General features: G+C 38.2%; 8 protein-coding genes, 4 non-coding genes and 1 pseudogene across 15 annotated transcripts; 11 read left to right on the forward strand and 2 right to left on the reverse strand.

Annotated features, from left to right (window-relative positions):
* The first annotated feature begins 199 nt into the window (after positions 1-199).
* LOC135598568 (non-specific lipid-transfer protein 1-like) lies at positions 200-1,440 on the forward strand. The gene is made up of 2 exons (XM_065092592.1): positions 200-610; positions 1,211-1,440. Exons 1-2 carry the CDS (start codon positions 267-269, stop codon positions 1,218-1,220), a joined length of 354 nt encoding a protein of 117 aa, XP_064948664.1. The 5' UTR covers positions 200-266; the 3' UTR covers positions 1,221-1,440.
* A 1,752-nt stretch (positions 1,441-3,192) lies between these two features.
* LOC135597930 (alanine--glyoxylate aminotransferase 2 homolog 3, mitochondrial-like) lies at positions 3,193-5,308 on the forward strand (annotated as a pseudogene).
* Positions 5,309-10,994: 5,686 nt separating this feature from the next.
* On the forward strand, positions 10,995-17,884 carry LOC135598569 (uncharacterized). Its single transcript, XM_065092593.1, has 5 exons — positions 10,995-11,463; positions 11,871-11,986; positions 15,603-15,846; positions 16,149-17,318; positions 17,421-17,884. The coding sequence occupies exons 1-5, from the start codon at positions 11,137-11,139 to the stop codon at positions 17,628-17,630; spliced, it is 2,067 nt and encodes a 688-aa protein (XP_064948665.1). The 5' UTR covers positions 10,995-11,136; the 3' UTR covers positions 17,631-17,884.
* A 1,508-nt stretch (positions 17,885-19,392) lies between these two features.
* On the forward strand, positions 19,393-24,223 carry LOC135584056 (protein OCTOPUS-like). Of its 4 annotated transcripts, none has more exons than XM_065092596.1 (3): positions 19,393-22,790; positions 23,172-23,558; positions 23,637-24,223. In XM_065092596.1, the coding sequence occupies exon 1, from the start codon at positions 19,584-19,586 to the stop codon at positions 21,378-21,380; it is 1,797 nt and encodes a 598-aa protein (XP_064948668.1). In that variant the 5' UTR covers positions 19,393-19,583; the 3' UTR covers positions 21,381-22,790; positions 23,172-23,558; positions 23,637-24,223. The 4 variants fall into 4 exon arrangements, with proteins under 4 accessions (XP_064948668.1, XP_064948667.1, XP_064948669.1 ...); XM_065092595.1 differs by having other exon boundaries at positions 19,393-21,401; XM_065092597.1 differs by having other exon boundaries at positions 19,393-21,327.
* A 154-nt stretch (positions 24,224-24,377) lies between these two features.
* On the reverse strand, positions 24,378-28,074 carry LOC135598570 (sedoheptulose-1,7-bisphosphatase, chloroplastic-like). Its single transcript, XM_065092599.1, has 8 exons — positions 27,879-28,074; positions 27,668-27,787; positions 27,402-27,587; positions 27,208-27,289; positions 25,259-25,480; positions 25,082-25,182; positions 24,940-25,011; positions 24,378-24,856 (listed from the first exon to the last, which is right to left on the reverse strand). The coding sequence occupies exons 1-8, from the start codon at positions 27,993-27,995 to the stop codon at positions 24,572-24,574; spliced, it is 1,185 nt and encodes a 394-aa protein (XP_064948671.1). The 5' UTR covers positions 27,996-28,074; the 3' UTR covers positions 24,378-24,571.
* Positions 28,075-29,569: 1,495 nt separating this feature from the next.
* LOC135598571 (calmodulin-binding receptor-like cytoplasmic kinase 1) lies at positions 29,570-33,574 on the forward strand. The gene is made up of 6 exons (XM_065092600.1): positions 29,570-30,223; positions 31,102-31,331; positions 31,511-31,679; positions 31,831-31,920; positions 32,712-33,010; positions 33,103-33,574. Exons 1-6 carry the CDS (start codon positions 29,920-29,922, stop codon positions 33,325-33,327), a joined length of 1,317 nt encoding a protein of 438 aa, XP_064948672.1. The 5' UTR covers positions 29,570-29,919; the 3' UTR covers positions 33,328-33,574.
* Positions 33,575-36,272: 2,698 nt separating this feature from the next.
* On the forward strand, positions 36,273-36,366 carry LOC135599605 (small nucleolar RNA snoR27). Its single transcript, XR_010481953.1, has one exon. It is a non-coding gene; the product is annotated as a small nucleolar RNA snoR27 (small nucleolar RNA).
* Positions 36,367-36,606: 240 nt separating this feature from the next.
* On the forward strand, positions 36,607-36,697 carry LOC135599602 (small nucleolar RNA snoR26). The gene has a single exon (XR_010481950.1). It is a non-coding gene; the product is annotated as a small nucleolar RNA snoR26 (small nucleolar RNA).
* A 393-nt stretch (positions 36,698-37,090) lies between these two features.
* On the forward strand, positions 37,091-37,184 carry LOC135599604 (small nucleolar RNA snoR27). The gene has a single exon (XR_010481952.1). It is a non-coding gene; the product is annotated as a small nucleolar RNA snoR27 (small nucleolar RNA).
* Positions 37,185-39,457: 2,273 nt separating this feature from the next.
* Positions 39,458-41,309, forward strand: LOC135598572 (tubulin beta-2 chain-like). Its single transcript, XM_065092601.1, has 3 exons — positions 39,458-39,945; positions 40,031-40,300; positions 40,395-41,309. The coding sequence occupies exons 1-3, from the start codon at positions 39,552-39,554 to the stop codon at positions 41,072-41,074; spliced, it is 1,344 nt and encodes a 447-aa protein (XP_064948673.1). The 5' UTR covers positions 39,458-39,551; the 3' UTR covers positions 41,075-41,309.
* A 4,505-nt stretch (positions 41,310-45,814) lies between these two features.
* On the reverse strand, positions 45,815-45,932 carry LOC135599575 (U5 spliceosomal RNA). Its single transcript, XR_010481928.1, has one exon. It is a non-coding gene; the product is annotated as a U5 spliceosomal RNA (small nuclear RNA).
* Positions 45,933-48,658: 2,726 nt separating this feature from the next.
* Positions 48,659-53,855, forward strand: LOC135598573 (PRA1 family protein A1-like). Its single transcript, XM_065092602.1, has 8 exons — positions 48,659-49,017; positions 49,317-49,357; positions 49,479-49,557; positions 51,663-51,749; positions 51,840-51,928; positions 52,023-52,094; positions 52,188-52,315; positions 53,639-53,855. Exons 1-7 carry the CDS (start codon positions 48,860-48,862, stop codon positions 52,289-52,291), a joined length of 630 nt encoding a protein of 209 aa, XP_064948674.1. The 5' UTR covers positions 48,659-48,859; the 3' UTR covers positions 52,292-52,315; positions 53,639-53,855.
* Positions 53,856-55,206: 1,351 nt separating this feature from the next.
* On the forward strand, positions 55,207-59,743 carry LOC135598574 (CASP-like protein 5B3). The gene is made up of 3 exons (XM_065092603.1): positions 55,207-55,625; positions 57,541-57,673; positions 59,440-59,743. Exons 1-3 carry the CDS (start codon positions 55,495-55,497, stop codon positions 59,638-59,640), a joined length of 465 nt encoding a protein of 154 aa, XP_064948675.1. The 5' UTR covers positions 55,207-55,494; the 3' UTR covers positions 59,641-59,743.
* The last annotated feature ends 4,533 nt before the right edge of the window (positions 59,744-64,276 follow it).

Raw genomic sequence — 64,276 nt, forward strand, 5'->3', positions numbered from 1 at the left:
GAAAGATATTGCAAGTAACACAGCTTGCTGTGCATGCAATTTAACACAGTCCATCTCCTCGATGTCAGAATGTGGTACATGCACTGCACTTTGTTTTAATCCCTGCAGATCTGCATGCGATGAACTCAACTCCCAACCACTCTCACTGGACACAAACCCCCACCCTCAAGCTTCTATATAAACCCACCCACGGCGGCCATTCCTCCACACAGCAGTTCATCCAATCTTCCTCGTAAGTGTATCTGTCTTGGTGTTTGCATTTGGTAATGGCGCGCTCCGGTGCTCTTGTGGTGCTCGCGCTGGCCGTCGTCCTCGTCGCGGCGGCGCCGCGTGCCACGGAGGCGCTCACCTGCGGGCAGGTGGTGTCCTTCCTGCAGTCGTGCATCCCCTACGCCCGCGGGCAGGGTTTGCTCACCAAGTCGTGCTGCAGCGGGGTGAGGAGTCTCAACGACGCCGCCAAGACCACGCCGGACCGCCAGACCGCTTGCAGCTGCCTCAAGTCCACGGTTGCCGGTCTCAAGGGCATCCAGTCCGGTACTGTTGCCGGCATCCCGGGCAAGTGCGGCGTCAGCGTCCCCTACCCCATCAGCACCTCCGTCGACTGCTCCAAGTGAGTCTCTGCGCTAGTGCTGCTTTGGCTTCCTCCTCACCTTCTGTCTTTGTTTCAGGGCTAAACTTGGTGTCTGATGCAGGAGGATCAAATCAAATTCTTGCTGCTTTTCATACCTCACTAGCTGTTTGGCATTATATACTACACGCAACTACACATATATAGTCAAAAGATTGCTCATAATCAACTTAAAATGAGTTGTAACAGATTAAACATTCAAAGATTTCTAATCTCAAGTAGCATCATGAGAGAAACAAGTATGACTTCCGACGAGAGAAACCCATAAAATACAAGAGAAAAGAGTTTTTAGTCATACTAGCTTGAACTCCCTTGACAGTCATCTTCTTCTACAGGATGTGAGTAGAATATTTTGACCAAATAATACTCATCTTTCAGTATTTTGTTCTTCCCTTAGAATTAGTCAGGAGAATAGCATAATATCTAGAAAGAGAAAGCCCCCTCTTTAAATGATTTGACTCTGACAGTGTCTTTCACTTAAGTTTCTCCATCGTTTGACTCTCATATAGCAATCACACTTAAGATCTCTGTCTTCTTCCATGTTCTTCTTACTCTTATCTTACACATGTTCTTCTTGTTCAGGGTGAAGTGAGGCTCTCTTTGGAGAATATGGATCGATACTGAGCTTTACATACAATAAGGTTGGAGCTGCCACCCACTGTGCTCTCAGTGTGGTGAGCACTCGTCGTGACCACCGCAGCGTTTCCCTTGTGTGTTGTTGTTCTGTGGCTTCACTGGTGTTGTGGAGTGGACTCTGTAACAGTGGTGTTATGTCATCCATCAATACCATACACCTTTCGTTTCCTCGTAAACTTCTCATGTGCTTGCCATCTTCATTTAATCTAAGATGGATTGATCGAAATCCAAGCTTATTCAGCAGTAAATGTGTTATTACATCGACCAGAATCAAACCAGAAGAGAGTACATCAATGAAACATCAATAAGAACGCAAATTCCAAACCAAAAGATCACTGCTTCACCACTTCCAAAATCGACGCCAAAAAGAGGCCAGGCAAGTATCATGCATGCAGCTTTGGAGTTTTCCTCTATCAACAACGATGTGGAGGCTTTATATTCAATATGCTCTGCTGTATGTTTTGCTTTCATAGCATGGATCCAATCGACCCATAGAAACACTTTGTTTTGGATCAAAAAACAAGCTATGATAGGAAGAAGGGAAAAATGATTGATGTCAGGAATGTGGTGTTCACTACTAGAAACTAAACCGACTTCAGATTCAGAACCATATGGGAATATCAATAGATGAGTCGCCAACAATTGAGATAGGGATAAAAGAATGACAAAGGATCGATTGGATCTGATTTGCAATATCAAAATTGAACCAAAAGACATGTACAAAAAATTGTAGATATCACATATGTTCAATTTTAGATATGGTCTGTCTATTCACCAAAACAAAAAACAGGGTATAAAAAAAATCTAAAGATTTGATTGTCCTTTTGGAAGAATGATATGAGGGCCTTTCTCCTCTTGGATAAAGGCTAAGGCAAAGGTCTCTGGATCATTGTCACATTCATCGGAGCAATCCCTCTTCGGTTTAGCCTTCTCCCTAAAGTGAAATGTCTTTAGGATCTTCGAGTTGTAACATTGCACGTTGACCTTTATTTGATCTGAATTTTCTCGAGGTTTGATATGGGGGCATGACATGTATGTGGTCATCAACACATCACATCCATTTGATAGACACATGAGATAAGATTCGATTTGGTGACATATTGTCGAATGTCGACTCAACCCCGTAAAGTCAACTACGCAACGTTAAAAAGAAAGTTAAATCAGCAAAATTGTTACTCCATAATTGCAGCTCTAACAATTCGGTATATGATGTCATGATCGATTGATGATCATATGACGTGCATAATCATTCATGATATATTTACCATAACCTCAATCTAATAATCATTTCTCACACTATTAAAGACTCCAAAGTACGTTCTCAATCCGCTTCAAGTATCTGAGGGGTCTTATCGAACATGTTGCTAATCTACTTTTTATAGGATCTCGACTCGAATCACCAACGTTGTAATATGATGGACTCGAAGATGGTATTCGATCGGCTCCAACCAACTCATGCGTTAAACAATCAAAATCTATTGTACTAATAAGATCGACATATAGAATTATTTTAAAAACATGTGAATGTTATTTCACGTTGATAAGGCATATTTTGGTATCACCAACATGGCAACGATCAATAGCTGCATTAGCACCAATGAGGAGCCTCAGGACTGACATAGTGCACTACGTTGACATGATACCTCAAACTCGAATGAGATAGTCATACGCTCCCATGCTATATGGGGTCGTACAAGACGACGCCGCATAGTATAGAGCCAACCGTTTGAGAAGTCAACTGTCATTAATAGATCATGTATGATCGACCTTTATTTGTTAGTATACAAGTCGACCTTCTGACTAGCATCAAGGGGGGACTTCGAACACTTCAACGCCCCTTGATTCCACTCAACACTGATTAGAACTTCGAATGGACTAAGTCAAGAAATCACCCCTCCTCTTTGCTCAAGCCTTTATGTAGGGACTCGATGAAGAAGAAGTAAGAGAGAGAAACCATACTCGGAGATGAAGCTTGAATCCAACCTGACCTTGACTTCTCATGTTCAAGCATCCGCATAGGCAACTACCAAATAGTGCTGACACATCCACCACGGCATAAGTTCTCCAACAGTAGAAATTTTTGGGTCAGAACAATACGCCAAAGATGTCTAAGAAATCATAGACTTGAGGACTTGCAAGCGAGTCACGGGTTTCATTTCGGAATCGTTCCAAGTATGCAAGTCTTGATGGATATATCCCTCACACATAATGTAACCAACGTTGAGTGTTCATGCTATGTTGGATATCATCTTTCACCTGTTTTGTACTGGTGTTAGGATCTCTTTCTTGGATGAGAGGGAGTGGGTGGAATTGGCATCGGAATACTCGCCTGCGGTGTACAACACCTTAAAGGAAGTTGGAGGGCTGTGCATTGCCGACGAGGTACGAGCGGGATTTGCACGCACAAGAAGCCATTTTTGGGGGTTCGAAGCCCATGGCATTGTGCCAGACATCGTTTAACTCCTTGTACATGGCCTCCTCTCCGATGAGTGTTCTTTTTTTGAAGATTCGTGAATGAGATAAAAATAGATAGATTGAGAAGATAATTCTATATGATTAAAGATTGAATGACCCATAACATAAAGGCTTAAACTTTTGGGTTGAAATTATAGGTGACAAAATATATGTTAACCCTAATCAAATCGATTCAAATTCATCATTACAAGATTACTAATGTGCTAATCCTGACCAAATTGATTTAGATACATCATTATAATATCACTGACACAGTATTTAGGTGAACAAAATTTGATCTAAATAAATTAAAAAACGCTAGTCAAATTGTGATTGACTCGAGTAGAAGTGGATGAGTTAATCCCTCATAGTGTTCCCATACATGAACAATGAAAGATGTTGAAAACATAGATAAACAGAGATGAATAGGAAAAAATATTAAAAATATGAATAAAAATAGAAACTAAGAAGATAGTCTCATATGGTTAAAGGTTAAAAGAATACTACATATACTATGTTTAGATTTAACCTACTACTTTAAACCTTGAGCTACATATGTTAACTATAGCCACCATCGTCATTGCAAGATTACTGACATTCTTGGTAAAGTTACACGTTCACATCAGGCATCCTTTTGTGCTACGTTTCATTTATAGTCGAGTGGTTTTTAGTGCATTGGTCACAATTCCTGATATTGCCCTAGTCTTCGCTCGCCGAAGCTACTTTAGCACCTTCGGTGGCAATCCTGTGTCCATGGCTGGTGGTCATGCTGTCCTCAGAGCGCTGGAGAATGAAAAGCTTTAAGAAAAGCATCACTTGTGGGATCTTACTTGAAAGATCACCTCAAAGGCACTCAACTCAAACAAAAGCATCACAGTAACACGCGCTTGTCATAGTTCTATTTATGTATGAATCCAAGGAAAGAGAACAGAGAGAAGAGAGAATAACACAAGATGTAGTCTCTTCTTTTAGTGTCAAGTTGATGACAAGGTCTTCTTCTCATCATTATTCAAGGAGTCGCACCACAGCAACACCAATTTCCAGTTTTGCATCGCCCGATTACTGTTTGCAGATGACGTGCAGAAACGTGTTAAATCGAAGCAGCTTAACCTTTTGGTTATAGTGACTAAATGATCATCTTCTCTGTTGCTTGCTTTGACTGTTGTAGTCATTGGAGATGTGAGGGGTAGAGGTCTGATGCTTGGAGTTGAGTTGGTCACCGACCGCCGGCAAAAGACTTCTGCCAAAGCTCAAGTCCTGCGTGCCATGGAGATGATGAAAGGCAAGCTTTCAGTTGCAGATGAGTTCTTGTTTCTTTCCCCGCTGTCAACAAATGGTTCTCTGATGATGAGCTGTTGCATGCTTGATGAAGCGGACATGGGTGTGCTGGTTGGGCAGGGTGGCTTCTATGACAATGTTCTCAGGAAAACTCCTCCTCTCTGCTTCTCCAAGGATGATTCTGGTATGCCATTCTTCTGCTGCAGCATTTGAATCCCAACCAATATATCATTTGGATGATTCCAATGGCATCTCTTCTTTGCTGCAGATTTCTTCGTGCGTGTGATGGACGCTGCATTGTCGAAGCTCTGAAGTGGCGACCATAAATGTAATAACAGCAGCTGCGTTCCGACAAGGAGACATCACCTCGTTTTCTCTCTCCCTCACTTTCTGAATCCGTGTGTGTAGTAGTAGCGTCTTCGTTGTGCTCTCAGTTAGTAAATAAAGATGCAGTGACCGCATGAACAACATTAGATGTTGTCATTGATTTCTGCCTATTTTCTAAACTTTATTTCTAAGCATAAATTGGCATTATATACGTTCTGATCTAAGTTTTATAAGTCTTGATTTATTATTAATAAACCTAACATTGGTTTTCTTTTTTTAAGATCGAGCTCGGTCATTGGGCTCATGAACGAGCGACTGGTGCCGAACCTCTGGCAAACCCAAGACTGTAAAGTACCGAGCATTTATTTCTTGCTGCTACAGCCGCGAAGGCACAGTGGAGGACGAAGTATCGGCAACTTGGCCAACGCTGCACCTCAATCTTGTGCTCAGGCTGACGAGAATGGCTTTGCTGTGACCACAGATTATAAAGCGATTCAAACCCTCCCTTCTTCGGATAAGACGGCTGTGGATGACCCATATCCCACAACATCCCGGGATTAATCCCATGTATATGTGTAGGTGGTGAGAGGTGGAGGAGAGTAGTGAGCGGAAGAAGAGAAAGAGATGGCGGCGATGACCTTGGCAATGGGCGCGGCAGCCGCCGGCGGGCGGGTGTTCGCGGCGACGGCGGCGGCGAAGGGTGCAGGGAGCAGCGGAGAGGAGAAAGGGCTGCTGGACTGGATACTGGGAGGGCTGCAGAAGGAGGACCAGCTGCTGGAGACTGATCCCATCCTCAGGAAGGTGGAGGAGAGCAACGGCCGCGGCCGCACCACGGGGTCCAGGAAGTCGACCACCACCTCTGTCTCGGTTCCCAACAAGAGGAAGTCCGGCGGCTTCGGAGGCCTCTTCGCTAAGAAATGATGTTACTGCCCATGCACGTCGTCTTCATCTGCTACTACTACATAGATGGTCACACACTCTCCCTGCCATGAACTGTTCCTGTTTGCTTCGGGGAGAGGTGTGTTGTTCCTTTTCTTATGCTCGCTTGGGCTCCGTCTCTGATATGATTTGGCCAGAAACGACTGGGAAGCTTCACAAACATGGCCACCGATGAATGTTGTGATTCTGTTTTGCATAACATATCTAAGCTTAGGTTGAAATATGTGAGTTAGCACTTTAGATTGGTTTCATCAGTTAGTGAACCTTTACGTTGTGGCTGAGGAGTCAGCATGGTTCGATCCGATCCCAGATGTGCAAGGTCGCCGACGTGGAGACTCGAGAAGCGGAAATACATGTCAAGTCGGGTTGAGCTATGAGTCTTGTTGCTTACTTCTTCATCGTCAGCCCCTGCACACAAGTCAAGGTCGGAAAGAAGATTTCCTAACTCGCCCCATCCGAAGCTTAAGTTAGCATTGAGTGAAATAAGAATGAGTTCAATATGCGAAAAGTCCTCCCCTTCCTGATTAAGGAGGGTTAGCTTTTATACCTGCGAGGATGAGTTGGTCGTACGTGGTCAATTAACTGCGGCCGACTTGAGCTTTTGTGTGAGTGCTAACCGACCTGCACAGATAGAGCTTTTCGGGATGGTTGTACCGTGATTATGTTGTCCGTACGGAGGGGGCGACAAGCGGCTGCCTGCCACGTGTGTGTTGCGTGCCACATCATACTTGAAGTTCCACATCTACATCGTCGTGTCTGCTTGCTTGGGTCCACGTGGGTGATACCAAAATATACTCTATCATTCTCTCCAGCCTTAAAGAGGTGTGCCTCGGGTTCCTCGTGGTGGGGCTCAAGGCATGGCTTAGTGCCTTTTGTTAGCTGGGTTGGCTATCATGCTGGGATTGGTGGTTTGATTATCGGTTGATCGGGAGCTTCTATTCAGGAGCTGGACTGGTCGAGCGACATAACTCAAGGACTGGGCTGGCCGAGCAACCCTACTTGGACGCTGGATTGGCCGAGCTACACTGCTCAGGTACAAGACTGGCCGAGATATGACTCGGACATTGGACTGGCTGCAAGGGGTGGCTCGGGCATCGAATTGGCCATGAGGAATGGTTCGGGCATTGAATCGGCCGTGAGGCAAGGCTCAAGCATTGGATTGGTCGAGACGTGACTCAAACATTGGATTGGCCGAGATGTGACTCAAACATTGGACTAGCTGCAAGGTGTGGCTCATGCATTGGACTGGCCGAGACATGACTCCAACATTGGACTGGCCGCGAGGCGTGGCTCATGCATTGGACTGGCCGAGATGTGACTCGAACATTGGATTGGCTGCAAGGCATGGCTCAAACATTGAACTGGCCGCGAGGGGTGTCTCGGGCATTGGCTTGGTCGAGCAGCACTACTTGGGCGCATGTTTGGCCGAGCAGCTGCTCGGACATTGACTGAACTGAGCAGCAACTGATTGCCCATGACTGGCCAAGTAACATTGCTCGGGCACTGGGGACTGGATTGGCCAAACAATGTAGCTTGAATATTGGCTTGGTCGAGCAACACTATTTGGCCTCATATTTGGTCGAGTAACTGCTCGGACATTAACTGAACTGAGCAACGACTGATTGCATATGATTGGCCGAGCAACACCACTCGAGCACTAGGGACTGGATTGGCCGAGCAACGTAGCTCGAGCATTGGCTTGGTCGAGTAATACTACTCGGGCTCATGTTTGGCCGAGCAGCTTCTCAGACATTAAATGAACAGAGCACCGATTGATTGCACATGACTGGTCGAGCAACACTGCTCGGGCACTGGGGATTGGACTGGCTGAGTAATGTAGCTCGAGTATTGGCTTGGTCGAGCAACACTACTTGGGCCCATGTTTGACCGAGCAACTGCTCGAACATTGAATGAACGAAGCAGCGACCGATTACATGTGACTGACCGAGCAACACTACTCGGGCATTAGGGACTAGACTGGTTGAGCAACATAGCTCGGGTATTGTCTTGGCTGAGCAACACTACTCAGGCCATTGTTTAGTCGAATAGCTGCTTAGATAGCGACTTGCCCATGACTGGTTGAGCAGCACTACTCGGGCACTAGGGACTGGACTGGTCGAGCAACGTAGCTCGAGCATTGGTTTGGTTTAGCAACGCTACTCGAGCCCATGTTTGGCCGAGCAACTGCTCGGACATTGACTGAACATCTTGGGTAACACCTCTTTTTTTATATATTTGCACATCTTAGACTCATCTTCTTCCGGCCTCGCCATGGCGGACATTCTTCTTTCCCTGATTTGCTCACACTAGTAGCTCTTGGCGGGGCCTCTTATGCGACTTCTCGCATTTTCTTGCCACTAGTGCCTCTGCAACAACATACTGGTTGGCCCGTTGGAGGATCTCGGGAATGGTCGCTGGTGGTCTTTCGACCAGCGACCAAAAGAATTTTGAAGGGTGTAGGCCCATCAAGAATGCCTGCATAACCAAAGAGGGGTGGGCATATGGAACCCCTCGAATCTCAGTAGCAAAGCAGGCGATGAAGAGGGAGAGGGATTCATCCTCCTTCTGCCTTAGCCCGAGGAGCATGGTTGTGGACGATTTAGGTCGTGCGCTGGCCAAGAAGTGAAGCTCGAGTTCCCTTGCAAGATGATCAAAAGATGAGACCGAGGACGACCTCAATTTGCTGTACCACATCTAAGCCAAGCCTCAGAGGGTGGTAGGAAATGCTCAATGCATCGGGGTATCGGAAGGGCCGTATAGGGCCATCTGGGCCTGGAAGTGTAATATCCCATTAGTCCCACATTGGAAGTGGGCAATGTGTATGATTAGCTTATAAGGGTCTGATGAGTGTACTATGTTAACTCCCGCTTAAGCATTTTGGTCTGTGGTTGAAGGACCAAAATGGAGTTATTGGCCAGTTGACTCATCAGACTCGGGTCGTAATATTTGGTATCAGAGCCGACCTAGCATTTGGGCAGGGTGAGAGGGCTCGAGTATGAAAGGGCTACCCGTGGATGGAGTCGAGAACTCATCACGGCGTGGAGCCACCATTGAGTTAAGGACGTCAAGCTAATTGAGTTGGGGATATTGTAATATCCCATTAGTCCCACATCGGAAGTGGGCAATGTGTATGATTAGCTTATAAGGGTCTGATGAGTATACTACGTTAACTCCCGCTTAAGCATTTTGGCAGACCAAAATAGAGTTATTGGCCAGTTGGCTCATCAGACTCGGGTCGTGACAGGAAGGTGGCGACATGCTTCATTGGATCGGAGCTAGCATCATAGATAATTGAATAGTCACCAATAGTGGCTCAGGGTCGCAGCCGAGGTATTCCCTTCTAGGCTTGAAGGAAGTGGGAGTTGCCCTCCAAACACGAAGGTCGGGCCATGGTCGAGGAGTTAGCATGGCTCGGTTCGATCTCGGATGTGCAAGGTTGCCTATGTAGAAGCTTGGGAAGCGGAAATGCGTGTCGGGTCGAGTTGAGCTATGAGTCTTATTGCTTGCTTCTTCATTGCCCCTCCGAAGCTTAAGTTATCATTGAGTGGAATAAGAGTGAGTTGAATGTGCGAAAAGTCCTCCCCCTCTTGATTAAGGAGGGTTAGCTTTTATACATGCGAGGATGAGTTAGTCGTACGGGGTTAATTAATTACGATCGGCTCCTCCGACAGTGGGCTTGAGTTTTTGTGCAAGTGTCGACCAACTTACATGGATCGATACCGCGTGGTGCCACCCTGAGCTTTCCGGGACGGTCATACTGTGATGATGTCGTTCGTACGGAGGGGGCGACCACTAACTACCATCCACGTGTGTGTTTCGCGCCACATTGTACTTGAAGTTCCACATCTATATCATCGTGTCTGCTTGCCTAGATCCACATAGATAATACCAAAATATATCCTATCATCATCCATATTATAAAGAATTTGCATCGTAAAATTCTTCTTATATGATAACAAATAAAGCCCACGAATATAAAGAAAGAACTGAGAACTGCCCAAAATTTATATTAATAGTATTAGAATTATCAATCATGAATGCTTCATTGATGGAGACATCGTAGTTTTAATTACCCTTTACCTTAAAACATAGCATTAGCTCGAAAAGTAGAGAGCATTATTGATTAAAAATATAATCATTTTTATTACTGGATTAAAGTCCTATAATTTTATTTCAAAATACTACAATTGAATCAAGTTAGCATTAGACGAGATTGATTGGATAACAGATTCAGACAGACTTCATTTCCACCATAAGAAAATAACGGGTTTGATTTGAGAAAAATAATAATCATTAAAAAAAAAGCTGAAATCACTCAGAGAGTTCCATGACTTGTGGAGGGTATAAATGTGAATAAACTTGTATTCTGTCCCTACGAAACTCCATTTAATTTCCATCTTTATCTACCGCACCTGTTCGTCTTTTACCTGTCTCATGAGCAGCCGAAATTATTGGGTCCCACACATTGGTCCAACCCACTTGTTGCCCAATCAAAAGATCGGTAGGTGAATTGTTGTACGCTCTGTTGCGGCGACCTTTTTGGCGGATCGTTCGGTGGCGTCGTGTGGCTCGGGATCCAACACGACGCCACGTCATTGACACCACCCTACCTCTCATCTTCTGCAGGCAGTGGCGGATGACGCGCGCGGACCGGAACTCCCCATAAAACTCCGATTCATAACACCGCCTCAAATCCGCCCTCCCCCTATATATATATATCCTCCCCCTTCTCCATCCTCCAATCGACCATTTTACCATTCTTGCTATCTCTTCTCTAACCGCTCATCCGCCGCCCACATCTCGTCGATCTCTGCTTAAGGGAGCGACAAGGAGAAGGAAGCAAAGGGTTTCGTTTCGTCGATCGAAGGCCAGCGATGGTGCCTCCGAGAAAAGAGGAGGGCTCGGATCGGTCGTCGGATGGAGACGCTGGCGAGGGATTTAGGGCGAACAACGGATCTGAATCCACCCACGGCGGCGGCGTCGCTGAAAGGCTGAGAGAGAACCTCCGTGCCGAATCGGACGACGATCTCTCCCACGAGGCAAGCGGCGGCGCCGGGGACGACCGGGTGCTGCCGTGGCTGCAGGCGTTGGATCTACAGGTTCTTGGCGCCTGCCGTGCGGACGAGAGGTCGAAGCCTCTGCTCAAGCTCAACGTCTCCAGCGGCCCCTCCGAGGACAAGCTGCTAGCGCAGCTGAGCCAGGTTCTCGTTTTTCCTCCTCCCCGTTTCTTGGGTTTTTTATTGCTCGTAAGATGGATTTACTATGCAATATGTGGCTTTCGCCTAATTGCTATCCTTTTTCATTTCCGCGATCATAGTCAAAATTTACTTCTTCAAAGACTATATGTCTAGGTGTAGCAACTCGAATTCTAGTTCAGAAAATTTTCGCCTGCTAAGCCATGCCCGTAGAGATCTGATGTCTAATACTTGTTGAATTAACACAACTAATTAGTTGCATTTTATGATTTGTATGCTTTCTTATTGTATAAAAATGTGGAAGCTAGATGGTGATATGTTATGCTTGGTCAAATTTTGCTTTATTATCTTTCCTACCCTTCTCATTTATTTTATTTTTAACTTAGTTGTTTATTGTTCCTAAATATGGCCAGCATTTTGAAGCATCGGAAGTAGGGATGTTGGCAAGGTGCCTGTGTGTTCCTCTTGTTTCTGTTCGTGTAGGGAAAGTCAAGAAGCTAGGGAACATCTTATGCCCGACTGCTACAAGGTAATTCATAAACTTGATACTGATTATTTAATGTGCTTATAGAGTGATCGGGTTACTATATATCTACATTGATTGGTTTAAGTGGCTGGATATGGTCATTTTTTTCCCTGGTACTCTTTTTCTTTTACTGTCGATCTATGAATTAATCTATTATGTTGCCCCAAAATTTTATTTGCTTAATGTGACATGCACCCATATTTTGTTTTTGTTCTTTAACCGGTTGGTTTATTTTTATAAATATCTACGTAGGAAAGACTTGTTGCTGTAAATTAGATATAAAACATGTTGCCTGAAACAAATTGCATATATGTCACCTGAAACAGATTGCATATATGGATGATTTTTAATGTAAGAGGCAAGAAAATAAGTTCTCCAATAAATTATTGAGTCTATGACAGTTCTCCCCTTTCTTGCAGTGGTTCAATATCAATGCAGGTCAGTTCCTGTTTTCATTGCATTATTAGTAAAACATCATAATACCTTTTTTAGCATTGTACTCTCTAGAATATAGCTTGAATGTGGAGGGTATCTCTTGTGTTCTTTTCCATGATCTTGGAGCTAAACAAGATGTATTCAGGCAATATGTATCTTAAAGTTTGAAGATACACTTCTCATATTCTAGTGGAAAAAAAAAATCCACAAAGTTTGCTGTTAGTTCAATGTAGAGCACTGAAATTTGCAACAATTTGAGATGTGATTGTTTTAGACCACAGTTGATGTTTTCTGCAGCCTGTAGGATAGATGCATTGCAAATACATAATGGCCAGGCAAAAAAAATCACAATTTAAAGCGTACATTCATGAACCAGGAAAAATGAAGAGAAAATTGAAAAAGAAGGGGAAAAAGGCTCAAGAACACCCTTTCAACTTGTGTTACTATTTTGTTTTTCAACTCGGGTTCATATTGATTGTTTCAAAAATAAAAGAAAGAGTAATTGATTATTTTGAGCCAATATCCTAACATCCTTAGAACAGGTGAAGTTAACATATTGTCCCTGCTGCTGAAGTTTGTAATCATCATATATTTGGTTATAGTTTAGGAACCTAAGGAAAAGAAAAATATCTTGTTTTTTTTCTTTCAAATTGACATTACTTCTAAATCAGCATGCATGACTTCTGGAACTTTTATGATATAGCATGACTAACGAAATTATGTAGAATGATAGTCTTTGGGAGCTATGATATACAATTCTAAGGAATACTTAAAGTTGATATTTCAAGAAAATTAATGCAGTTAGGTACTGACTAATTTCTCTTATTTGTAAACTTGTGATATATGATTAGGAGTAATCTCATTCAACACTTTTTTCTCATGATGACTTACAAGTTCTTATTCATATTCATCTTCTTGTATTCATCAACCACACATTTATTTGATGCATCTGATCTTAAAAATATATAACAAGAAGGGTTAAGATAAAGTTTTAGATGTGAGATAGCTGAGAAAAGAGATGTGAGGGAATCGAGATCTGCTTAGCTTTTGATAACATGATATATTGATGGTAGGTATATTGTGACGTCGTAGCACGCTGGAGTTTGGTGCTATGTTGTTAGGTTCAATGAATTGTTCAATTAATGACACATTGAAGATGATTTATCATACTCCTGCTTTGGTTTTTTTTCTTTATGTAGTACTGTGGATTTAACCTCTGAGCTGTTCTACTACTTGGGATATGAGAGTTGGTTAACACATTGTATCTTGATTTTAAGTTGTACCCATTTCAACTGGCTGGAAAATATACGATATTTGTAGTTGTTTATGAATGATTGCAGGATTCTCTGTCTCAGCTTATTAGTGATGGCATTGTTCATCATTCCAAGTAAAGAATGTCTTTTGATTTGTAGGTAAAGTGGGCGTTTGTGATGTTCTGTTAAGATCTCTGATTTATGAGCAAAAGAAGGTAGTTTCTTACATAGACTTATGGTATATTGAATTTGTATGATCATTATCCTATCCCAGTTGGATTCCAGCAATAGGATCCTTTATTATCGGAGCACATATTTGCTATTATTTTTATATGTTTGTCTTTTAGCAGAGTTTTATAGGATTATGATCTATAATGAATATCCTATGATAATGAATATTTTATCATTGTTATGAATTATTCACTGCTTAAAAGTTGCTTTATGCACTATGTTAGCCAATTCAAATTGTCTAATTCCTTGCCTTAATGGGATTCTTTATAGATTTTTATTATTAATCTTCTCTGTGAATGCACTATGCAAAAAAGATGTTACTTCTATTTTGTGATTTTGGTTCGTCATATTTTGCTCCTAGTTAGAAATTTGGTCATTTGATGCTAAGTTGGAATAGTATTAGTGTAAAATTTTACATTTTGAGGAGAGGCTAGGCATCCTCTGATGTTCATCCCACTTCTGATCTTACATTTCAAGAGAACATGATATTACTTGCTTACAGAAAACTGGCCAAGATGTTCAATTTCTGCTTTACATTATTGGTCTTTCTGTCATGCCATTACATGCAGAAGCAAATATTTAAATTGCTTCTTCCATTTAAAATTGTATTAAATTCACTTGTCTTTTTATGAAACATTGAATTTTCCTTTGAAAAAGCATTTTTTTGTTTTAATAACATGACATTAATGTTTAAATGGTCTAATAATTAGCGACTGAATCTTTTACACTTCATCTGTTTATTTTGCTAGTATATATTTTTGAAAAAATAAAGTTTTTCACTTCCTTTTTCTGTGTCCTTGACTAGTATGACACTCTTCTATTCCATATGAAGTTTACTTTCAGATTTAAAAATGCTGCTTTGTGTCATCGTTTTTTTATTCCTGCATGTGCTTTAAGCTCTAACTAGTGTCTATAAAGTTCTACTTGGATAACTCCATTTTGCTTGTTGAAGCCTTGATTCTTTTTAATGCTTGAAAAACTAGTTTTCTCATTCATAAACTTTTTTTTTGTCTTTCTCTGAAGTTCAACAATGGAAGCCTTCAACCTATCCTTGCTAAATTGTGAATGTTGTCTAAATTGAAAATTTTTGACATAATTTGTCTAAATTGAAAGTAATTTTCTTCTAGAAAAATATCTAACCTGGAGGGATTTTCAAACACGTGTTACCTTAATGAAAATAATATTCTACTTAGAGAACCTGACTGAGCCCTAGAATGGAGAGTACAAATGGATCATGAAATCACTTCAATGCCCTTTGTTTGTCTTGGTCACATTGGAAACTCTATGCCCTTCAAGGTTGGTTTGGGAATTAGAAGCAGACTGTGATATCACCATACTGCCCTTCTTCTCTTATAGCAATGAGCTAGTTCCTGATGTCAACTCCATATGGCTTAAATCAGTGTCTGTACTATCTGACTTCTGTGGCCATGTGCCTAAGGAATTACTTTGCTTAACCTTTTACACTCATTTGCTAAGATGCACAAGTTTATATAGATATTTGAATAATCTAAAATTTGTTTTTTATATTATCTTGCTTTAAATGCTTGCTTTTGGTTTGGCATAACTGGTGTTAGATTATAGTAGTTTATGGTCAAGTATCACCTTCAGTAAATTTTTTTCCCTTTTAGTTGCATTATTTTTCTGTTTTCGTTGAATGTTTCTTGATATTTTGTTTTAACCCTTGTCTTCTCATTGTGTAGGGGACAATTGAATCTCAATCTTTTGCCTTCATCTAATATGCACATTTCATTCATTGGGGACAACGGCTGTGCCGAGAGTTTGGCTGTTTTGAGCAATGACTTTGATAGCTTTGATGCGATTCTTGAGGAAATATCAGCAGATAGTTCTGGACGTTCCTTCTTGCTAAAGCTCCCAGGACCTCGAGTCTTGTACTATTGGTGTTCCGAGAAGTCAAAGGTCCATGGCCTCGAGTTGCTTGCTAAGGTGCTTTTTCTGTTCTTACCTAATTTTTGCAATAATTTGATCATGCTCTAGGATAAGCCTGTCATGAACAAGCATTAAGGTTGCTTGTATATGTATGATTGCTATTTCCAATGTTTTTTTTTAAATCCACCACTCAGGTAGGGCCATGGTGCTTTATCAGTGGATCAAACCTTAAACATCCTTTGAGTATAGTGATGTTTTTACTCACTGGGTTACAGGCAGATAATCAAGTACATGCAGACGTAGGCCTTTGTTTTCAGAAAATTCTTAATATTCTATTGATTATCTTATGTATGCAACAGATGAAAGATCTACTACAAAGGAAGCCCTCCTTATCCCGTCTTACTGGAATCTCTGAGTCACGCCTTGATTCATTTGCAACTCATCTTGGGACATATCTTCTTGGGTGCGCAAACACTGCAGAAGCTAATTCAGCTGCTTCATCACATGGTTTACATGGTGGTTCAACTCCTGATGAAACTGATTGTCAGTTCGCATCTGCAGTTTCCCAATCACGTTCACGCACTGTAGAAGTGCATTTAGGACAGGTGCATTCTGTCTGTCAAGGTGGTCTGAACCCAAGATTAAGTATTTTCAAGGATGAAATGCAAAGAACAGTAACATCTACAAGAAGTGGATCTAGGGAGGAATTAAAACAGCATGGAGATTTCCATCCAAGCACATTGACAACAAGATCTGAACCAGTGGCGTCAGTTTCTGTTTCATGTACAGTTAGTGCTCCATGTACCAGTAAATGCGAGGATGACAATTCAAGGAACATCGAACCAAGTTTGATTCGTTCCTGTGGTTTGCCTGAAATACCATCCTTACCTTCTCTCCCTTCATTCAATCCCATGTCGATTCACCTTTCTCCATCACAGACAACCAGATCAAGTTCCTTGTTTTCTCCTTACTACTGCTGGTGTCCCCCTTGCCCATCTTCACTGCAGTATAAAGCAACCTCTTCACATCTGTCATCCATCTCCGAACACATTCCTCTGCCACCTCTATCTTCATTGTTGCCTGCTGCTTCACCCACAGTTGCATCTGTGCCAGCTAAGCTGCCTATTGATGTTTCTGAGCTTGGAGCCATGACACTTCCAACTCTTCTCCCTGATGCATTAGTTCCTGCATCATTTTCTGTGTCATCACTTACCTTGCCATGCTCGCAACAAATTCCAATGTTTACGCCTTTTATATCAGATCCCATCGTCCACATTCCAGTAATTGATTTTTGTTCTTCTGGTCCGGGTTATCTTGTCAGTGCCGGACCTGCTATATCTTCGGTCCTCTCACCTCTGCTTCCAGGCCTTGTAAGTCCTCTAATACCAAATGTAGAGTCAGCAATAGAAAAGAATGCCAGAGAAACACTTAAGATGCTTATGGCATCATCACCCACAGCATCAAGCCCACAGTTGAATGTTCTGCCTGCTGTTTTCAACAATTTGGATGAAAGTTTTTCTTGTGCCAAGGTGAGTTAATGCAATAATTCTTGTCCTCACTTGTGACCATTTTATTAGTTTGTGTCATTATTTTTGTTGTTGGTACTGAATTGTTAATATGTTTTGTCTCAGATGGTGAACAACCATTCTGCTGTAGTTGCTACCAGCAGTCAGCTACTCTGTGGTGGTACAGTGGATGCAGATAATGTCTCATCAGACTTATCTTGCATAGGTTTATGTTCCTTGGGAGAAGGGGTTGTTCATGAACTTTACCATACCGTGAACTGCAACCCAGAGGAGGATAACTGCAGTGATGACTATGATGACCTGAAAGAGGGTTGACCTTTTGGAAGAATGGAGTAGATCACTTGGTAATCTGACTTGAAGGATATGTGAGCATGTGTAGAATTTACAAGGGCTAGATGTAGAGCATGCAGTGCACTGGATGTATTACTTGTGCAGCTATTTTCTTTTCTAGGCCGTGAGAAGTGGCTTATGTGAGCAAATTTTAACAAATGGGACGCATTACTTGTGCAGCTATTGTTGTTCTTGGAAACTATTTGTAGTTCAATTAAAAGTAGCTGGTAATTTTGTAAGATGCTGAGACTGGTAGTCTACTTCTCGACAGTGTTCTTTTGTTAAACTCCTCCATGGTGATATACACCGCTGGAAAAGTTCAGTAGGGCTTGCTTGCAGTCGAGTTAACCATAACACTATTTTGTTTTGTTCTTACACTTGGGTTCTGCCGGTAACGATTAATGATCTACTCTACTCTTTTCCGCTTACCAAAATGTAGAGAAACATACAGAAGAACACAGAGAAATAAATTGCCATATCACTACATATCATGTCAAAAAGATAAATGCGTTTTGTTGTTTTGTGTTGATAAGCTGTGTCGTCTTCTATATATGTAACGCTGAAATAGAAACATAAATATACGTCTTTATTATTTAACTAATCTCCATCAACCGACTGTTGTTCCATTATGAGAACAGCGATGTTCCATTATTAGAACTGTTAGCATTAATATTCTTTAAGATTCCATCTTAAAACATTAATGTTATTTTAGATACTATTTATATTTTCAATTTAGGTTAGATATTAGTAACCACGATTAATAGCTGTTAACCAAAGTTGTCTTTTTTATGGATGTAAAGAAAAGGATAGGCTTTAGGTATTAAAATTTGTATGACATATCCCTTATTTCCTACCATAGTTTTTTTTTTTTTTTAATTTTAGTAATTTCCTACCTAAGTCTAGAACCAGTGGGTCGTCGATTGAATTGATGAATCAAGTAATTTGAGTGATAGGTGTAATATTTGAACATGAGAGAGATCATATCGAGAAACCCATTTGACTAAAGCTCAAATGTAAATATGCATCACCTTTGGCGACCTCAAGCACTTTGGGCGAGACTAAAACTCCTCCTAAAGTAAATCGAGTTTGAATCAGGCTAAATAACCATCGTAAATTTATTATTAACATGATGTTAATAAATAATAACATAAACTTTATATTTTAAACATAAATAAATAAATAAAATTATTAAAAATATAATATAAATAAATTAAGATGATAGAAACTAGATCATTTTTAGAGAGTTAATTTCAAATTACCTCATATAATTACTCGATATTTGTATCATCCTGTTTCTTCTTCTTCTTTACCTCATCTTTCATCATTGTTCTCTCTCCTCATCCATTATAATCATCAATGACCTCCAACGGTACTATCAATTCATCTTAAATAAAAATATAATTAGAATATTAAAATTTTCTATTTGTCAATCGTTTTCGTGTTTTCGATTTATGATATTAAGATAAATAAAATTAAATATTTTACTTTCATAACTATGAAAATTTTAATATAAATTTTTTAAATTTAAAGATGGAGATGCTAAAGAGAAAATAAGCCAATAGTATTATCAGATCCGATCGTTAGATATTTTCGTGGACGAATGAAATCTGATTAAATAGGAAAAGAAAGTAATCAAACAATTAAATAAATAGATAGTCCCTAGTGCACGGACGAGGCTCGATTACTTTTGTTTTTGCTCCCATCCGATTTCTTTTCTTTCTTTTATTTTAGCCCATAATCATAACTATACCCTTCTTTGATTCCCACACACGCCACCCCCCCCTTTTGGCTTCACGCTCTCATCATCTAAATCCTTTTGTCTCTTACGCACGCCACGCTTCACTTCTTCATCATTGAGCATATGCTGTTCGATGAAATGATTGATCGTCTAACTTGCTAAGTAGAGAGTGAGAGGAGGCACCGCCGCAACCGCATTCCATGGCTCTCGAGATCGTAGCGCCGCCGCCATTCTACCTTTCGGTCTCCACCTGCGACCTCCACCCCGACCAGACCGTCACGGGCTTCTGCGCTTCCTGCCTTCGTGAGCGCCTCGCCAGCCTCGACGTTACCCCTGGCTGCCTCTCCACGTCTTCCGTCTCCGCCTTCAGGTCCGTCTTCCCCAGGGCCTCCGCCTCCAATCCCCCCTCCTTCCTCCGCCCCGAACTCCGCCGCTGCAAATCGTTTTCCTCCGCCCGTTGCGCCTCCGGCTTCGAGACCGAGCGGAAGTCCTGCGACGCCCGCGGCCGCTACACCCTCTGGTCCCTCTTCTGCGAGGACGAATTGGATCGCGGCCATCAGCCCTTGGCTCCCTCGGCATCTGCATCGGTGGAGGGCGGAGGGACCGAGGCCCAGTTCCGGAACCTCTGGTTCGCCCCTTCTTCTTCTGGTGCGGCCCCTCCGCTCAAAACCTTCGGTGAGGAGGACGACGCGGATGAGATCAGGGCGGCGGATCCCATGATCCATGTGGGATCGTCATTGGAGATGGACCGGGGGGAGCGGCTTGAGGAGACAGAGGTGAAGCCGATGAAGGACCACATAGACCACGAGTTTCAAGCGAAGAAGCCTCCTCACAAAGACCCCAAGAATATCGCCGACAGCTTCTGGCTCGCCGCCTCCGGATTGAGCAAGAAGCTTCAGAAGTGGCGGAGGAAGCACAAGGACAAGAAGCAAGGCGGCATAGCTGCCGCGGTAGCTACGCCGGCTGAGAAGCCGCCCAAATCCTCCCATCGGCTACGCGACACGCAGTCGGAGGCGGCCGTGGACGCGTTTAGCCGGAGATCCTGTGACACCGACCCGAGGTTCTCCCTAGACACTGGTCGGATGTCCTTAGACGACCCGAGATTCTCGTTGGACGAGTCGAGGGCCTCGTGGGACGGCTACTTGACCGGAGGCCGATCAGGGTTCGCTCGGCTGCCTCCCATGTTTGCCGTCGTTGAAGACGCCACCGCCGCTGCGATCCTCCGACCGGATAGCCTGATCCCCGTGGAGGAGGATGCTGTCGCCCCTGGCGGGTCTGCACAAACTCGGGACTACTATTTGGACTCCTCATCCAGCCGTCGCCGGCGAAGCCTTGACCGGTCCAATTCCAACTCCATCCGAGAGCAGCCTTTTGAGGTGAAGCCTGTTTCCATTGCGCGAGTCTCCCCTGCTGGTAGCGCCGAGTTTTACCATTTCCACCATGCCAATGTACTTGAAGACCGGGAATTAAGAGATTTGAGTTCAAAGTCTCTCAGGAATGAGTGTTTTGGGAGATTAGATGCACCTTCTGCAGACCTTCATGAGGGTTCTGCCACAAAGAAGTCCAGGAAATGGAGCAAAGCATGGAACATTTGGGGGCTTATACAGCGAAGAAGAAGCAGCACCGGAGGTAGGGCAGACATGGTGGAGAGATCCTTATCTGAGTCCTGGCCGACACTAAGGTCTCATCCGGGTTATAATGGCAGAATTTTACAGAGCAACAGCAGTGTAGGCTTCAGGAGATCTTTTAGTGGTAGTTTTGGCTATGGGGGTGTGAGCCGGAGCAGTCTGGAGAGTAACAGGCACAGTAACAAAAGGAGGGAGGAGCTTGTGCTGGAGAGGAATCGAAGTGCTAGGTACTCTCCGAACTGTGTTGACAATGGTATGCTGCGGTTTTACTTGACACCAGTGCGGAACAGCCGGAAGCATGGAGGGTCAGGGAAGGGTAGGGTTATTAATTCACACTATTTTATAAGGAACATGCTAGGATTGTATTGAGCTAGTAATTTACTCCACAAGGTACTAGTTCTTCATTAACTTCATTTTTTTATTTTGTTAGTGCATGTGATACTTGTCATCGATTGCCCAATTTTTTATGCTCTATAAAAAAAACAGTAGTTCCTGTCTCTCCTCATCAGTTGCACAGCTGCAAACTGATATCAGATTGCAGAGGATAAGTAACACCAGAAATTTTAATAAACTTGGTCATTTTTTTCTTATATTAATCTTAGTATTTATACAGTTGGGAGTTTTAACTGCTAAACAGCTGCCTTTTGACAAATCTATCGTCTTCTTACTGGTACTGATAAACTTCGCAGAGGAGCTAGTGATAAATTTCTGATGATTATACCAGTTATTAGAAAATATATTGCGCTTTAAATTCTCATAGAGGAGGTAGGCTGTTGTAATACCTTTTCGGTCACCATTATTTCATTGCATTTGGTAGAAGGTGCTATTCATTACAAACTACCCACACTTGCAAACATTGCAATAATGGTCATCATGGTTGTCACAACAGCTATTATGTTGACTTTGGAGGGTCCATTATTTTATATACATGCAATAACATCAATTTAAAAAAGAACATCCAAAACAACCCATTTTGACATTGTATCAAGAAAATGCTGTTATCTTTCCTTTATGGAGACCATTATATATTAGGAATAACAGTTGTATAATTTTTTTTCACTATATATCATATACAAATTACATGTATATGACATGTAAAGTGTTTTAACATTAATCATATCATTGATGTTGACATGTAAAGTGTTTTATCATATCAATTTAATTATGACATGTAAAGTGTTTTAACGTTAATGTTGTCCATAGCAATCACTATTTTCTATCTTTCCCAACATTCCTATTTGTTATTTGAAGCCAGATCTTCCTTTTCCTTCAATATAATAGTTAGCTATTCTGATGGATGCACGTATCATTCAAAACAATCATCAAAGTGGGTTGGGAAACTTAAATTCTCTGTAGTAACCATCTGTCATTTAGTAACTTATAATGTCATTTGATCAACTGTTGTACTCGCAATATCAAGTCTTTAAAACCTAGCTTCCTAACTTAAAATTGCCTTGCAACATCAGTCGACAGTCACCTTCTTCTGTTTCCTTTATATCTTTGGTATGAGCTTATGTTATATCCTAAAAGGTCTAGGTGCCATCCAGTTATATGTCACTACAATTGCTGGCTTTGAGAGCTCAGCAAATCAGAGTGCATTATGTAGACTGCGATTATGATAAGCTGACAACTTTTGATCCTTCATGTTCTACAGGGACTCCATTTTCTTAGTTCAGATCATAAAACTTGATCTGTCAGGGGCCCTTCCATCGGAAAAGAAAATGAGGAATAGCAGGACAAGTTTCAGGAACAATAGAAATTTGTGACATAGAGAGATTGGTTTGTAGTACTGTACCAAATTATTCTAGTTTTGGATTTATTACATTAGGTCAAACGGTTATACTTCTTCAATTAAATGATGTACCAATGGGTAACCTATTCGAGCAAAATGTTAAAATAACTTTTTCTTTTCATTTATGACATTAGTTTTCTGATTGAAGGTTAAAAATAAATGAACTCTGCTATTCTCTCTCAAGCTTAAGGCAAAAGTTTAATTTATTGTCTTGCACTTAATCAGAGAATAACTTCGTATACACACTTGAAAGCAAACTTGATTATTGTACACCCCATTTTCTTGTCCAGTTATTCATTTCAAGCTAAAAATTTTAGGTATTGATGTTTTTTTTTCCTGCAAATTAACTTACTAATTTATGCTTTCAGGTGAGATCACAAAACATCAGTCCAATTATGCTTAGGTCTTCAGGTTGTGTTATCTACCGTGACTAAACACATAAAGATTATATGAAAAACCTACATATATCATGGTTGTCTGCATCTTCTATTCAGCAATTTGTGTTCCAGTCATGGTTACTCATCCAAATGTTGGACTGGATATATAAAGTCAGAATGTGAAATGGTTTGGATGCCTGATACTGCTGATTTTAGTAGAATGGATTACCTTTGAAGATTCTCGAGGTCTCAGAATAATGGAGCATCAATCCTCTATGTTGGCATTTATGTCATAGGACATATCTTTACCAGTACGTCCGAAGCAAATAACCTTCTGTTGTCAGATGTCAGAAATCTGCCTAATTTTTCATCTTAAAGGTCAGACTCATTTTTATCATTGCCGAAAGTATTGAGTTAACATCATTTGATCATGTCTACATTTTTTTGTCACCGCAGATGATGTCATCTAGAAGAGAATCTGTTGTTGGCATTGAGAGGAACAATCTTGTTCTTCCATTGTTTGCTTGCCATTTCTGCAAAATTGTAAAGACTTCCATCCGAATTGTCTGATCTAGCTTGTGCTTAAGAAATGCATGTCATCTTGGCGACCGATATTGACAAGAAGCTGCTTTGGAACATGCTAAAAGGCAATGGTCAAAGATCAACCGTGATTCACGGTAATGCACTTATTGTCTATTCAGATTGGACGCAGGAGTTGAGGATTTTCTCCTTGCATCCGGCTGAAAATGTTTCCATTTTAATTTGTACTGGGGTTGAGTCCCATCAAGAAAAACCAGATCTGAGAGGTTGGAGTTAAAGATGCAATCTGAGATGTCACTGCTTACTTTCTTTGTCTAAATCTGTTATGAAATGTTGCACCAAATCATGAAAGCTGTTGGGCTTTGTTCTGGATGTAAAATCTAATTGTTGTGTCAACTACATGGTGATAGATAGGAATTGTACTTGTATGTGTTGTGGAAAGTAATCTTGTTTTCTTGGGTTGAATAAACAGGACATGATCAATAAACTTTGCTCTTAATTCACTCTTTGCATTTATAATTTGATGTAATTAGTCACAGTTCCATATTGCCACTTAAAAATCTTCTTTCAAGTCCATAAGCTGTCAAGTGGTCTGGATTGGTTCAAGTTAGGAAAAATATCAGAAAAAAGATGAGGAATAAGACTATAAACAATTAATTGCCATAATACTTGCATTTTTTCTTTTCTCTTTCATAGCTCAAAAGAAAATGTTCCAAACAAGTAGAAGATGACATGAAAAAGAATAGAATTGATATGAAGTCTGTCATCTCTTGTTCTTTTCAACTCATGAATCAGACTTGTGACTCGATTTGTGTAGATTTGGTGAAGGCAGTGCTGTTGATGAGAGAGAGTTAGGCAGCAGCTCCAACAGGCGCACCTGCCTTGTTGAGCCTCGAAGAGCCATAAAGAGTCTCTTCGAATCGGATGATCTCGTTCTTGGACCCATAAGCCACTTGAGTTCGGTCGTCCAGGTTCTCGATCACCTTGTCCAGCACCGACCGGGTGCCGTCGCTGCTGTACCCTCCTGCTTTCTCGATGAGGAACCCGAGAGGCGCCACCTCGAACAGCAGCCTCAGCTTGGCCTTGGAACTCGGAGACGTCACGTTGGTGAAGATGCCCTTCTCCTTCACGATGATCTACACATGCACACAAGGTGCTTGATCATATGCCTCGGTAATATCTTGAGCCCTTCTTGTGGTTTCGGTGTGCATCACATTACCTGGTTGACATCAGGCACCATTCCTCCGGTGTACCGCAGCGTGTACTTCTCCCTCACGTAGTAGTTGATCAACTGCAGGCACACATACTTCGAGTTCAACACTGTTCTTACACGATCTCAGAGAAGCAAAAGCGATGATGACCTTATCATAGTCAGGGTTGTCGAAGGTAGCTCTAAGGTTGCCTGGAGAGAAGATCTTGCCTTCACCGATCGATGTCGTGTCCTTCACGTGCTGCCACTTCCCTGAAGCCGTGGTGCAAAGTGAGATGCAATTTGTTGGGTATTAGAACAAGGGAGATTGAGGCGAAGGAGAACCAACCTTCATCGAGGAGAAGGAATTCATGGGTTCCAGGGCAGTCTTTGAGAGCAATGATGTAGGTGGTGCGAGGTCCGTAGATGCCCATTGCGGCGGCGACTTGGTCTCTGCCGGTCACGCCAGTGAGCTTGTCGCCGGGCCATACGCCGAAGATGGTGCCCACCGTGAAGTTGGTGTCGACGATGCTGGAGCCGTCGAGGGGATCGAAGGCCACACTGAACCCACCTGAGTTCCACAAGTAGCAGACAGGTTTGATTAGATTGTGTCCTTTGTTTTATTTTTGCGCCTCACAAAGTTTTTTTTTTTTTTTTTGGGTCATTTGATCTTTTTATACTTTCGATTTCTAAACTTAAAAAAATAATATTAAAATCTTTATAATTATAAAAATAAAATATTTAAATTTATTTACCCTGATGTCGTTGGTTGTATCGACCAAAGATACAGTGCATGACAGCATACATATGAATAACACAAAAATAATTGACAAAAAAAATAATTTCAATAATGGTGGTGGAGGGGTGAGGTATTTACATCAGCGTCGGAGGAGGAAGAGGAGGGAGGTGAAGCATTTGCGTCGACGTTGCGTCGCTCTGCCTCCTCTGGCATTGCTCTACATTTGCTTTGGTGCTAGAGGAGGAAGAGAATGTATATGAGACATTTGCGTCACTAACGACAAGGAGGGAAGAGGAAGAGGAGGCAAGTGAGCCAGTGCGATACTGCATCGGAGGAGGCAGAGGAGGTAGGTGAGGCATATGCGTCGGTGTCGCACCGCTCTGTCTCTTCTTCATTCTCGTCAACCATCATATTATTTTTTTGTCTATTATTTTCATGTCATTCATGCAGATACTGTCACATATTATATCTTTCATCGATAAAGCCTATATCATTAGAGTAAATAGATTTAAATATTTTACTTTCATAATTATAAGGATTTCAATATAAATTTTTGAAACCTAGGGATCGGGATGCTAAAAAGGTCTAACTACAGAGGATAATATGTAATTAGCTCCAAAATATTATGGATAAGTAGCAATAATAAGGTTGTATGACTCTTTTAGAGTTGTGTAGTTGGTCTTGTATACGATGGAAATCAAATTACATTTCAAAGATATGGTAGGAATAAGGTCAATCCGAATCACTTTAGATTGGCGATCCATTTTAGAGTTATCTATTCATAGTATCTTATCCAAGATTGATAATAAAATAAAAAATAAATAAATAGAAGAGAATATTATTAGAATGATCATCTTTCAAGAAAGGAATAGCTTCATCTAGAAAGGTTGAAGATTATTTTTGAAGGATATTATGATGACTATATACAATGTATTAAATCATCTTAATGTGATTTTTATTTTCTTTCTTATTTATTACAGTATTTTTCTTCTTACATTAGGAGCATTGTAATCGAATCATTGAATCATCAAATTGTATGAATCATACAAACCCACAGTTTTTTGCCTGATATGAGTTGATGGACTTAGAGTGAGTCTAAGATTATCCTCTAAGTTCGTTTACTCAGTCGACTTACTATAAAGAACCATGGATCGATCTCTCAATATTCAAAATGCTCCCTCTCCATCATTTCATTTCGATATATGTTAAACTTCAACATTTGTTCTTTATTGTTTAAATTAATTTTTTTTTAAATTGGTTTTTGCTCATTCTTCTGTCTCTGTTTTGATCTTTTTCTTCTATTTATTAACAATATTTTTTAAAATATTTAAAGATAAATTTATGTACATTAACTCTTCCCCCCACAAAACCCCCCCCCCCCCCCCCCCCCCCCCCTCCACCCGCATTGATTGGAGCCTTTGGGTATGTTCCTCTTTTATTTCATGTTATTAGTGCACTAAGACACATGAATCATGCTGTTTGAGTTCAGCATCTTCACATTGCTATAGCGTGTGGGAAGATAAATCAAAGAACAGAAGAGAATCATCAGTCATATTTACCTTCCACTGGTCCTCCCATATCTTGCAACTCGGGGACTTCTTCGGAGCACGCGTACTTGCAAACATGCGAGTATTGCAGAGCCTGAAGTGAGAGGCACACGAGATCAACAAACCATATTGATCCTTGTGTTGATGATGATATTGGAGGATAAAGCATGACAGTGTCTCTTCTTGAATCGACTGCCTTGACTTACCTCGAAGAGAAGGTTGTTGGCGAGCAGATCCACGGCTAGCTGCTCGTCGCCGAAGGAGTTGACGCAGGCAGTCCCACCACATGATGCAGTCCTCACCTTGAAGGAGATGGTCCTCAGAGCCTCCCCCATGGCCATCAGCAACCTTATCAGGTTCTTATCCGGTGTTGCCTTGGTCAAGAACTCCTCCTACGATTCCAGTACATGAGTTTAGTGCCTTCGGTTTTGGAGCAAGTAACGATCTATCTTTCTCATTCCGTAGAGGTTACCAAGCTATCCCCTATCTCACACTTGGTGGCGAGGGACGAACTGCCTACTGCCCTGCAAGCTCTCGACTTGGGCGGCGTCAGCCTGAGGGAGTCGCCGAAGATGGAGCTCGACTTGAGGCCCTGCGAGAAGAAGGCAGAAGCAGAGGTGAAGTACTACTACTCAAGGATGTCGTGGAGTGCAGTCAAAGAGCAGGCAGGCGAGCGTTCGTACGCTGTGCCTGTGAGACCGCGGGAGGGAGGGAGCAGAGGATGGCACGGCCAAGCGCGACTGATACAGCACGCTGTGGGCGATGACTCCGCGTGCGCAGGTCGCTGCTCCCGTCTCCATTTCGTCGAGCTCGTACGTAGGGGAAGCCGCTCACCACGAAGGGTGGATTAGGCTCAAGCGGGCATCGGATGATTGAAGAGGAGAGGGAGTGGCGGGGAGGAGATAAGTAGTCTGTGGTGCGGCAAATGCTCATCATTCGTTGTGGCGTGTGGTGGCGGTGGAGCGTCCGGTGCTTTAAGATTCCAAATCTCTGGTGCGTCAAAGTCAGCAGCCACATCGGATCTTATCTGCCTCGAAGTTTTTATTGTTGGATACTGACGTCTACGTGGCATAGTTAACGAGACACTTTTGATTCGATTCACTAGTTAAATTATCTAATTATTAAAAGATTAAATTGCGCTTAATATGTTTGGATAATTTTACAAAAAAATTAAAAAAATTATTTTCTCAAAATACATTCTCTTTTTATCTTATTCCTACATAATGTTTTTATTTCTCAAAAAATAAAATTACTGTGATATTCACCTCATCGTGGTTGCTTCTGCTCTTCGTTTATCGCCTCCACTCTTATCCTTATTTGTTATCATCGGCACATCTTCATCCATCGCCTCCATTGCAACCCTTTTCATCATCGCACTCATTCTCGGTCCTCTCATTTGTCTCCTCCGCCTCTTGGATTCCAAGATTTGACCCTTTATTTGTTTGCCTCCACAACGCAATTTACGAGTGTGATATTTAACATTTCAAATCATAGGGAACAAAGTAATTTAATCATATGACACTTGCAACTTGCTGCAAAATAGATTTGCAGACACCCAACTAAGTAGTTCTTAAATATACATGTCAATTTCCTAGTTATCACACACACAGTCCTGACCAGATGAAAAAAGGTTGAGTTGTGACAATAACAATTGTCAGAGTACTGTCATAAAATGGATTTCAAACATCAATTTCACATATTTCTATTTAACTTTACCCAAATATGACAGAATTTTTTTTATTTTCTTGATAGCAATACATCACTGTGTATACTTCTCGGCATTCAACAGTGCACAGAATGTGCAAAAACATGTTCTTCATTTCTTACCTCTCAAAGCTGGGTAGCTCTCTTCACCTTGGCATGATTCAACTCCACCAAAATAATCTAAAACTTCTCCTTTGGTTCAAAAAAAAGGTGAACTGAAGGACAAGTTGGAAAAGATTTCGTGAAGGAAATGAAGCCACAGCTACCATAAAGCTATTCATGTAATCTTTATCTATTCTGTAAGTGGAGCAGTTGGTTGCTTTGGGACAGCAGCACTTGCTTAGCAGAACCAATCAATAGATTTGTCTTGGAATCAGCTACCGCAACAGATATTCCTACAGTTTCCAGCATTCATTGACAATCTCTCATGGTTGACTTTGAAATATCATGATCCATTTGTTTAAAAGGAAGAGCAACAAATCTGCCCACACATGTCAACTCCGATTTTGCAATGAAGAAGATGATAATCCTTGAAAGAAAAAAGGGCAAAGACTATGACCTGTTCAAACACGAATAATAATTTTATCATCTGATATGGTCTCCAGAAAACTCGCAAGTAGAAGTTTGCAGAGTGGGTATACCAGATTCCTCAAATTGATGAAGGCAACCAAGTTGAACAATTCATCTTGTAGGTTGGAGGACCAGTAAATGGCTTGATCAGAACCAATCCTATTATGTTCTTCAAATAAAAGAAAAGATGAGAACCATCCAGCTGTGCTGCATTGCTGTTGGCACGAACAATTCACCCATGTTTGACCCAGCAGCTTGATGCTGGACAATGTCTGAAGCATGATATTCAAAAATAATTTCATTGACTTGCTCTGCCTGCATCTCCTGGCAGACTACCTTCCCTGGATATATACCACAGCAACCTTGAAAAAGTCTTCAAACAGCATTAGCAACCGGAAGGGAAATCAGGAAAAGGAGTGTAGCAACACAACTTAATCTCCAGCTTCCCGTATGCAGAAATCAGATCATTATACCAGCGGCTTTGGCGATGAGAAAGAGGACTCTGACATCAGTCACAGGCTCCCACGAGATCCTGATATCTCACAGGCTTCATCATATGGCAGTGCTCGCTCCATTTCTCTCACTCATTCTCTCAGTCAGACAACGCTCCGGAGTTCAAACTCGTTCAGAGTTAAAGCTCAGGAATTTGCTGCAGGATTTGTCACTTGCTTCATCCCTCATCGCCATGCAACTTGTGAAGGAGCAGAACATGAAGATGGCTCGAGGGATGTCTCCGATTTTTCCACTACTTCGAGTATGCCCTGATTCATCCCTAACTGATAAGACTCTTTAACTTTCTTTATTTGAATGCCGAAATTTTTGTTCCTATGCAATTTTATCAAACAAGAAGACAAAATTTCCAAACAAATTGGAGGCTGAAGATTGAAAGTTGCAATATGTGAATTTACCAGTTTGTTACTTTTAGTTTACATGGAGAAATAAAAGGGATGAATTTCCCACTTATGGTCATACAAATTGATTCTCTTTGCAGATTTGTAGCTGCCAAACAAATACTGAAAAAGTAAAATTATAAAACAAACAAAGGATGACACTAATAAATGAAAATATATAGGTTAAAGAAAAGCAAAGTATTCATAAGATTACTGAGCCATCTCTTAGCTTCTATTAATTTTTCAAAAATTCGATCCTGAAGTTTACGAACAATTTACCATCAAATAATTCGTAATACCCATCTGATATCTCCGGGAAACTGTTAAAACTGAAGCAACATCTATATATGCATACTACAAGAACCACTTTTGCATGAATAAATTCTGTGTGCCTGCCAGCATACTGTACCCCTCCATCTTAAATCTTCTCAGTATCATAAATTTTTTGATCTTATTCATTTTCTTTATTACATCCTCTTAGATTACTTTTTCTTTTTGTCAAGCAAGCAAAATCCATCTAAGGACATTATAAAAACGCTCGAGCCTAGATCACTCACATCTTATCCTAAATTCTGTATGTTCTGTCAGAAATCTAGAGGATACTGTCTCAATGAAATACTGATACAGAGAAGTGAAACTAATATATCATCCTTCAAAACTTAAGCTTCTTATTTGGTTTCATGGTATTTCCTTTGATGCAGCATTAGAGCTAAAATATTTATCTAAATCTGATGCGATGCAGGTTCAAAGATGTCAACTATAAGTAGCGGGAGCAATTATAGATTCAGAACCCATGGTTCTTACAGCAAAAAGGAAACACAGCAAGAAACAATAAGGTTCTCCATAGAAGAGATCAACAAAGCCACTTCAAATTTTGCATCAGAAAATAGAATTGGGCAAGGAGGCTTTGGGGCGATATACAAGGGGAAACTCAAGGATGGAACTCTAATTGCAGTAAAACGAGCCAGAAAGGTGAGTAGCCATTTACTTACTCTATTGGCTAAGATACACATTAGTATCAGCAATGACTCGGTTCACTCTTCTCTGTTGTTGCTTTCCTTACCCTCAAGGAATAGTTATGCTTAATACAGGATGTGTACGGAAGTTCTTTATACTTCTAAATGACTAATACTGACTGATTAATATGGCAGAATATGTATGATGTGCACTTAAGCGTAGAATTCAAGAGTGAAATCGAAACTCTGTCGAAGGTAGAGCATTTGAACTTAGTGCGATTTCTTGGATGTCTGGAGACTGATAATGAACGTCTAATTCTGGTTGAGTATGTTAGCAATGGCAATCTACGGGAACACTTGGATGGTAGGTAATTTATTTTCATACACCTTAAAACAAAATTGATTCAGTAATCCTATTGAGATCATAAAAGTACTGGATAAAGATTCTTACAGTCTCTGACACTTGAGACCAATTTTATGAATGGAAATTTGAAAGAAAATGTAATGCGATGCAGGAACACGTGGAAATGGTCTAGAGATCGGACAACGGCTCAACATTGCCATTGATGTAGCTCATGCTGTTGCCTATCTGCACACATATGCAGGTTATTCCTTGAGCTTCAGTTTTGATATCATAGATTCAAAATTCAAAGCCTCCAAAATATATGCCTCTAATTTTTAAAGGAAACAAAAAATCAACCATTCAGGGAAGGAAGATTTGGAGTAGAACATGTTAAATAACTTCTGCACACAATTGAAAGAGAACACTGCATCAAATTTAACTTCAATATCAGTGATATCAACCTCCATCTTGTAATCTTATCATCACTTCCACTAGGACATCCACCTTGCATAGGAGTAATATTGGGAACTATTAGCTTGGCATGTATATATATATGAAATTGCTGCTTATCCTGTAACTAACTATAAAGATGATTGATCGGAAACAGAGTTAAATACCGATTCAAAGAAATAAACCCTAAAAATCTGTAAAAAATTGCTGAACCAATAATAGGGCATACAGTGATATGTTATCAGCACAGAGTCTCTAATCAAACTATATCATAGATAATGTTCCCAAATGTTCATTATGAACATGATATAAAAATATGTACACAAGCACATTCATGATGCATGTAAGACATCTGATTAATCATCTTCTAGATACAAGTAATTTACATTCCTAAGATAATTATTGAGAAGATATTAGAAATCCAGTTTTGTTTTCAGACTAAACTTCATTGAAAGCATTCTAAAATTTCAACAATTAGCATATCCAAATTGCTCGTACCAAATACCTAATGAAACTGGGACTCACCTTCAAGTAGCACAATACCTTGATGCATTGTGATTAATGCAGATAAAGTTCACTCTCTTGATTTCTTTGGCCTGACAGATCACCCAATCATCCACAGAGACATCAAGGCCTCCAACATCCTGCTGACGGACAAGCTCCGGGCAAAGGTGGCGGATTTCGGGTTCGCGCGGCTGGCGGCGGAGGATCCGGAAGCGACGCACGTCTCCACCCAGATCAAGGGCACGGCGGGGTACCTCGACCCGGAGTACCTCCGGACCTACCAGCTCACGGAGAAGAGCGACGTGTACTCCTTCGGCGTCCTCCTCGTGGAGATCGTCACGGGAAGGCGCCCCATCGAGCGCAACCGCGACAACAGGGAACGCGTCACCACGCGATGGGTACGTACACGCCCGTGCGGCACAGCACATCCACTTCTTCCCTTCTTCTCTTTCTGTGTCGCGTGCGGCGCGATGACGTTGGATCAGAGCAGGCGATACGGAGGTTCAAGGAAGGTGACGCGGTGATGGCGATGGACCCGCGGTTGCGGCGGAGCCCAGCGGCGGTGGGCGCGACGCAGAGGGTGCTGGGGCTGGCGGAGCGGTGCATGGAGAAGGATAGGAGGTCGCGGCCGTCGATGAGGGAGTGCGCGGAGGTGCTGTGGGGGATCAGGAGGGACTCCCAGAGCATGCTGCAGTCGTCGTCGACGACACGGTGATAGATGTCGACGGCCACCAGGTGTTCGATACTATCGCAATTACAGGAGCAACACGATGCCATCTGTCGTATGGTAAGTAGGCAGAGTGTCTTTGATGGTACAGTGTGCACTACTGCATTGTGTATGTGTATGTGTATGTGTGTGTATGAAGCCAAATTGGGATTGAAAGGAAAGCAAGAAAAGAAACAGTCATGTCCATGTTATCGATTCAATTCAGTTATGGGAGATTATTTTTGTTGGTGGGTAATTGGAAAAGGATTTATGAATGTGTCTATGTAATGAAGTTGGGAGTGTAAATAGCAAGATTTGATTTAGTAGCAATACATTTCTTAGGGAATAATTATGTTTAGGTCTACATTGTGAATCTAAGAAATTAGTCACAGTTAGTTATTCTCATATTTCCATAGGATTTATATTTTTTAAGATTGTTTATAGGTACAAGAGCAAGAAGTATATTATCACCATATATGTGGTGAAAAAGTTCGTAGATTGCATTATAATATTAAGCTAATTCTCTTATGTCTCACAATGTCTATTTTATAAGTCAATTTTAATCTTTGATAATCAAATCTTAATGGAATGCATATGAGACCTAATGGTGCATATAAAGCTTGACCTAATGGTGACTATTGATGGATAGGCTCGAAAAATATGGGCTAATTATATCTTACTCTATATAGTTGGACCTCTTTAGCATCCCAATCCCTAGACTTTAAAATAATTTATCGAAGTTCTTATAATTATGAAAGTGAAATATCTAGTTTTATTTACTTTAACGTTGTTTATTTTATTGATGAAACCATGTAAACAAGGTTCAAAAATATAATTTTAATATTTCAATTGGTAGTGATGGATGACATTAGTAGTAGTGGATGACGACGACGTTGGGGGTCGCGAGTGACTATTGTGGATGAGAAGGGAGAGCGACAATAAGAGGTGAGGGCCCCTTTGCATCTGTATCGGCATCAACGTAATTACTAAGCGACACGTCAACGTAGGTACTGAGCAACCCTTTCGTCGCTCTACATCTACGTCGGCGTCAATATAGTTACCGAGCAATGAAAGTGTTGCTTGATCAATGCAGATATCGAGTGATCTTTTTATCGTCACTTAACAACTATGTCGATGTCGACGCAGATGTAGAGCGGTAAAAGGGCTACTCGACAACTATATCAATGTGCTATTCAACAATTATGTCAACGCTAACACATATACAGAGCGACAAAAGGATCATTTGACAACTGCTTTAGCGTAGACAAAGATGTAAAGCGAATATCGTCTCTCATCGTCGCTCTCTTTACTTATCGACAATAGCCACCGGCGACCCTCAATGATGTCATTGTCTACAACGACCAATGTCGTCCGTCATTACTATTAAAATTTATAATTAGCCTAGGAAGGTACATTGTTATTTTCTAGTTAAATTTCTCTTAATGTCCTAATATTTTTTTATATCTTAATGCTAGATATGTTATGATATTAATTGTCATGATCAAATATGATAAGATAATTAATCCGTTGACTTGAATAGTTTAAAATATTTAAATCTAAATTAATAATAACACATCTATTAGACCTTTAAAAGTCGATATTAATATTTATTTACTTACGAGCCAATTTATCCTCTTATGACGTAACGCGAGACTCAATCAAACTATGTGACCAAATTTTTGGTTATTAATCCAACAAGCAAGTCCATCTTCACCATCACTCTTAATTATCTCCTCCAAGTCCATCATATGACTCAAGCAAGAGAATAAGAATACGTGATTTAGCACCATCCCCATTTGTGTATGACCAAATCAAACCATGCATGACTTCAGCTCTAAGTTAAAGAAATGAGAAGGAATGGCCGTGAATATGTTTTCTTTTATACAAGGGGTTCGAAATTTCACAAGATAAATATAATAGTCACTAATTTCACTCGTACAAAAATTTGAGCTGACCATTTATTTATTTACTTGAGCTTGAAAATGAGCCCAAATACAGTTTAAATCAATTTCTCTATTGTTGTCATTTAATAATAAAATTGGTACAATATACTTGGATGATTTTCCTAAAAAAACTCATATTTTAGATCAATATCTCTTATTTTATTTTTTTTAAATAGTATCTCTAATTAAGCAAATAACTTAAATTCCCTTTCAAAACTACCTCTTATTGTGTTTTGGCATGGTATATTATTTTTAGCTTGTAATATTTAGAATACCGTAATAAAAATACTATAAGACCTACTCGAAACATTATAAATAATTTAAATACATTCTCAATCTAAACCAAACTAATATGGTATAATGACAATCAAGAAGACATAATATGATATTACTTATAAATTTTTTTAATATTTATAGTATTTTTAACACCACAATGAAACATTGAAAATGCTATTAAAAATATTATAGATTAGTGAATATTATATATATAAATTAAAAAAATTAGTAAAAAATGAGGAAAAGTTTTTTGAGGAGTATTTTTAAATTAAAGTTACTATTTAATAAAAATAAAAAAAATGCTTCTAAAAAAAATCAAAATATAAATATTTTATAGGAAAATCGCCCAATATACTTTTTAAATGAGTTCCACTGTTGAACAACTTCATTCAGATCAATTGGACCCGATCGTGATCGAGATTGGGGTTCGAAGCAAGCTCTCTCCCCGTGATCGGCTTTAACCTGATCTGGGCGTCGCGTCCACGGCCAGGTGAATCCCTAACATGCTTCACCCACTGTGGATCACGAAATCGGAAACCAATCGGGAATTAGGGTTCCATCGCAAGCAAGCCTACTTAGCCGGCGTCTATAAAATCTTAGGGTTCCCCCCCTTCCGGCTCATTCCAGCGCCGCCCAATCAGCATCAGCTTCTTGTTTCCTTTCTGCCCCCTGATGTCGATCTTTTACCCGCTGTGGGTTGATCTTTTTTATCACTCTGCTGGTTCATAGTTGGTCTTTCGATCAGTGATGCGAACATAAATCTGCGTTATCTTTCTGTAACTCGCTCGTTTTGGGTGGTGAAGATGGCTATAGTGCACTGAGATCAGATCAACTTACTATGTTTTTGCGGAATTCTTCATGATGGATTTCCTTGTGGCTTTCCTCAGTTCGTTAAGCGTGTTTCCTTCATTTCATATTATTTCTTATTCTTGGTAAATATTGGATTCCTGATTTAGAATTTTTAGCTGTTCGCTTCCCCGACTCAATTTGTTCAATCTATTACGTTTGTGTTTGTTTATTTTTTATTTGGGTACCAAATAAATTTGTCGTTTCTTTGATTGCTAGAGAGACGGCATCGTTGATGTAAAAAAACTCTTTTGTTATCCTTGCACTTTGATATCCCATGAAGAAAGTTTGGGGAATTTTTGTCTGAGATGCCATTCAACTCTCTCTATAGCTCCTTAATTTGATGTTTTCACTATTTCTTGGTGTTAAAAATAGTGTTGTTTTGTTTCTGTGAAGGATCATGATCCTTTTCAATTTAAATGGACTTATTTGAGGATCTAGTGTTTGTAATGGCAGTGGTGTTGATATGCCCCTCACTATGATTTGGTGGGTTTTTGTCAATGCTTGCAGGGAATTTAGTACCAGTTTTAAAAGAAAAGCAAAATGTTATTAGATTTTACTTTTTGTATTTAAATAATTAAAAGAAAACTAGGAACTTGGATGATTTTGCTTGCTTGAATTAGAGATAGCCTGTAGTTCTTGAGGCCCTTATTCAAGAGCTCCATGTTGTGATCTTCTTAGGTATTTGTCAGATTGCTTGATTGAATATTTGATTAGTGATGTGATTTGTACATAATCTGCGTTATCTTTCTGCAACTCCTGTCAAGGAATTGAAGATGACTGTGATACACTGAGATTAATATTGTTTTTGTTCTTTGTAAAACATATAAGCACAAAGTTCTTTATGGCCTTATTTTGCTCACCAGAGTTGTTTTTTTTTTTCTTTTCCATTGCAATTTATCGATTATAAATGGCATCTCTTATTTCAGTGAATAGTCAATGACATCAGAGGGATTTTAAACGAATAAGATTGTGATCTAGGTGGAATATAATGAAATAAAGTCACTTCTAAGGTTTCCTATGAAATGAGTCATGGAAGGGCTTCTGTTCATTTGTTGAGAACATATTGTTCATTGGCTGTGAGTTGAACTCTGGCAGTATGTGGATCTTAAATGTTTTTTTTTCTTTTCATGGTTATTACTCATATTTTTGAACCATGCATTTTTTATGTCTCATTTAGGAATATTTTGGATTTTTTTTAATTATTTATTTTAGTTGTAGATATCATGTTACAATGGTTTTCTTTTTGGGCATTTTTTTAAAAAATATTTATATTTTGGGTGTTTTTCAAAAGATAATCCTCTCTTTTATTTTTTTTTATAATATTTTTAATTTAAAAAATAGTTAAAATATTCCTCAAAAAGTTTATTTGTTAAACTTTTTTGCTTGTTTTTTTGCCAATGTTTAAATTATTGTAGTGTTTTTTAATAACATTTACAGTGTAGTGTTTAGATAATTCATAATGTTTATAAGTAGGTTTTACAATATTTTTGTTGAGGTGGTTAAAAGTTAAAACATTGTAATAGGTTAAAAATACTATAAGGGAAAACTTTTTAGGGCAGTTTGAATAATTTTTAAATAAAAAATACTCTTTGGAGAAAAAAAGAGAGTAAAATGTGGAGTATCGATTGAAAAAAAAAGGAATATTTTTCAAGAAATTTATCCATCCTCTCTAATGGTTCGTGTGTGCGGTTGTAATTTTGCCTTATTAGCTCTTGTAAAACAAAAATAATAATAATGTCATTGCTCATGAAGGATTGCATTCCTGTTGTCAGCTGTTATGATTTGTTTGCTATACAATTGAAGGGTTACATTCCGCACTAGGGATTACTTCACTAAACAATTGAAAATTGCAGTTATCCTTGATGAGTTAACCATCAGTTCATCTTTCAAAGATGATTGATGTTGGTTTTCCTTTGTTGCATGTACATGAATGTAATGCATTGGTAAATGTAATGCAGAGTCAGACAGTTCGACTTTGTATTTTTTTTCTATATACTGTTAATTTGTAGTCAGCCTTTTTCGCCTCCTAAGAAATAAAATGCTTAGTAGTAATTGCTTGCAGTATTCTCTCAATGCATGCAAGTGCTGTGGTCAGAATAAGTCATTAAACTTGTACACTCCAAAATTTCCATCGTCTCCCAAGTAATCTAAAAACTAGAATTTTGTTGTTATAATGGTACTCAATATATTGTCGAATAGTCTCTTTTTTTAATTTCGACCTTCCTTCCTTAATTAATCTCGACTGGTAACACAAATATCACAGATTTTTAATTGATCTGGTGCATGGACACAAGTGGAGTCAAAATCAAATTGCATATCTTTCTTTAGCCGGCCTTAAACACCAATTTCATTCAATTACGTAAATAATAAATCGTATCTGTCCCTCGCTATTGTTGCGAAGAATTAAAGTTATCCAATAAGATTACTCCATTCCTGATGGAGAAGGAAGGAGCAAGTAAAGGGCGCGTTCAAATCATTGGAATTGTAAGGTGTCGGGTCAAATTAAAAAATAGTTTAGTTTAAGGTATTTCGAATTAAAATCATTTAATATATACTTAATTAATTTTAAATTTTATGTAATTTAAAATATATATGAATTTTATGTAACTTAAGATTTGATTCGATGAATTGATTCAGTTAATCGAATCAAATTAGAATTTTGATGTGATTGGATTGACATTCTGTTAGTTTGGTTCAGGTTCAGTTTGATTTTTTTATTTAATTTAAATACTCTTAATAAGAAGATATTAAAATAATAATAAAAAATATTATTATTAAATATACTAATAAATAATTAATATTTATTATTATTATAAAGAGGCTCTCTATGGAGCAGTGGCCAAGCATGAGAAACCCGCTCCCTCGTCTTGTCGCCTGCAAGCTGCTACTTGGCCGTTTGAAATTTGAAATCCCCATCACCGACCCTTGCTTCCCTCTCCGTTTGAATAGTAGCCGTTGCAGTTCGGCGACAGCTCTTCCATAACGACCCCCCATAACTAGCCGTTACCCCTCCACCCTCTGGTTCCTCCTCCTCTTCCTCTATATATGTGAAACGCCCATTCGCTTCTTTCCCTTCCCTCATCACCGCTACAGCGTCAAATCGTTCGCTTGGTTGGTTTCGGCAACGAAGAAAAGCGAGAGAGAAAAGAGGAGCGAGATAAGAAGATGAGGGAGATTCTTCACGTCCAGGGGGGCCAATGCGGCAACCAGATTGGGGCCAAGTTCTGGGAGGTGGTGTGCGCGGAGCACGGGATCGACGCCACTGGCCGCTACTGCGGCGACTCGGAACTGCAGCTGGAGAGGGTGAACGTGTACTACAACGAGGCCAGCTGCGGCCGCTTCGTCCCTCGCGCCGTGCTCATGGACCTCGAGCCCGGCACCATGGACAGCGTCCGGTCCGGCCACTACGGTCAGATCTTCCGTCCCGACAACTTCGTTTTCGGCCAGTCCGGCGCCGGCAACAACTGGGCCAAGGGCCACTATACCGAGGGCGCCGAGCTCATTGACTCCGTCCTTGACGTCGTCCGCAAGGAGGCCGAGAACTGTGACTGTCTCCAAGGTATTTGTTCTTTGTTCTCCGACAAACTCCGGGTGCTATCTGTTCTGGAGAGCACCTGTTTGATCAATTGTTCTACTCGGGGCAGGGTTCCAGGTTTGTCATTCGTTGGGTGGAGGGACGGGGTCGGGTATGGGGACGCTGCTGATATCCAAGATCAGGGAGGAGTACCCTGACCGGATGATGCTCACCTTCTCCGTCTTCCCCTCGCCAAAGGTCTCCGACACGGTCGTGGAACCTTACAACGCCACGCTCTCCGTGCACCAGCTCGTCGAGAACGCCGATGAATGCATGGTTCTTGACAACGAAGCTCTCTACGACATCTGCTTCAGAACCCTCAAGCTCACCACTCCCAGCTGTAATGAGTCTTCTCCGCCTCCCCCCGCTGCCACGCAACTGCTATTCTACTGTCGGATGATACTGACGATTTCTTTGGTTATTTCTGCGAGAAGTTGGTGACTTGAACCACTTGATCTCTGCAACCATGTCGGGGGTGACGTGCTGCCTGAGGTTCCCAGGGCAACTCAATTCAGACCTCCGGAAGCTGGCCGTCAACCTCATCCCCTTCCCCCGCCTCCACTTCTTCATGGTGGGCTTCGCCCCCCTGACCTCGCGCGGCTCGCAACAGTACCGCGCCCTGACGGTGCCGGAGCTGACCCAGCAGATGTGGGACGCCAAGAACATGATGTGCGCCGCCGACCCTCGCCACGGGCGGTACCTCACGGCCTCGGCCATGTTCCGCGGCAAGATGAGCACCAAGGAGGTGGACGAGCAGATGATCAACGTGCAGAACAAGAACTCGTCCTACTTCGTGGAGTGGATCCCCAACAACGTGAAGTCGACGGTGTGCGACATCCCGCCGACGGGCCTCAAAATGGCGTCGACGTTCATCGGGAACTCTACGTCGATCCAGGAGATGTTCCGGCGGGTGAGCGAGCAGTTCACGGCCATGTTCAGGCGGAAGGCCTTCTTGCACTGGTACACAGGGGAAGGGATGGACGAGATGGAGTTCACGGAGGCGGAGAGCAATATGAACGACCTGGTGGCGGAGTATCAGCAGTATCAGGACGCGACGGCGGATGTGGAGGAGGATTACGAGGAAGAGGAAGAGGAAGAGGAGGAGGAGGCCTGATGCTGATGCTGCCATGGGGTGTTAGCCCACTGCAACTTCCGGTTGCCAGTCATGTTGAATTGGTTCCTCATTCGTACTTGATGGGTATAATTAGAAGCAAGCAAAATTCTAGGAGTAGTTAGTTTCTTCTTTTCAGGTTTAGGAAGCCATAGTTATATAGGTGATAGGGAAGACCTTCCTATAAGCTGGTTTTGACTCCTAATTATTATCTAAAATTTATATTGGCATTGCCATACGAATGGGGGTCTTCAGTTTTGACTCTCGACCATCAGACTGTGTATTTGATTAGATTGGCTCAGACTCGAATGACCAAAAATATTTTAACATGGTAAGAATAATAAATTATTTGGCTGTAATCAGAACATAGGCGAGATTTGAAATAGGCACCAAAGGTCAAAATAGGAATTAAAGGGTAGGAAAATTTAGGTAACATGAGGAAATTATTTATAATTTTTTCTAATTATAGATGAGGCTCTCTCATCCATGCTCGATGTTGTCTTAGTTACAATGACTTTGATCATGAACATAGGCAATGTTGTCTCTTATTTACTAATACTGATCCTTGATGGTCAAATCATTATAATTTTATTTAGAAGAAATATTTATTATTATTATTATTATTATTATTATTATTATTATATCAAAATTTTAATTTTTAATAAACTTATAATAACAATTAGGCAATTTATCCCTAAAAAAACCCTAATTGACACCTCATTTTTTATATTTAGCAAGGGCATCCTTTTTTTTTTTTTGCATAGTAGGATCAAAATGCCCTCGATAATTTAAAAATACCCTTATTTTTTATTTTTACCAAAGGCGTCCTTTGACCTTAGGTTGATTTGATTTTCTAGCTTGAACCGACATGATGGACTGAATTGGATTAAATTTATTGAACTAGACAGATTTAGTATAACTCTAGTATTAATTTTTTTTTTATGGCCTAATAGTCTTTCTATTTTTTTTCAAATCACCCTGTTGCCCCTATTCTATCGATGTAATAACAATGGTTCAACAATGGTGAACCTTGTTACTAGTGGTGGGCGACAACATCGTCGTCATTATCATTTTCGTCATCATTTTTATCCTTCGCAAGCCCTATTTATTGGGTTGGGGTTCCTACTAATAAGCATTAGGCATTGATTGTTGCACCATCACTATCGAGTCCTAGTGGCATCGTCGCTATCAGATCCTAGTGGCATCATCATCGTTAGCCAAGAATTCCTCACCATCATCATCTTTGTCGAGCCCTACCAACAAGCCATTATTGAGAGAGGAAGGGGTCAATCGTCGTTCCCAACAGGACACATGAACAAAATTACATTGACCTTCTTGGTATTCATCATTATCATGGCCATTAGTTAAGCATTAAGCTTCGTGTAGCCTTAATGATTAATGATTTATTATCGTATTGACATGTAGCCTTTTGCACAGAAGTTGAATCGCGGTAGGACTTAACATAGTATTTGTGAAATATTTGTAGTACAATTGGAGTCTCAACCTCGGCTTCATAGTGTCACTGAAGCGCCTTGGCAATGTCATTAAAGCATTAATTGCATTGGCTTATTGTTTAGCAATCATCGTTGTAAGCATAAAAAATATATAGTGTTAAGTGATTACATATTTGTAGTTTAATATTATTAATTTTGAAGTAAAAAAATGAGCAGAGAATAGAGAAGAAGTAAAAAAACGGAGCAAAACATTTGATGCATATAAAATTATTGGTGAGTTGATCAATTTCAATTAAAACCTCTTAGAGGATAATGTTACATAAGAAGATGACTTTAACCTTAATGCATTAACTTCATATCTAGATGAAGATGAACTTATGACCTATATATATTAGACAGGTAATAATTTGCTACTATTTATATTACAATATAAAATATAAAGATTTATTATGATATTTAATACTGAGTCCTTCATGTTTTGTAGGTAATTAAAGATGTTTTAGAGTTTAAAAGAGCTTTGCAAAAATGTTATTATTAATACATTGACACCTCCAAAGAAAGAATAAATATCAAAGTCAAAAGATAAGGTGAGATTTTATATTGTTCACCCTCACTTAAGTAATATTTTTGAAGTCCAAATGTCTATCGAGATCATCATAGCAGACTTGGAATAGAGGAACTATTCATGTCAATGTTTTAAAATATTTGATATTTCATTCTCTCCTACAATAGCTGTTATTGGGTTTTTGAATTCTAATCTATATAATTATTATGATGATTATTTTTTACAGAATATTTAAAGAAGACTTACAATGACACCAACTTCTCAATAAAAATCAAGTAGTTTTGGATTAAAAAACCTAATGATAAGAATATCTTACCTCCCAAAAATATAAAACAACTAGGTAGAAGGAAGAAAACAAGACAGAATTAAGAATCGATAATAAAATTCTTAGAAAGTGTTCAATGTGTTAGTAATTAGGTCACAATTGATAGTCAAACAAAATTTATCACTTGTATAAGTCAATGTTCTAAACTATAAAGCAATACGATTTCTTCTTCTTTTTTTTTGTAAAACCTACTTTTAATTAGTTTTTTATTATCTACATTAGCTATAGAAGGTGGTTTTTAATCCAAAATCATAGTTTCAACATCTATAAGTTCCTCGTGGGGACCCTTAAAATTAGAACAATATCATTAGGGCTAAACTCGATTAGGACTCTACTAAACATAAAAGTAGATTCCTCGATCTAATAATCTAAAATACTATACAAAGTAGATTGATAGGTAAGGATGCTAGGAATATCATCTGGATGATGAAAATATGTCCTCCTACGAACATGATGATAACAAACCTAATGAAAAATGAAAGTCAGATGAGCTCGACTCACAACACTAGATTCATAATAGAAATATCTAAAATGATTGATATAACAATAGGATAGGATCGTGAAGGGAGTTTAGTGATGGCTAAAGAATGATAGGATAGTGAAGAAAGAAGTGATGAAGGAGGGAGCGAAGGAGGAACGGGTTTTTGAAGCTTCTTACACTTATTCAACTTTAAACCTAAAAAGAAAATTCAATTAGTTGTATATAGCTTAATAATAATTAATATAATTCTTTAAGTTATGATATATATTATATGTATTAATGACTTCTGTCTTCCTTTCACCAAGTCAAAATGATCTACATAATGACATCATTCTTTATACACCAGCAAAATTATATGTTATAAATATGACATTATATCCAAAGTTTATGATTAAAAAAAAGATAAATCCAAACATTAATATATCATAAAATATATTAGAGAGTTTAGCACTCTTATATTCTAATCAAGTAATATGCATAACTAATTAAATCAAAATCAAATATGTGATCGAGTGTAACTCGTGTGATCCAAGCGTAACCCTAGTGTAACATAAGTGTAAATAGAAAAATTATCTCTAAAGTTATCCAAACTTCTCAAAAACTATCATACCGTAATTCTAAAATATTTGATATCTTATATATTTTTTTAAAATTTTGAGTCATTAATTGATGAAATAAGAGATTCCTACATTGAATCTATGATCCCCAAACCTAACTAAGCTTCTTCAAACTATAATAACATGTTTCTAATCGCTATTATATTATTTTTTTGGGTTATTAATTGGCAAAATAGAGGATTCATACATTGAATGTGTGATCTAGACTCAAGTATAAATATTTTTAATTATCCCCAAACCTGTTTAAACCTTTTCAAAATTATAATAACATGTTTCTAACGATCATTATATTATGTTTTATTTTTTCTTATTTTTTGGATCATTAATTGGTAAAATAGAAAATTCTTACAATGAATCTATGATGTAACTCAAGTTTAAATATCTTTGATTATCCCCAAATCTACTTAGATTTCTCGAAAACTATAATATCATGTTCTAACATGTTTTATATTATTTTTTATATTTTTTTATTATTTTAGAGTCAATAAGTGCTCAAATAATTTTTCTTCAAAAGTACATGACTCTTTTTCTTGTTATTCAATTCATTATTTTCTTTATAGCTATTGTGTCATTTCTTTTGGATTGTTGAAAATCTTATCGTATCTCCACCAAATGTCGATCAATCTATCGTAGTTGGATCTGTAGGGAATCTTCAGTTGAATCCGTCGATTAAGTCTTGAATTCAGACATGGTAGAGTAGTGGTATAGTCTGTTGAATTCCACGATTAGGAAGCAAAGTACCTCCTCGATGGGTGGTTCAATAAGTCAAGTGCTCTTGGGATATCGACACCATATTGGGTGAGGGAACCTCGATGGATATCGACGCTAGAGACGATTGAGCTAGTGATAGTGGCTTATTAGATCCTAAGTTTCCATACATATAATATTTCTAAAGGTATTAAATGCTTAATTAAATATCAATTATTTTAAATTATATAACATGATATATAATAGTGTTTTATGTATATCAATTATTGGATCCTCTTCTACTTCCTTCTCCTCCTCTAGTTTAATTGATTCAATCATTTGATCAGTTTTATACATAAAACATAATTCACTCATAATTTTATCTAAATTTCCCATGAGCAGATATAGCAGGTTATCCTATTTGGGGTTATTAAAAATATGAGAAAATTTTTCATGTAAAAGAATTTTCATAGTATTTTATAGATTGTTTTAAAAATTTTAAAAACAAAAATTTGAGAGACATAAATTTAAAATTTACTGTAACCCTCACTTCATGGGTGACTGTACTCTCCCACTAAGAGAGAAACAAATATTGGCTGTTGAGTTGTTAGGGCCCCCTTTAACGGGAAAAGAGCCCTCCAAAAATTGGCGTATGCTGCTTTATGTGACGAGCACACGGTATTCTTTAGTAAAAGGCGAAAGAATAGTTCGCTTTGTGCTCACCACGCAGCTGCGTGACTTCTCTAAGGCGAGGCCAGCCTCTTCATATACCATATTGGCTCCATCTACAGGTGTACTCAAGCCATGTGGGACTAAAGTACTTCTTGCCTCTTCTTCTTACGCGTACTCATCCGTGCACCAAATCAGCATCTCCTTCCCACTCATCTGCAAACCCAAACTCCCAAAAAAATTTTACATATTATATTATGAGTAAATTCTAAAAAATCTTAATTTTAAAGAATTCTAGCGTAGCATCTTTTCTTTCATAAAAGATGATTTTATCTATGTGCCTTCATCCTCTTTCACCCTTGGTCACTTCCAACTATACCTCTAACAACCTTCACATGCGGGCCTCTCACTCTCTGCTCCTCATCTCTATCATTATTGTTATTATCCTCGGCGAAAGGGATTATAGTTGAAGATGATGATGATGATAGAGAAAGAGAGAAGAAGAAGCTAGGATGACAATGCAAGGTGGAAACAACTATGCACGGAGGGTGAGGGGGTCGCATGAGGAGGTGACCAAGGACCCATGCATGGTGGCAACCAATGGCATACATGTAGAGGCATAGGCGACTAGGTGCGAAGGTAGTTCTCGACGGTCTTCCTCCGTCCTATTTGATTGTCGTGGACATAATAACCAGAAAAGGAAGCTTGAATGCCCTCTTTATCAATGATACCATCACATCGAGATTAGATTGGGGCATGTTACCAAACAGGGGAGAGGAGGCAAGGGTGATGGTGTGGGACGGAGGTGGTGGTTGACGCAACATGAGGGTTAGTGGGGCAAAGGCAGAAGCTAACACAGTTAGAGGGGATGAGGGTTGTGAGCGAAGGATAGGGATAAAACATACGGAAGTAAAATCATCTATTATATGAAGGAAAAGATGTTCTACGAGAACATTTGAAAATAGGAGTACCTTGTAATATTTTTTAAAAATTAAAATTTTTTTTCAAGAATTTAAGTTAAAAGTATTATAAAAAAATTAAAGATAATTACTATATTTTTTTGGACTATCGAAAATACCAAACTCCGATGAGAAGAGATTTTATTCTTTACCTTGATGACTTTTTTAATGTATCTCTCTCAAGTAAGAAATTTTGGCATTTTGTCCTCTCTATAATTTAGTTTATTATATTCATCATTTTTAAACTTGGATACTTGGCATATATGCTATTGCAAAATTATCTTCTTTAGTTGACTGCCGAAATAGAAATATTAAAAAACATATTGACATCAAATTTCCTTCAATTAGTCATGATAGTGAAAATTATTAAGTGCATATTATAGTATTTTTAAAATATTTATAATTTCACTTAAATTCACTATTATTAATTATAATTAATAGTTATGCATGTATAAATGCATGCATGTATGTCACAAGCCCTAGAATCGAGGTTATTCAACAAGATATACTGAAAATTTTGTTTATGATTTATTTTTTTGCTTAAGTTAGGGTGTAAATAGGAGCATTCCATATATATGATACGACTTGAGAATCATAAGTAGGGAACTTTTTATAATTGAGTCTTTTGATAAGGCGCTTAGCCAACACCTTTGAGAGCAAGTGGTGTAGTTCATTAGAAATTACTAATCATTAATTAGTTTTGGGGAGACTCATTAAATTAGTAGACATTATAGTTACTACTAAGATGGTTTACTTAAATAGCACATGTGAGAAGCTCGATTGATGTGTTGGGGCGATCGGGTGCGTAAGGTTGTATCGAGTCACACTGATATGAGTGTGATGCTTGATCGACTTATCGGACTAACATGGAACTCAATCGAATATGATGTGTCACTAAATCATCTACATATTATACCTCCTTAACAAGCTAATATCTTCAATAATTATATTAAGATTTTAAACACTACTCTAATAAATTGATCTATATATATATATATATATATATATTAAGAGAGAGGATGAGCAAATTCTTGAAAAAAAAAAATATCTTTAAGAAATTCTTATAAAGCATCTCAACTTTCTAAAATTTTCATAAAGTATTTTTTATAAATAATAATTTTATCTGGCCACCATCGAATCTATCGTCTCATCCTTATTATTATTATTATCATTTATAACCCTTGCAAAGGGACGAAGGGGTGCAAGGGCCATTGTCTTTGCTTTTGTCGTGTTCACTTGTGGCCCTCATGTGAGGAAGGAGGGGGAACAAAGATGGGTTTGCGGAGGCAATGATGACCCTCGTGCGATGGCTGCAAGTGAGGATGACAAAGGTCGTTGTCGCCTCCACATCTTCTCCTTCCTCATGCGAGGGTGAGACAGGCAGAATCGGGTCTGACATGAGCCGATGTGATTCACAAAAGTGATGATAGTTCAACTGGAATAAAAGAAAGGAGAGGTAACACAAGGGTGATGCAGACGGAAGTACGTTTGGCGAGAGCGAAGGGCATAATTATCTATTTCACACAACAAAAAATGTTGTATATGAATTTATCCAATATAAGATTTTTTTAAAAAAATTCACCCACTTAATATTTATAAGGTTACTTATATATATATATATACATGTATGTATATATGTACATATATACATACAGGTACGTATATATATATATATGTATATATATATATATATATATATATATATTATATAACGAGGGTAATCTTCGTAAATTGTCATAAATAATGTGACCGGTGGACGAAGTTCCTAAGCCACCTGACTACCGCAAACGCAAAAGCCGACACGCCGAGCCGACTCCTTTCCATAAACCAAATTCCCCGAAACAATCAATTTCCTCTCCTCTCCTCTCCTCTTTCTCTCTCTCTCTCTCTCTCTCTCGGGGAGGAAAAATCGTTACCCAAAACCTCGTCGTCCCCGAGATCGATCCTTCTCCTTCTGCTTTTTGCCTTCCCTGGGTCGGTTTTCTAGGGTTCCGATCGAACCACAGGCGTCGTCCTGTAAGTCGTCGAACGATGGATTGGGGCAACGTCACGACGGAGGATCTGATCGACGCCCTCCGAGAGGTGGACTGGTCCTCGCCGCCCCGCCCTGTCTCCGAGTTCTTCTCCCGCTTCACCCTCCCCCGATCCTACTCGAAATGGAACAGCCGCCTCAAGTGCAACCTGTACTAGTAAGATCTCAGCCGTTTCACGGTCGATCTCCCCTTTCTTGTTGAGTTCATACGATGAATTGGATCCCTTGTGATAGAGTTTCTTTAGTTTCCATAGATGCTTATGTCTTGTACCCGATTGCAATTTGGATATACTTGAATTAGAAAAGATATAGTATGTGCTTTCTTCTCCATCCTTCATTCTGTCCTTCTGGAGGCCCTTGCATTATGTAACAAATCGTCTCATCTTTTGAATATGAATTTTCGTGTTATTATAGAGGATGATGGTACTTGTTTCTGTTTAATTTGTTCTTTTGCAGCTACCGCACAAATTACTTCCTTTTGATCATCTTCGTCCTAGGTAAGAAAGCTTCTGATGCAGTCAATTGTGATATATTGATGTATTATATTTGCTTTAAGTCTTTTTTATACTTTGTTTTTCTAATAATTATATTGTTCTCATTTTTTTGGCTTGACCGCAGGGTTGGGATTTCTTAGGAAACCTCTTGCAATTATTGCTGCTTTTCTGACAGGCCTAAGCATTGCTTTCCTAAATGATAGGTAAGCAGATTCCTGTTTCTAAAAAAAATCCTGATCAGTAAATATTATTAAGGTGCTATTTGCCGAGTGAAAATTTGTTATTTCTGATTCATGTATCTGATGCTGTTGATGCTATGAATATTAGAAAACTTGTATTCCTTCCTAGTGTTTGAATTATTTTTGTTTTTGGTTGATTGCTGCAGAAACAAGAGAGTTAGGGAACAGTTTGACTGTTTATAATATGGCCTACTGAAGAGTAACTAATTAACCATTTTTATGTTATCATTGTTGGTTCATGGGACAGGTTTACAGTGTCGATGGTATATCACTTGAATTTCCTGATTCGATTGACAACACTCAAATAAAAAAAGAAAATTTAATGAATTTGCGGAACACGTTAGATGTTCTTTTCCATGTTCATGCACAAGTAGGTAGGAAATAAAGTGCACAAAGGGGTTAGCGACAAATTATTGATGAATTTCTTATTTATTTCTGGGGAATGACATTGAATGAATTGAGTGTTGAAGTATCATGTGTTTTCTTATTGTCTTTTATGCAAAATAAATAGAAAATTTGAGTAATCAAGATATGTCATGTCGAATCTTTTGGGATTAGAGTCAAATTACCAAGGCATTCCCTATCTATTTCTCTTATTAAGATCTTAATAAGAATTTAATTTTTAATGTCCCTCTTGAAATCAAGTGCATGAAGAAATGTTGTATGGCATCAAGAACACATCCTATAGATATGCAGGGCATGGAAAGCAGCCTAGTACACCGAGCATACTAATAAGGTAAACTAAACTATTTGACTAAATCAAGTATCAAGAACAATACCACCCTTGAATCTTGCAAGTCACACCAAGCTCTGGATCTGGAAATTTTGAAAGATGACAGAATGAGTATATACCCACTAATTAAACTAGTCATTAGCATGGGTTAGGCATGAATCTTATTGACTACATAATACTAGAATATTCAGGTTACAGTTTAACACATACTGCAAAATGTTATTTGTATCGAAGAAAGTGGACCGAAAAAAATTAATTTAAAATATTTTTATATATCGCAATAATAGATTTTTCAGAATAAAGTGATCTAACTGATGAACAAAACCTTATATTACTCTATGTAACATTGAACATACATGATCATCAAAATATCACATACTGTTTCTTTTAGGATTACAAATATCAAAAGATATCAGAGAGCATAGTACCAAAAGTATACTACTCATAGATACAAATTATTAAAAATAGGTCTTAGGTATTGACTATGATAAAAATTAAACACAGTGGTATAGGTTAGACCAACTCATAGATAACGTTACACTTCACTCCGGTGATCTGGCTCAGATAACAGATAGGCCACTTGCTCACCTCTGCAATCTGCATTATGTTGGAACTAGTACCTTAGGGTTGTAGCTAGCATGTCAACATGGCTAATGTTTAATCCCGTTGGCAGGGCAAGACCGTAACCTTAACCCCAAGAAGACATTACATCAGATAATCCTTTTTTTTTATTTTAAAACATATTGGATTTATAAAATAACCCTTGAACTTGTACATTTTCCAAATCCAGACAAAGAACCAAGGTCACACAATTTTTTCACATATGTTACTTTTTTTCCGAATCTATTATTGGATTTGACCTGAGATCAATTATTATAATCCAATTGACACTACATGTGAGTTATCGTTGTTCAAGTCACTTTTTTTTAGTTGAAGTAATTCTTCCACATTTTGCTAAAACTGTCCTACCAAGAGGGTTTTAAACTGGAATTGGTGCAATTTAATTCCAGGGTAAGAACTCTGAATTTAACCTAGTCTTACAATTTTGTGAACTAATTTAGGTGAGGAATGGTCTTCTGTGTATAGTGCATGTGGCACTACTATATTTGTATAGCTAACTTAATTGTATCCAATGGGTTATTCCTTCATTCATTGGTTAAGAGTAATCCATCAATCACAATTTTGTTGAGCTTATGTTATTACTTGATATATTTAATATGAGCTGCACCAATTGATTTCACAGTAATTGCAATGCCCTTTCTCTGTTAGCTACATTCAGGATGAAGCTGACTGACCTTTGTGATACTAAATATCTGCTTATGATCTGAATTTACAGCTTTGCAGTTTGTTTCAATGAGAAAGTGACAAGGACTGTTAGGCAGTTCTCTCCACATCTGGCTGCAAAGTTGAGGCCACCTATGACGTGAGTCTTTTCTTAAGTTTCGGAGTGATTCTTACTTTCTGTTTATCAATTAACCAAGTATATGTATGGCATTTGAATCTGTACATCTAGGCCTGTTCTTCGTGCACGGTCATCTGCAAAAAGGGCAATTCATATATGTGGATGTCGTCGCTGGGTGTTTGTCTTAATATTCTCAGCAGGTGTTATCCTAGATCTTTTTTCATTGATTTCATACATTCTTTGAATACTGTTGCTTGTTTCATTGTCAACTAATGAAACAAGCTCTTGTTACAGCTAGTTGCATCCTCTGGTTGACCTCCTGCAACCTCCTCACAATTCTTTGGGCACTTGTCATTGGACTACTTGGTATAAGAAAAAACAAATCAATTTCAGTTTTGCTTCTGTTGTAATCTTGAATGTTCTGAATTTTGATAAAATCTTATGGTGTTGTACCTTCAGCAATACTGCTTCATGCAAGCTTCCGAACACCTAATTTAAAAGCACGTCTTAACACATTCCGCGAGGAGTTCCGTGCAGTATGGCGCAATTATAGTGAGCTGTAACCAGTCTTGTGGAGATTAGTTCATGTGAGTGGTTTACAAGTTTAGTGTCTTGTATTCTGTCAACAGTTAATGTTTTTTTCAAAATGGAATGAAAATTTTACATATGCAATATCAATTGAAGTTAATTTCCAAGTCAATGCATTTTTTCATATTGGAATTTACATTTCATGAAATATTTTAGAACTGGTTGCTAGCCATGCTGAATTCCAATTTGCTAACATTTCTGCGTAATACTATAAGAAAGTTCTGGCTGGCACAAGTGTGTGTGTGTGTGTGTGTATACACACACACAATGATGCTGGATATTCTACTGATATGCTTAGGAAATGTGTAAAAGGGCTTCGTGTCTTAAATATGGATCTACAATGGGACATCCAACGATGATGCTAAGTACTCTATCTTCATATCTTAGAAAATGTGTAATAGGACTTCATGTATTTAGTTAAATATGAATCTAAAGTTGTTGATTACAAAAATTCAAAAGTCATGAAGATTTTTTTTGCAATTTACAATTTGGTAATCAGGACTGAATCATTTGTCATTGTCCATCGCAATCTCTTTGAAGCTTTTTTTAAGCTGGTATTCTATAATTAATTTGGAAATACTTTTTCTCAGGAAAGCCAAGTTCATTGATTATAAAAATTCAAAAGTTCATGAAGATTTTCTTTGCACTTTGCAATTTGGTAATCAGAACTGAATCATTTGTCAATGTCCATTGCAATCTCTTTGAAGCTTTTTTAAAGCTGGTATTCTATTAATTATTTTGGAAATACTTTTTCTCTAGAAAGCCAACTAGGAGAATAAAGAAATTTGGTTGGTATAAAGCTTTGATTTGGTCAGAGAAAAACAGAAAAATCTGAAATTTTTGGTAAGAAACAGTACCATGATTGGTGTATTTTCTTTCCAAAATGATCTTAACAAAATACACACGACAGGAAAATTGCATTTTGGATTTGGGATGGGATTGATGTCTGTTCATGCTGGATCTACATGAAGATCAACCATACCATATCTGAATTGAGTTTGCCTTGTATTGGTTATGAAGTGAGAAGACCATAATTTAGAGATTAAGTCATAATTTTAATTCATCCCAGGCATATGTTTGGTAAATTAACATTATAACACAATTTTTGAGGCCTTGTATCCCTTTTTATCTACTCGTATCCTTCTGATATGCTTCATGCTTCTTTCATTATGTATAATTTTACCTGGAATGAGAAAGAACACAGAGTTAATATAATGGTGGCCATGTGGCTGCAGCTATTTCTGAGCTAGTTTTGCACTGATGATGATTTTTAAGCTATTTTCTTGTGTATATCAAGATGAATATTATTTTAATTGTTGCAGGGTTTGGCAATCAAAGTAGTGGAAGTCATCTTTCTTTGATGGATGATAGTATGCTGAAACTTGTAAGATTTTAATGCCTTCGTTTCTCTCGAATCTTTTCAGATCCCACTAATGAAAGAATTCTAGATATGTAAACAGTAATCTATCTTCATTATAATGTACCTCATTGTTTGAATTTGTATTATTTAAATGAAGTCTCTTTCAAACGCTGAGATGATATCAAGCCATCAGTTGATCCTTCCTTGTCATTCATTTCGTTGTAGCATTCTTGACGAATGCATCGGCTGTCACTAATTGCTGCTTTACCTGGGAAGAACATGTCTTGCATGAATATCAAGCAGGATTTTATCTCTGGCTTTCTGAAATCAATAGTATTGAGCTATAATAATTTCGATCTTGATTTCAGGTCTTGGATTCAGTCAATGAGTAGCTTATTAGATTTGTAGGTCTTTCTTAGCTGGGTACTTGTTAACATCCAGCAGACTGTCCTCCAACCCTTCTATATGATGTAATTATGTCACTGTAACTCTTCAATGGTTTCTAATATTTAATGTCTCTTAAAAAAAATGATTCTCTTCCAAGATTTAATCATGCAGTGGAAGTTAGCCGCTGATAATTACATCTAGAAGATTTAAATATTTGAAGGAATATATATTTTCTACTAATATTTATAGGGTTTAACACACGATTTGTATACTTTAGAAGAATAGATATGTAAAAAAAAATCCTTTTTAATTATCCTACAACACACTCTCTGTGTGCAAACTTTAGAAGAATGTGTGTATGTGTATATATATAAACATTTGATTGGCCCAGTGCCAGCCTACAAATCTACTTGGTGCACCTCGGCTCCGTCGAACAAGGCGGCAAGTAAAGAAAAATCCATTAAAATGGAAAGAATCGTTGGAATATTCCAATGCTGCGATTCTTCAAACTCTTGTTCTTCCCGTCGAATTTATTGGCCATTTGATCTCTCGTTGTCCGTTCCAAGGAAAAGGAGTTTATGTTATGTTTATTATTTCAAAGTCTAAAACTAATATATTTGCAAATAATATTTTAGTTATTATATATATATATAAAATTGGAGTTCAAAGAGAGATTGGAATTTACATGAATGTATATGCTAGACTTAATTCACAGCGACTCTGTTACGTTTTGATCAGATACTTTTCGCCATATCAAATTCAGGATCAAAATTGAACATATCAAAATAAATATAAAATCATTGATTTCATTAGGTAATATAATTTTTTTTGAATAATTGATATCGAATTAAAGATCCAAATTAAATATACCAATTGTTTTTGAAGATATCAGTTAGTTTAATTTATAAAATATTGACAATTTATTATAAGGTCCTGAGCTTAAATTTAACTTTTATCACTTATCTTATATATATATAATTTTAAATTAAAAATATAATAGATCATATATAATTTGGTTTAAATAAAGATGATGTACATTTTCCACCACATTAAAAAGGAAACCTCGCCAAACACACGTCATTATCCAAGCAAAGGCTGGACGTGGGAGCCGTGACGCGCACGCACACACCAAAAAAACACTTCTGTTGCTTAATGGTTGTCCGGTAAACCAATCAAGCGTAGAATAATAGAAAGAGGCCTCTCAACCAAATGCCCCTCCTCCTTTCGGCGTGGGAATTGAATTCTCCCTCTCCTCCATCGCTCCTCGTTTTGGGAGATCCTTATCCAATAATTTCACCCCTTCGATCTAGAAATTGCCAGTTCGGGTCTTGAATTCGCTGCTATTGGCCGAGAAAGGCGGGAATTCTGTTGGGAGATCCAGCACCAGGAAGCCATTCTGGATCGGACTGGCTAGGGTTCTGGGAGGCGGAGATGAAGGTGGTCTTTGGGAGCCCGGGGACGTGGAGCGGGCTGCTGCTGAGGACTGGGCAGTGGGTTTTCGCCGGGGCTTCCATCGGGGTGATGCTCTCCGCCTTCGGCTTCTCCAATTACACCGCTTTCTGGTACTGATTGCTGAGCTCTTTCTTATTTCGAGCTAAGGAAGTGTCATTTGTTGTTCCCTTTGTTCTCAATTTGAGTGATCTGAGTCGGTTTTCCTTAATTCTGTCGTTGTCGGGCTCTTTGATTTGGTATATGACTTACTGCTTTAGATAACATTTTGTGTTTATGATCTTACGTTGGCACTACTGTTTTATTAAGTTCTTAGCACACATGCGCAGCGCAGATATTGAGATAAATTCTGAGAGGTGATGGCTGGAAATTTTAGATATGATTGGCCTGTAAGAATTGTTCTGAAAGAAAACAGAACATTTGATGTTTTCAGAAAGATGGTGTTCCTCATCTGTGTGGTAGAATTTGTTTGATTCCAATTTGAATCTTTATCACTAAGGTCTCTGAATTAGTTGGGATGTGCTGCCTGTTGATATTCTAGGAGATGTTGATTGGCTTTTACTGTATCTAGGTACATTGATCGATGTTTGGAAGTTGTTACTCAAAAATTGAAATAGATAACTGGGAGCAACTCAGATGACTTTGATTTATATTTATATGACACTTCTATGAAAACCCTTGATTGCTAATGTGATTATTTTCATTGGGTGCTACTTTCCAACGGAAGGTCCACAACAGAGATCATGGGAGTGAGTCTTGGGAGATTATTACAAGCAAAATAATTACAGAATTTATGGAAGTGTTGCTTCTCATTTATCGCTTGGTAGTTATCATCGACTCTTTTCATTTCTGGTACTTCCCATCAGTCATCTCAAGAGTATTTATGAGAATGTTGTTCTCATTTATTGCTTGGTAATTAGCATTGACCCTTATCATTGCTGGTACTTCAACATTATCGTTCTGATTCGTCATGGTTGGACTAACAAGAGCAGAGCACTTCAAAGAGGTAAGTGGATATCCATGTTCAAGCACATAAATCGAAGTCTGCAAGGTTCATGTGAAACCTACTATCAAATTGTCTAATTTGATGATTCTGTGGTAGTTAATTAGTTGATGCTCCATCTCTTTTATTGGTATACTTGGTTGTAACATTCAATAATTTGATGCCCAAGATGGTAACATAATCAGCATTTTCTTTTCTCAGACATCTTGAGTTCCACAGGCATGTTAACGACCATCAATCAATGTAGCTGCTTGAACACCATGAAATGATATGCAGTATACATAGATATTCAGATTAGAAATCATTTAAAGACACCTGCTTGTCATTCTCTGTTTTCAATTTCTTGGACTATTTGAACCACATAATGTGGAAGTCCTCATTCCTGTTTATTGGTCTATTGCGTAACTTGTAGTTATTTATTCTTGATGTCGGTCTTTAGGTTTTATCACGTGTTTTGTTGAAGGATTTGTCATTCACCAATGAACCTTTGTCGGTGGTTCCCTATTTTTTCCAATTTATATATTCTACTTTGATTCCAGAACCTGTTGATATAATACGAATCACTACACTATTGTCAAATCATGCCTAAGCCGTTTATAGATACATCATCATTGATAGTACGAGTAAAAGAACATTTTAGAGCATAAAATAGAGGGCCGTCTTTTACATCCAGATCTTCTTACTAGTTGACATTTTCTTTGGTTGATGAGATTATTCAGAACCTCAAACTCTTGAATTGACACTATGTGGATTCAAGAGTAAATGGTACTGACATTTCACACTATGATAAGCATTTTCTTTATTTCTGTTTTATTAACATAGCTAAATTTATCAGCATGGGATTAAAAGTAATAAAGTTCAATAGCTCTATGTCACTATGTTGAACGATATTTTAAGATGTGACAAATGCATTTCAAATATAATATTTTGAGAATATTCTTTTGAACTCTTGTTTGAAACATCAGATACTGCCGAAGTTGTTTTCTTCATATATATACATCTTGATGATGCTATTTTTCATTCAGCTACTTGATTGCTTCTATGGGACTACAAGCTCTATGGAGTTTGGGTCTTGCATGCCTTGATATCTATGCTCTAAAGGTGAAAAGAGATTTGCACAACCCTTTGCTAGTAAGTTTGTTCGTGGTGGGTGATTGGGTAAGTATGTTCTTATTTTTAACTTGATTATTAGTAACTGTGTGCATTTAGGTGGCTTTCTTGGAAGTCTTATCTATCATAATGTGTTATCATGATTAAAGTTATACATAAATATTCATTGATGGACTTGTTTGTCATCTCATTTTCTGTTTACATATATCTATACATACAGATATACATATACACGTACTACATGTTTGTGTGTGTATGTGTTTTGTACTACATGTATGTGTATGTGTTTGAGCTAGAAACCTATCAGATGGATTGAGGCCTTAACCTTGTCAATTCAAATGAATCAGTCATCCTGGTAGGATTTAAGCTCAAGTATCTTACCTTACATATATCCATATGCGTTTGTGTTTAGTGGACCTGTTATCATACATTACTATAATGGACCTTTAATCAATATCATGAGACAATTTCCAAAGCTAAAATCAGTATATCTTTAATCTTCTACTACAACACTTCTTATGATCATGGTAACAAAAAATCAATATGGCTTATCTCACTGCTTTTATAATTCTGCTCCTGAAAATGCTTCATACTTGTATCCTCATAAGGCCAGTTTGCTACCCAACAACATCGATTTTCCAATATTGAAATGGCTGCTTTCATGTATTTGATAGAAGTATTTTGGACTTCAAAGTAGTCTCCTGGATAACTACTTAAAGGTTTGTCATGTTACATTTATGCTTGTTTGAACCATTGTCTAAAGACTTTTTGTTTGTAACATTTGTGAGAGAGGTCCAGTAGTGGCTTTGTTTGAAATTCTGCTCAGTGCCAAAATGTCATGGTTTTTTCTTGCAATGTTGAAAGTTTAGAGTACTCAGTGACTTTGATTTTGACATCTTTCATGAAGTACTCCTACATTCAGATGATGAGTATGCTACTCAAGATTGAAAATCTTGTGAGCAATTGATGTAGTGCTGCCTGATAGCTTCTGTTAATACTGTAGCATTACAATGGACCAGTTGACCCAATCTGAATAAAGTGACGTTTTTGGTGTGTCTGTGGTATAGAAGCATGAACCTTGCATAGAGCTTGAAAATAATGACATATCACAAAGTTTAACTCAAAAAGCTGTTTATGGTGGAAACAAATTAAGTGAGCTGATTAAGTTGGAGAACTAATAAATGAATACTAGTAGAACAAAACCATTTGCAATTAGAAACATATATATATTTTTTAGCAAGAAGTAATGCTACATAAGTTTGGAATAACTCACACATGAAAGCATGAGGCATTTGTTGGAAATTAAATTCAACTCTATATTTAGGTAAGAAGTTTATTAAACATTGATAGTTACCGTGAACCTTATAACACAGCTTTCAAAGTTTCCAATAAATCATTGCATGTGGTGACTACAACAGTAGATATGACATTGAGTTTTCTAGATTTTCATATTATTATTTTTCCATAAGTTTAATTTAGGAATGATGTTGGAAACTAAATCTATATATATATATATATATATATATATATATATATATATAGATAAGAAATCAGTTTTGAGTCCTAATAGAATAAGGAGTCCTATTAACTTAGGTTAGAGCATAGTATTTATGTATAGATCTTATAACATGAGAGATCAAGACAGAGAGATTATGACTTTTAAGGCTTGTGAAATTAAGAAATATTGATGAATAAAAAAAAAGAATGTATGCCTTCTCCACAATTATCGAATGCTACCATCCTATTGAGAAATTTTCAGCAGCATTCCCTTTAGCTTATGTGGCACTCAAACTAACATTTGTAAGCTAATACAGGTAACGGCAGCTCTGTCACTTGCGGCGGCATGCTCGTCGGCAGGTGTGACGGTTTTGTTCGTGAGGGACACAGATTTCTGCAAAGCATATCCTCAGTTCTCATGTGGCAGATACCAAATTTCCACTACCATGGCATTCATCACATGGCTGTTAGTTGCAACATCTTCCCTAGTCATGTTTTGGATCTTGACATCTGCTTAAGTTTACATGTACATTGTATTTTTTTTCTTTTTTTCTTGTAGTATCAGTCTCTGTAAAGAAACAAAAGAAAAATATTGTTATTTGAATATCGCCTTTGCACGTAGCATGAATTTTGGATACAATTAGTGAAGAATGTTTTGACATAATAATCGTATCTTTCAAATCGGTATGTGGTTGCTCATCTTGGCTTGAACATAATATTTTTGAACCTTCAATTAAACATTTGGTTGCCATGGTCTTAGCGTTTAATCAGCTTGCAATTATTAGAAATATCATGATCCTGCAATTTGCTGTTGTTCTTCCCCTGGATTATGGTTTTACAGCTGTGTTTTGATACATCAAGTTATTCTTGAATTAGTAAGGTTAGAGTTTAAAAGTAGTAGGTTAAGAGATTAATGATACATGACACACTTCACTGGAAAAAAGTGCTATTTTTTTATTTGAAGTATAAAATATTTTGGTACTAAGAATCATTGCAGATTATTGATTCCTGATCAAACAATCCGTTCCATAACATGAGCATACTTAAGCCACGCTAAGTAAATAGAAGTTAGCCACGCTAAGTAAATAGAAGTTAGGCACGCTAAGTAAATAGAAGTTTCAAGTAAATGTTATAGGGTTAAGGTCTATTTTATCTCATATGATTTTAGCCATGGGCTTTTTAAGTCATTACGATTTACCCGTGTTTAAAATAATCCTTATATTTTCAAAAACATAACATATAAGTCTCTTTCGTTAAGTCTAAATTAGCATACGTTAGAGTCTTGTTTATCTAGCATGTTGATTCATAATAAATCGTTAATATAATAAAATATGTAATTTAATTTTTTTTTTAAAATTGAGATCTTCATAAATGGCAAGAGGAGGTGTCGTCGTGGAAGCAACCACCAGTAGCAGCACCAAGCCGTTACCGCCTAGTAGGGCGTCGTATGCACGTATCCTCTTTCGTGTTGACGACGAGCTCAGGAGCTTTTAGTCCTGCCTCAGGTGGATGTGTGTTGACCAATCCGATGTTAGGCTTTATTCATAAAATAAAATATCAATAAAATAGAAGACTTTATTCATAAAATAAAATATCAATAAAATAAATCTAGTTATAGTCGCTTTACCACAATTTTGAGGGGGCCCCTACTGTTTATCAAATTAAACGTATCTAAAAAGAAATCCTTCATGTAAAACCTTCTCCTTGATTTAGATTGAGAAAATAGTACGGATCTTATGAAATCATGAGTGATGACTTGACTCTATTATCAATCCTATTTTCGATAAACGATAATTATTATTATTTTGTTATTTTACTATTCATAAAGATTATACTTCTATTTATATAGACCCGAGAGACTGATTTAACGGTTTATTGATTTTAAATCGAATCAAAATTAGAATAGATAGATTAAACTCGTTTGAGTATGAGCCCCGAATCAAATGATGCTCAAATATATATTATTAATTGAATGAAAAATAAAAATAAAAGATTATCCATAAAGACAACGAATATTTGTTTGACTTTTCGATCGAAACAATGATCGTGATGATAATTTTATCAATTTTATATCAATTTTTATATCATTAGACTCCTTACATATATCGAAACATATCAACTTTTCAAAGTAGTAGTATGAACAAAATTTAAAAATAAAATTATATATTTTTTTGATATTTTAAATTATTTTTAATCAAAAATAAGAAGTAAAGAAAGACTCGTCAATTTCAAAATCCAAATCGAAACCGACCGTGTGATTCGATTTTGATTTCTAAAAGCTAAGAACCAAAGCCGTCCATTCTAGAATCGAGGCCTAAAGAGGACAGCTGACAACTCATCCTAATTCCATGTTATTTAAACTAAGATGATTAGCATTCAAGACACCTTTAATCTCCGACCCCGCACCGGTGGGCCCATAAAAGCTGGAACGTGAAGCGGCGGCGCTGACCACGACCACATGCCGTCCTCCACCAGCCAATGGCCGCCGACCTCCAGCTACAAAGAAGATGGCGCGACGCCTGTGCCACCACCACTCTCCCCTATTCAATTCCTTCCAGCTGCATCCATCCTCTTGGTTGTCCCCTGTAACATTGGATTCTCGGGCGGGCGGCTGATTTGTTCCAGGCTGTGAATCGGTGGCGACGCCAACTTTACGTTAATCTACCCCACACAACAATTCTTCTTCTTCTTCTTCTTCCTTCTTCCAAGCTGGATGTTGACATCCCTTCGTAAAATGGAAACTCCGCCAGCCTTCGCCGCTAAGATAACGAGAACATAATTTGATGACGTCCATCACTAACGATCCACTGTACGAGCAATAAATCGACGGCCGTGATCTCATCAACCGTCGAGATTTCGAACTTGACGGTAGGAATAATAAAGGGGTCCACATTCCTGCAATCCCTACGCGTAGTAGTACGAAATATCGCCGCCGCCTCGCTCCCTCGCGGACGCGTCGGGTTCCAAAGCGCCGATGTCGTTGTTCTCCTCGCCACCTAAATTTACATTACTGCCCATGAGAAAGAGGGACTTGCAGTTGTATTATTGCATATTCGCCCCTGAAAGGTATGGAATTGCAACTTAATCCCAATATTAAGAGATTAATATTTCAAATATAAAAAATTAAATTCTCAGTCACTAGCACTTAACTGTTAGATCAATATGTTAGATATTTCTAATATAATAATTTAGGTTGTTGGGTGAGTTATTTATTTTTATTTAATGCAAATAAAGATCTCACCAAAAAATTATTTGTTCATAAAATTTGGATATAATTAATAGTTGATGTAGAAAATCTTGGAATCTTATTATTATTATTACATTAAGATAGTGCCTTACTTTTCTAGCATCAACAACTACTCTTATAATAATAATAATCCATCATGAATAGCACAAAATTCTACTACTGTGAATGGTGAATTAACATCGTGAATGAATAATAGCTCAACGTGCTTCAAAATTAAAAGAAGTATTTATCAGATTACAAGTTTAAATTAGTATCATTTTAAAAATTAAAAAGTTATATTAAGTTGCTTTTAGACTTAATTCTACTAATCTAAAGATTGATCAAACAACAATGAACCTCTAACTTTTTAACGAGTTTGTTTCAAGATTTGGTGTTGCATTTGATAGATCTATATATACACCAACAAGCACTCAATAGGAAATTATATGCCTTGTCAAATAAAAAGGATTGGTTTATTTTTTTGGCCAAATGTAATATATCATATTATGAGTGTCCTTCCCATCTCAATCAATATATATGGTGTGTATGTATATATATACACACAATAGAATATGGTGTCAAGATCATTATTAAAACTTTACCCCGTAATACAATCACAATAGAATAACTTAAGAATTTTTATATGATTGTTTAGTATTCCTGAAGTACTTAATGATTTTTTTTAAAAATCCAACATTTATAAAAGATTGTTGGAGATACAATTTTAGAGAGAAAATTGTATTGTAGGAGATATAAAAGCCTCAAATGATTTCATTAAAGATTCCAAATACGATATTTAGTAATGGAATCATATTTGTTGGGAAAGAAAAATTTAAACTTAATTATGTTAATACGAAGGTTAATGAAAGTACAATAGGCATCCAAGACATTTTTCTCGAGTAATTATTAAAATATCATCAATAAATATGAGTTTAAATTTATTTTAATTTAAAAATATTAATTTTCTATCAGACACCCAAAAGATTAATATATGGACTAGAATCAAAAGATTTGAAGTCACTTAATTGAAGACTTATTGGGTGGTCTACCATTGAAATATAAGTCATTATTCAACAAAAGAACAATCAAATTTAAATTCGAGAAGAATTAGAAAACCTTTACCATTGGATTCACAAAAGATATGAAGTAACTTTTGCTAACTTATTATAATGGTGGTATTATAATTAATATTTTTATTAAAAGAGAAAATATATTGTTCTAGCTGATAAGAGCCTCGAACAAAAACTCAATTTTATTTATTGCAATATGTCAAAATTTTGAAGCATAGTTGGTTTTCGTTATGGCTTATCGTAAGCTTGGTGTTGAAAGCTGATTAAGTCTAGCGATGCATGCTATAAGAACTCCACAAAAGACATGCTTGATAAAGGCTCATTTGATGCATAAACGAATGTCTTGTAAGAAAAATGATGTATGATTCAGTGGGTTCAAAGAGTTTTTCTTAGCTTAACATATATGAGGTTATATATTAAGAGCTTATAGATACGATTCAAGAACACATGTGAAATGTGCATTGAGGATATAATGCATATTTCAAATGTGAATTAGTGTCTAATAAATTTTGTTCAAATCACATTTAGTTTAGATGGTGTATTTCAAATGCTTAAATGTTAATGTTACCGTACCGTCAAAGACTTAGCTAGTTTTGCCTAAGTCGTGCGACACCTTTGCGTATCCGTTTGAAAAGATCAGTCTCCCCGAAACCTCCCATGGTCCCTTAGGACCTACAAAAGAGAAAACGAATTAGAGAAAGCACCTCACTCAGGATCCACAAGTAAACATTACAAGAAACACTTCATACACAATGTAAATTATAAACAAACTTTACAATGGTTACACAATAAAGGGTCAAAATGGTCAACTACAGATTGAATATCTCTCACAATTGTCTACATGACACGACCTTTATT

Source organism: Musa acuminata, chromosome BXJ2-1 (assembly GCF_036884655.1).
Source record: "Musa acuminata AAA Group cultivar baxijiao chromosome BXJ2-1, Cavendish_Baxijiao_AAA, whole genome shotgun sequence".
Lineage (NCBI taxonomy): Eukaryota > Viridiplantae > Streptophyta > Magnoliopsida > Zingiberales > Musaceae > Musa > Musa acuminata.

Coding starts and splice junctions, on each gene's coding strand:
- LOC135598574 (XM_065092603.1), top strand. CDS start 55,495: ATGAAGGTGGTCTTTGGGAGCCCGGGGACGTGGAGCGGGCTGCTGCTG. Junction 55,626..57,540: donor TCCAATTACACCGCTTTCTG/GTACTGATTGCT, acceptor TTTTTCATTCAG/CTACTTGATTGCTTCTATGG. Junction 57,674..59,439: donor TGTTCGTGGTGGGTGATTGG/GTAAGTATGTTC, acceptor AAGCTAATACAG/GTAACGGCAGCTCTGTCACT.
- LOC135598573 (XM_065092602.1), top strand. CDS start 48,860: ATGGATTGGGGCAACGTCACGACGGAGGATCTGATCGACGCCCTCCGA. Junction 49,358..49,478: donor TTTGATCATCTTCGTCCTAG/GTAAGAAAGCTT, acceptor GCTTGACCGCAG/GGTTGGGATTTCTTAGGAAA. Junction 51,929..52,022: donor TGTCTTAATATTCTCAGCAG/GTGTTATCCTAG, acceptor CTCTTGTTACAG/CTAGTTGCATCCTCTGGTTG.
- LOC135598572 (XM_065092601.1), top strand. CDS start 39,552: ATGAGGGAGATTCTTCACGTCCAGGGGGGCCAATGCGGCAACCAGATT. Junction 39,946..40,030: donor GAACTGTGACTGTCTCCAAG/GTATTTGTTCTT, acceptor TACTCGGGGCAG/GGTTCCAGGTTTGTCATTCG. Junction 40,301..40,394: donor CAAGCTCACCACTCCCAGCT/GTAATGAGTCTT, acceptor TTCTGCGAGAAG/TTGGTGACTTGAACCACTTG.
- LOC135584056 (XM_065092594.1), top strand. CDS start 19,584: ATGGCTCTCGAGATCGTAGCGCCGCCGCCATTCTACCTTTCGGTCTCC.
- LOC135598571 (XM_065092600.1), top strand. CDS start 29,920: ATGCAGAAATCAGATCATTATACCAGCGGCTTTGGCGATGAGAAAGAG. Junction 31,332..31,510: donor CAGTAAAACGAGCCAGAAAG/GTGAGTAGCCAT, acceptor TTAATATGGCAG/AATATGTATGATGTGCACTT. Junction 31,680..31,830: donor TCTACGGGAACACTTGGATG/GTAGGTAATTTA, acceptor AATGCGATGCAG/GAACACGTGGAAATGGTCTA.
- LOC135598570 (XM_065092599.1), bottom strand. CDS start 27,995: ATGGAGACGGGAGCAGCGACCTGCGCACGCGGAGTCATCGCCCACAGC. Junction 27,290..27,401: donor CCAACAACCTTCTCTTCGAG/GTAAGTCAAGGC, acceptor CTCTCACTTCAG/GCTCTGCAATACTCGCATGT. Junction 25,481..27,207: donor TATGGGAGGACCAGTGGAAG/GTAAATATGACT, acceptor TGTGGAACTCAG/GTGGGTTCAGTGTGGCCTTC.
- LOC135598569 (XM_065092593.1), top strand. CDS start 11,137: ATGGTGCCTCCGAGAAAAGAGGAGGGCTCGGATCGGTCGTCGGATGGA. Junction 15,847..16,148: donor GCCTCGAGTTGCTTGCTAAG/GTGCTTTTTCTG, acceptor TGTATGCAACAG/ATGAAAGATCTACTACAAAG. Junction 17,319..17,420: donor AAAGTTTTTCTTGTGCCAAG/GTGAGTTAATGC, acceptor GTTTTGTCTCAG/ATGGTGAACAACCATTCTGC.
- LOC135598568 (XM_065092592.1), top strand. CDS start 267: ATGGCGCGCTCCGGTGCTCTTGTGGTGCTCGCGCTGGCCGTCGTCCTC.